Source organism: Mobula birostris, chromosome 5 (genome assembly GCF_030028105.1).
Source record: "Mobula birostris isolate sMobBir1 chromosome 5, sMobBir1.hap1, whole genome shotgun sequence".
Taxonomy (NCBI): Eukaryota; Metazoa; Chordata; class Chondrichthyes; order Myliobatiformes; family Myliobatidae; genus Mobula; species Mobula birostris.
The window spans coordinates 189454359-189526447 of NC_092374.1; the positions used below are offsets into that span (position 1 = coordinate 189454359).

Genomic DNA, 72089 nt, shown 5'->3' on the forward strand with positions numbered 1-72089 from the left:
AGAAGCGGCCCCAACATGGACCCCTGTGGAACACCACTGGTAACCGGCAGCCAACCAGAATAGGATCCCTTTATTCCCACTCTCTGTTTCCTGCCAATCAGCCAACGTTCTATCCACGTATGTAACTTTCCCATAATTCCATGGGCTCTTATCTTGTTAAGTAGCCTCATGTGTGGCACCTTATCAAAGGCCTTCTGAAAATCCAAATATACAACATCCACTGCATCTCCCTTGTCTAGCCTACTGGCAATTTCCTCAAAAAATTGTAATAGGTTTGTCAGGCAGGATTTTCCTTTAAGGAATCCATGCTGAGTTCTGCCTATCTTGTCATATGCCTCCAGGTACTCTGTAACCTCATCCTTGACAATCGACTCCAACAACCGATGTCAAGCTAACAGGTCTATAATTTCCTTTTTGCTTCCTTGCCCCCTTCTTAAATAACAGAGTGACATTTGCAATCTTCCAGTCCTCCAGAACCATGCCAGAATCTATCGACTTTTGAAAGATCATCGCTAATGCCTCTGCAATCTCCACAATATTGAAGGACATGCAGAATACAAATTAATTCACTTGCCATCTTTTTATTTTCCTTTATTTGTTCCAACATACACTTTTCAGAGGGCAATGACTACATTAATATTTTAAATTGTTTTCTTTTTAGATCTCTCAACGTGGCGGGTGGAGATACTTGGAAAAATTAGGGAAATTCTAAGCAGTTTCTAAAGTAGATTACATGATCAGTGCAGCATTGTGGGCCGAAGGGCCTGTAATGTGCTGAAAACAAGAAAGAAATATGACAATGGTTGGTCAAGCGACCGCTGCCGGCACGTAGTCTATCTCAGAAGAATATTGATGATGGCTGGGGTCATCCATCTTGAAAGCCACTGCCCAGAAGAAGGCAATGGAAAACCACTTGTGTCGAAAAATTTGCAAAGAGCATTCATGGTCAAACTATTATCGTCCGCATCATGATGATGGCAACTGAATTTCTAACCATTTGATTTTACATTCCATGCAAGCTTTATTACGATTTGTACATTTTTGTTCTACCTAGCCCTTCGATGCTTTCACTTATAAGTTATGCAGCAGGCAGAGTCGTCTTTTGTCTCTTTTTTGTTTACGTTTTTAGTGTTTTTAAAACATTTTTCGTTATCCAAAGATGGTGGGTCTTCCCCATGGAATGTTATTTTCTCTTCAGAAGGTAGTCATTCTCTGTATTCAAAAGGATCACCTCCAGTACCTGTTACTTGATATCAATTAGTGGACCCTTCAGGCAAATTTCCCAGTTCCACTTTTTGTGGCCTCTTTGTTTCTCCTACTTAGTTTAAATTATTTGGGTCAGTTCTTCTATTCTGCAAACTTACCGTAAATTTCATTGATGTTGTGATTGTTGCGATTGAGAGGCAACTTCATGATGAGATCATTATTTAAACTTATCTCGTTGCACAATACCAGCATTTTATACAGGACCCTATCATGTGGTTACTTTTTGGAATCTGTAGAAGCGAATGGAGCCAACTAGCGTATTCAATGCTGAGGAAAATTTGCTGATAGATACGCTAAAACTCAGTGCAGTCACACCAGTGCCTTTGTGAAGAAGTTCCTCAGTCTAGAGTTCTAACACCGGTAGACTCTGAGGAGATGTGCGCCATTTTACAGCCTCTTAAACATTTCAAATGTGCATTGTTTAAGATGAAACATCAGTTCTGTTGACTAATTTCAATAGAGTGTACTGAACTAACGGTAGACAAACAGGATGGCATATTTTTACTTTCTGTATGCATTTTGAATAAGTTTTACATTTTTGGGGAGAACAAAGTTTGTACACCATTCGTGCAAGTGATTTCATACCTTTATTATAGCTCATCCCCATACAAAACGTGTCTACATCCCAGCTTCCCGAACATCTTTCATCTCAGACCCTGGTACAGATATTATCGTTCATCAACTGAGCCAAATCCCTTCAACTTTTCCTGACTTCCTGGTATTTTTATTGCCATAGCTCCTTCAACATTAAAGTCACAGTAAATGTCATTCTGCAGCAATGCCTCTATAATTGCTCTTACGCCATATTTTCATTGCACCAGTAAGTTAGCCGTTGTTTAGCAAGGTATGTGCATTCAAGTCACAGAGTCGTTTAGTTTCGATTGGCCTGCTCTCCTTAACTTTTATCCCTCGCCCCTACTACTTAGTTTAAAGTCTGCTCGGGAATTGCAATAATGCAGAGTATTAATTTATCATTGTAATGGTGATGTAAAGTTAATGCAGATTAAAAATTGTAAAATTATTCTGTGGTCCTAAAAGGGTTGTCTGATAATTATGCAGCAGTTTAACAGAATTCTATATAGTCAGGAGTATAATAGCGATTACAGTAGTAATATGTTAAAAGATATTGATATAACTGTGTTGTCTGATATTAATACAGTAGAATATGATATTCAGATTTGTAACTGCTGTGTGACATTTTCCGTACTGAAATTACCATTAATTAAAATTAATTCGTTTAAAATGAGTGCTATTAATATGTCGTAATGGTGTTGCTTGATATTAATGCAGGCTATATGATAATTAATAATAAATATAATTTATTATATTAATTTTATCAACGATTATAATGCATTATCTGGATTGTAATACAATTATAATACAGTGTGGTGGTTGTTTTTGTGTAAGGGCTGTGATATTAATATACAAGGTGAAAATCGGTTGATATTGATGAGGCGAGGCAGCCTTGCTGCCTGATATTATTTCAGTTTTGCAATAGTGTTAATTTCTGTACAAAACACAAGAATGGATTATGGAGGTGGTTTGTTGCTTTACCATACAGCGCTGCTGAAGGACACAGAGAGGGAGAGCAACGATTAAGCTCGCGAAGCGGTTTCGACGGTATTTTAATTCCGATGTAGCACAGTGGAGCTCCCAACTTGTCAATCACAGGGACCCGGGTTTGATCCTGTCCTCCGGCGCTGTATGTGTGACGTTTTCTCGTTCTCCCTGGAACCAGTGTTTTTCCAGTACTTTGTTTACATTCACATTGTGAGGTGGTAGTTGTAGGCCGTTGCAAATCGACCCTAGTGTGTAAGTGAGAAGTAGAATGGATAGGGAAATAGGAAGGCTAGACTAGAAGGAACTTTAGTGGCGGAGAGAGACTGAGTGAAACTAAAGACCATTTAAGGTGTGAAAATGTCTATCACTCCCCTATGGAGTGTCCGAGGAACCCTTCCCGAACGCGGCCGGTCATCAGGGTAGAGGTATGTATATTTGGAGACATGAGATACTCGAATCTGGATTGAAAGAGTTGGTAAAATTCAACATAATGTGCCTGTAATAAACGCAAGATATTCTGCAGATCCTGGAAATCCAGAGTAAGAGAAAGAAACTGCTGGAGGAACTCAGCAGGTCAGGCAGCATCTATGGAAAGGAGTAAAGGGTCGACGTTCCTGTCTGATACTCTTCACAGCTATTTATTCCTTTCCTTAGATGTTTCCTGACATGCTGAGTCCCTCCAGTGTTTTTGTTACTTTACGTACCTGTACATTTGATTTGTGATGTCCGTTGTGACTTTTCCCGAATATCTGCGCTCTTATGTTTGCGCACCGTGAGTTATGATCAGCATAGGTTATTGCTATGATCAAACTAATCCCAAAGTGAGCAAGGGGAAGATTTTATGTAGGTTGGACCATCGTTTCAATTTCTGCTTAACTGCAGATGTCCAATAAAGAAGTGACTTTCGACGTTCGTCTGTAGCCATAATGGGCACGCAGAGAGACCCTGGAAATCTTAGTGCAGACAACTAGGGAGTTCCTGGGAGACCCTGTACAGGCATGCGGGAAGTTCATTCCCTGGTGCAGAGACAGGGAATGTTGCCGCGAGATCTGACACAACACTCCCAGAGCCCTCAGATGAAACTCCGTTGACATATGCTTCAATCAGGTCGTGGAGAATGCGCTCCAAATTCCATTTAGCGAGGAGCAGCTTTGAGAAAGTGTGCATGATTGTGAAAACGGTTTTAACATTGACTTACCCTCCGGGAATTAGGTACGGCGTTTATTATGACTATTTTATCCTGTGTATTGACTCCAACAAACGTGTCATTGTCGTATTCTAGTCAATCTCATGTTTCCACGGGATTCCAATGGGGGCTATATTTTTTTGTTGTTCTTGTTCTATATGTTGGAATTTTATGCTTCATTTGCAATGCATTTAAATTACGTTCCTAATTTCCAAAATTCGCGTCACCTTCCTTTCTGCTCTCCAAAGTGATTCAACTGGAGGCTGAGGTGGCTAGGGAGGCATAAATGTTGTGGCAGACGCCAACAATTCCAATTAATTCAGGGAGAAAGATTTATTAATGCACGGAAATGTGCAGAACGACAGTACGCACTGTATTTACTCCCACTGAAAGCAAAACAAGAAAAACTGCGCTGCTATTTATTTATTTTTAGCTTTAGGGATTCGACCGGAACCTTCCGGCCCAAAGAGGCCGTGTCGCACAATTCCACCACTGTGACCAATTAACTTACAAACCCATACGTCTTTGGAATGTGGCAGAAATCAGGATCACCCGGAGGAAACCCACGCGATCACGGGCAAGATCGTACAAACGCTTTACAGACAGCGGCAGGAACTGAAACCGCGTCGCTGACGCTGTAATAGTGTTCTACGAACTGTTAGACTACCGAGACATCTCTGGTTCGGAGAAGATAAATTTCGTCAGATCACTGTCTCTGGCTTCAGTTACACAACCCTGAAATAAAAAGTTGGTAGCAGTAAATATGATACTTTCATAAAAAAGGAAGAGGTGGAAATCGGTCAGCATAGCGCCGGCCTGTCCACCTGTAAAGTCCGACTCTGTGATGTGGTTGAATAAACACTGCGTGCGTTGGAAGCTGAGACAAAACCAAAAAATGCTGGATACAGTGAGTCACGTAGCACACGTGGAAAGAGAAATTAAGTTAATGTTGCAGGTCAGATGAGTCTTTGACATGAAACATTGACCCCGTTTCTCTCTCCATCACGGCTTTTGTGGTTATGTTTGTGACTAAAAACTCTTACTGCTACTACAGGCTCAGAACCTGAATTTAAATTCTGCAGCCGCCTCGAATAGAACTCAAATCTGCAGAACACTGGTCTCCTAAATGATTCAGCACCATGACTGAGTTCATATCCAGCCACTTATATTCAAGACATCTTGAAATAAAATCTAACATTGCATTTGCCTTTCTCACTACTGACTCAGTCTGCAAGTTAACCTTCAGGGTGTTCTGCACAAGCACTCCCAAGTCTTTTTGCATCGCAGATTTTTGGGTTTTCTCTCCATATAGAAAATAGACTGCACATTTATTTCTGCTACCAAGGTCGATGACCATGCATTTTCCAACACTGTATTTCTTTTGCCACTTTCTTGCCCATTCTCCAAATCTGTCTGAGTCCTTCTGTAGCCTAGCTGTTTTCTGAACCTTACCTGCCCTCCACTTACCTTTATATCATCTGCAAATTTGGCAACAAAGCCAACTATTCCATCATCTAAAGCATTAATATACAGCATAAAAAAGCGCTCCCAACACCGCCCCCTGAAGAACACCACTATTGACTGGCAGCCAACCAGAAAAGGATCCTGCTTTTCCCACTTGTTGCATCCTACCACCCAGCCAATGATCTAACAATGCCAGTAACTTTCCTGTAATACCACAGGGTGTTAACTTGGTAAGCAGCCTCATGTGTGGCATCTTGTTAAAGGCCTTCCGAAAGTCCAAATATAAAACATCCACTGCATCTTCTTTATCTATCCGACTTGTAATCTCCTCAAAGGATTGCATCAGGTTCATCAGGCAGGATTTCCCCTTAAGGAAACCATGCTCACTTTGCCCCATCTTGCCCTGTGTCACCAAATACTCCATAACCTTATCCTTAGTAATTGATTCCCACCTCTTCCCAACCAATGAGGTCAGGCTAACTGACCTATTACTTCCTTTCTGCTGCCTTCCAACTTTCGAAAAGAGTGGTGTGACATTTAGAATTTTCCAGACCTTGGCACCATGCCAGAGTCCAATGCATCCTGAGAGATCATTGCTAATGCCTCCACAATCTGTACTGCTACCTAGGGTGTTTCAGAATCCTAGGGTGCAGTTCATCTGGTCCAGTGACTTATGTACACTTAGGGCCTTCAGCCTTTTGAGCTCCTGCTCCCTTGTAATAGTAAATGCACTCATTTCTCTGCCTTCACACACTACAACATCTGGCACACTCCGGGTGTCTTCCACAGTGAAGACGAATGCAATATACTCAGTTAATTCATCTGCCATCTCCTTGTCCCCATTATTATTTCTCTGTCCTCTTTTTGTAGCAGTTGTATATCCATTCTTATCTCTCTTTTATTTTTTACATACTTAAAATACTTTTAATATCCACTTTAATAGTGTTTGCTAGCTTCCTTTCATATTTCATCTTTTCCCTCCTAATGACCCTTGTAGTTACTTTCTGTACGTTTTTAAAAGCTTCCCAATCTTCTATATTCCTGCTAATATTTGCTTTGTTGTATGCCCTCTCTTTTGCTTTTTCATTAGCTTTGACTCCCCTTGTCAGCCACGTTTGTACTGTTTTGGCATTTGAGTATTTCTGCACTTTTGGAATACTCATGTCCTGCATCTTCCTCAGTCTTTCCAGGAACCCACACCATTGCTGTTCTGCTGTCGTCCCTGCCAGCAGGTCATCCAATTTACTTTAGCCAATCCCTCTTTCACACCACTGTAATTTCCTTTACTCCACTGAAATAGTGCTAGGTTAAACTTTACTTTCTCCATATCAGATTTCAAGTTGAAGTTACTTATGTTGTGATCACTGGCTTCCAATGGATCTTTTTACCTTAAGCTCCCGACCGAATCACCCCCAGTTCATTACATAACACCCAATCCAGTATAGCTGATTCTCTCAACAACAAACTGCTCTAAAAAGCTATCTCTTAGGCATTCATCAAATTCACTCTTTTGAGATCCATTACCAACCTGATTTTCCCAATCCATCTGCATGTTAAAATCTCCCATGACTATCATAACATTGCCCTTTGGACATACCTTTTCTCTTTCCTGTTGCAATCTGTAGGCTACAGCTACTGTTTGGAGGCCTGTATATAACTGCCATCATGGTCCTTTTACCCATGCAGTTTCTTAACTCAACCCACAAGGATTCAATATCTTCTGATCCTATGTCACTTCCATTCTTAACTAGCAGAGCCACGCCACCCCCTCTGCCTGCCTTCCGATGCAACGTGTAGCCTTGGATATTCAGCTCCCAACTACAACCATCCTTCAGCCATGATTCAGTGATGGCCGCAACATCGTAGCAGATAATCTGTAATAGTGCAACAAGATCGTCCACTGTATTTCTTATGCTCCATGCATTGAGATATAACACATTGATTACTGTATTTGCTGCCCTTTTTGATTTTGCATCCCTAATGTATTTTGTTCGAAAATAACTGCTGCTTATGCATGTTTCATGTCTCTTCGAGCATCAGTCTCAGCTGCATCTGTTCTCAAGGTGAAGCTTTCCACTCTAGAACTTCTGCAGTGTCCTGCTTCTTCTGAGAACCTTTGCTGTAGATAGAAATATAGAAACATAGAAAGCCTACAGCAAAATACAGTGCTGAACATGTACTAACTTACGAAATTACCTTGGGTTACCCGTAGCCCTCTATTTATCTAAGATCTATGTACCTATCCAAGAGTCTCTTAAAGACCATATGGTATCCGCCTCTACAACGGTGCTGACAGCACATTCCATGCACTCAGCATTCTCTGCATAAAAAACCTTACCCCTGACATCTCCCAGCACCTTAAATCTGTGCCCTCTAGTGTTAGCCATTTCACCCCTGGGAACAGGCCTCTGAATGTCCACACGATCAATGCCTCTTATGATCTTATACAACTCTATCAGGTCGCCTCTCATCCTCTGTTGCTCCAAGGAGAAAAGGCCAAATTCACTCAACCTATTCTCATAAGACATGCTCCCGAATCCAGGCAACATCCTCGCAAATTTTCTCTGCACCCTTTCTATAGTTTCTACATCCTTCCTGTAGTGAAGTGACCAGAACTAATCACAGTACTCAAAGTGGGGTCTGACTAGGGTCCTATATAGATGTAACATTACCTCTCGGTTCTTGAACTCAATCCCATGGTTAATGAAGGCCAATATACCGAATGACTTCTTAACCACACAGTCAATCTGTGCAGCAGCTTTGAGTGTCCTATGGACTCGGACCCCAAGATCCCTCTGATCCTCCACACTGCCAAGAGTCTTACCATTAATACTATATTCTGCCATCATATTTGACTTACCAAAATGAACCACCTCACACTTATCTGTGATAAACTTCATCTTCCACTTCCCAGCCCAGTTTTGCATCTTATTGATGTCCCACTGTAATCTCTGACAGCCCTCCACATTATCCACAACACCCCCAACCTCTGTGTCATCGACACATTTACTAAACTATCCCCCACTTCCTCATCCATGTCACTTATAAAAATCCTGAAGAGAAGGGGACCCCGAACAGATCCTTGAAACACACCTCTGGTCACCGAACTTCATGCAGAATATGACCCGTCTACAACCAATCTTTGTCTTCTGTGGGCAAGCCAGTTCTGAATCCACGAAGTAATGTCCCCTTGGATCCCATGCCTCCTTACTTTCTCAATAAGCCTGGCATGGGGTACCTTATCAAATGCCTTGCTGAAATCCATATACACTACATCTACTGCTTTGCCTTCATCAATGTATTTAGTCACATCCTCAAAAAATTGAATCAGCCTTGAAAGGCACGACCTGCCTTAGACAAAATCCATGCTGACTATTCCAAATCATGTTATACCTCTCCAAACATTCACAAATCCTGCCCCTCAGGATCTTTTCCATCAACTTACCAACCACTGAAGTAAAACTCACTGGTCTATAATTTCCTGGGCTATCTCTACTCCCTTTCTTGAATAAGGGAACAACATCCGCAACCCTCCAATACTCCAGGACTTCTCTCGACCCATTGATGATGCAAAGATCATTGCCAGAGGCTCAGCCATTTCGCCCCTCGCTTCCCACAGTAGCCTGGGGTATATCTCATCTGGTCCCGGTGACTTATCCAACTTGATGCTTTCCAAAAGCTCCAGCACATCCTGTTCCTTAATATCTACTCGCTCAATCTTTCCAGTCCGCTGTAAGTCATCCCTACAATTGCCAAGATTCTTTTCTGTAGTGAATACTGAAGCAAAGCATTCATTAAGTACCTCCGCTACCTCCTCCGGTTCCATACACACTTTTCCACTGTCACACTTGATTGGTCCTATTGTCTCATGTCTTATCCTCTTGCTCTTCACATGCTTGGAGAATGCTTTGGGGTTTTCCTTAATCCTACTCGCCTTCTAATGGCACCTTCTGGCTCTCCTAATTTCATTCTTAAACTTCTTCCTGCTAACCTTATAATCTTCTAGATTCCTATCATTGCCAAGTTTTTTGAACCTTTCGTAAGCTTTTCTTTTCTTCTCAACTAGATTTTCAATTGCCTTTGTAAACCACGGTTCCTCTACCCTACCATCCTTACCCTGTCTCATTGGAATGAACCTATGCAGCATGCCACGCAAATATCACCTGAACATTTGCCACATTTCTGCCATATATTTCCCTGAGAACATCTGTTCCCAATTTATGCTTCCAAGTTCCTGCCTGATAACTTCATACTTCCCCTTACTCCAATTGAGCACTTCCCTAACTTGTCTGTTCCGATCACTCTCTACTGCTATGCTAAAGGAGATAGAATTATGATCACTACCTCCAAAATGCTCTCCCACTGTGAGACCTGACACCTGACCAGGTTCATTTCACAATACCAGATGAAGTACAATCTCTCCTCTTGTAGGCTTATCTACATCCTGTGTCAACAATCCTTCCTGAACACACCTAACTTCACACCATCTAAACCCCTTGCTCCATAGAGATGCCAATCAATATTGAGGAATTAAAATCCCCCAACACGATCAACCTGTTATTACTGCACCGTTCCAGAATCTGTCTCTCTATCTGCTCCTCGCTGTCCCTGTTACTATTGGGTGATCTATAAAAAACACCCAATAGAGTTATTGACTCCTTCCTGTTCCTAACTTCCACCCACAGAGACACAGTAGACAATCCCTCCATGATTTCCTCCTTTTCTGCAGCTGTGACACTATCTCTGATCAGGAGTGCCATCAGGAGGGGCTTGTGAGCCAACCGCCCCTTCTTACGTCTCTTCAGTCTGGCTCCCTACCCCAGCAATTCTAGTTTATACTCTCCCTGATAGCCTTTGCAAACCTCCCTGCCGTGATATTTGTTCCCCTCGGATTCAAGTGCAACCCATCCTTTTCACACAGGTCACGCCTGCCCCAAAATAGGTCCCAATGATCCAGAAATCTGAATTCTTGCACCCTGCTCCAATCCCTCAGCCACACATTTATCCTCCACCTCACTCTATTCCTATACTCACTGTAACGTGCCACAGGCAGCAATCCCAAGATTACTACCTTTGCGATCCTGCTTCTCAGCTTCTTTCCTAACTCACTGTAATCTGTATTCAGGACCTTCTCCATTTTCCTACCTATGTCGTTGGGACCAATATTTACCACTACCTCTGGCTGTTCACCTTCCCACTTGAGGATATCATGGATGCAATCAGAAACATCCCAGACCCTGGCACCTGGGAGGTAAACTCCCATCTGTGTTTTTTCCTGCATCCACAGAATTACCAGTATGACCCCCTATCTATAGAGTCCCCTATAACTGCTGCCATGCTCTTCCTTTCCCCACCTATCTGAGCCACAGGGCTTGACTCTGTGCCAGAGGCACTGTCACTGTTGCTTCCCCCAGATTAATCATTCCCCCCACCACCACTCAAGCAGGAGGACTTATTGTTAAGAGGGACAGTCATTTGGGGTACTCTCTAGTATCTGACTCTTGCCCTTCCCTCTCCTGACTGTTACCCTTTTATCTGTCTCCCAAGGCCCTGGTGCGATTACTTGCCTATAGCTCCTATCTATCACTTCATCACTTTCTCTGACCAAACAAAGGTCATCGAGCTGCATCTCCAGTTCCCTAATCCTGCCCCTAAGGAGCTTCAACTCAACGCATCTGGCGCACATGTGGCCGTCCAGGAGGTTGGGAGTCTCCCGGACATCCCACATCTGACACCCAGTACAGAACGCCGGCCTCACAGCCACACTTCCTATTTCTATTCTTCACAAGTAACTTACTTCACATTGACCCGTTGAGCCAAAGCGCTCCTACTCTAACTCCCTCTACTACGACACCCACACCTCTAGTGCCCACTCTATAAAGGTGTCTTCTTTTTCAATTTTTCCTGTCAGTCTAACTCGCTGACGTCCACACGCCTGCGCAGTCATGCCTCGATCCTCGTGCCTAGATGAATAAATGTGACACATATTTTCTTCATTTCTCACATGCCCGCTCTCATCCTGCCTCTGCCGAGACAGAACATAGATAGAGTTCCCCTGGTCCTTACATTTCAAATTCCTGGACAACCACGTCAAGCACACAGCATTAGCTACTTCTACCAGTCAATTCTTCCTTTGTCCCTCCATTTAAACACCAGTATCCAATGCCACCCTTGTCATCTCATCACTTCTCCTGCAGGATGTATAACATCTGCCCATACAATAACACCTTCACCACCACTCAGGGACCTGAACAGCACTTCCAGGAAAGGAAAAGATTCATTTGCACATCCTCTATCCTGGTCAATTAAATTTGGTGCTCACGATGTGGCTTCCTCTGCATCAGTGCATAGGTGGCCAATTTGCAGAGCACCTGAATTCTTTCCATAATAGCCATCTTGAGCTTTCATGTGCACATGAGTTTATAACTTCTCTGCCCATTCCCAAGCCGAACTATCATCCCAATCCTTATTCCCTACCACCATGAGGCCAAATGCAAACTAGAAGAATGGTACCTCAGATTCAACTTTAACCCAATGAAATGAACATTGAATTTTCAATTTTTAGGAAACTCACTTCTACCGTATTCTCTTCCCACTTTCCCAGCACACAGGGATTCTCTCCCTCATATCCTGTGGAGGCATTTTTTTAGCCAGGGAGTCATGAATCTCTGGAATGCTCTGAAACAGAATGGGGTGGAGGGCAAGTCCGTGGGTATATTTAAAGTGGACATTGATAGTTTCCTGATCAGCCAGGGTAACAAAGGATATGGTAAGAAGACAGGAGTATGGGCTTGAGTGGGATCTGGGATCAGCCATGAGGGAATGGCAGAGCAGACTCAATGGGCTGAATGGCCTAATTTTGCTGCTATGTCTTATGGTCTTACAGTCCTTCAGGTTTTCCACATCTCTCCTCCTTATCACCCCGTCATCTTGTTTCATCAGCCCGTTATCTAAACACAGATTGTCTCATATTTAGTTTCCTTGCTTCACCTTTCCTACTCACTGCTTGCCCAGTTCCACATTCCCACCATCGGCGAGCTACTCATCAACAAATACTCCAAGGGCAGCCTGACTAGTGTCTTACAGAGGCTCAGCATTACCTCCCTGCTTTTATATCCTGTTCCCCTTGAAATAAATGCTAACACCGCATTTGTCTTCAGCCCCCACAGTAACCTCCTTCAATCCATTTGGGCAAGTTCTCTCTCATACCTTTGTAATTCTCTTTATTCATTTGTGATTATGATACATGTGAGTTATGCTTCAACATCTCAAATTGCAGTATGAATTCAATCACATGGTGATCACTGCATGCTGGGTGCCTTTACGTTAAGCTCCCTAATAAGATTGGGGTTATTACCAAAAAACCCAGTCTAGTATATCCTTTCCGCAAGTAGTCTCAAGCACAAGCTGCTCTAAAAAGCCATCTTGTAGGCAGTCAACAAATTCTCTCTCTTGCGATCTGACAACAACCTGATTTTCCCAATCCCTTTGCATGTTGATGTCCCCATTACAATTGTGTCATTTCCCTTATTACATGCCTTCCCAGCTCCCTGTGCAATCTCAACCCCACATTTTGGCTACCATTTAGGGTGGAACACTGAGCAGGAGCATGTTATGGGATAAAGCAATAACCAATGAAAACTAATTTAGTAACCAGGATAGGCAGGGGCATAGTAAGCAGACGGAAATAAATAGACACATAAATTCAATTTATTTCAATGCACGAGGCTTCATAGATAAAGGGGAGAACCTCAAAGAATGATTGGCTCTGAGGACTGGGATTTTACAATAATAATTGAAAAATTGAATTAAGGACAGGATAGAGGCAAAGCAGATGTATGGGTGAATGAAAAGGGGAAGTTACCTTTTTGTTTCTTGAGTCACTATTCAGAGGGCCCTCCTCGGGCTGATACAACAGTGTGGTCCTCTTCTAAGGAAAAGGAGCAGGATAAGATGTTGCAGTGGAAATCAGGGGATTTTGACTCAAGTGCCAAAATTGTATTACTTTTAAGATAGCGATGTGAAAAGATAGGAAGGTCCACAGTTTAAGTTGCTAAACTGGAGCAGGCCTAATTTTAAGGGAATTAGACAGGATCTAACAAAGAAGGATCTGCTGAACCTAATTGAATGGAAAGGAATAAATTGCAAGGTGGAGGCCTTTAAGATTATGATATTAAGAGTCCAGGAGGAATATGTTCCTGTTCAGATAGAACATAGAAACATAGAAAACCTACAGCACAATACAGGCCATTCCGCCCAAAAAAGCTGTGCCGAACATGTCTTTACCTTAGAAGTTAACCAGCGTTACACATAGCCCTCTATTTTTCTAAGCTCCATGTACCTATCCAGGAGCCTCTTAAAAGACCCCATTGTTTCCACCTCCACCACCTTCACCAGCAGCTCATTCCACGCATTCACCACTCTCTGTGTAAAAAACTTGCCACTAACATCTCCTCAGCACCTACTTCCAAGCACCTCAAAACTGTGCCTTTTCGTGCTAGCCATTTCAGCCTTGTTAAAAGGCCTCTGACTATCCACACGATCAATGCCTGTCATCATCTTATACACCTCTATCAGGTCAGCTCTCATCCTCTGTCGCTCCAAAGAGAAATGGTCGATTTCACTTAACCTATTCTCATAAAGCATGCCCCCCAATCCAGGCAACATCCAGGCATATAGATGAGGGTAGTGCAGTGGATGTGATCTATATGGATTTTAGTAAGGCATTTGACAAGGTTCCACATGGTAGGCTTATTCAGAAAGTTAGAAGGCATGGGATCCAGGGAAGTTTGGCCAGGTGGATTCAGAATTGGCTTGCCTGCAGAAGGCAGAGCGTGGTGGTGGAGGGAGTACATTCAGATTGGAGGATTGTGACTAGTGGTGTCCCACAAGGATCTGTTCTGGGACCTCTACTTTTCGTGATTTTTATTAACGACCTGGATGTGGGGGTAGAAGGGTGGGTTGGCAAGTTTGCAGATGACACAAAGGTTGGTGGTGTTGTAGATAGTGTAGAGGATTGTCAAAGATTGCATAAAGACATTGATAGGATGCAGAAGTGGGCTGAGAAGTGGCAGATGGAGTTCAACCCGGAGAAGTGTGAGGTGGTACACCTTGGAAGGACAAACTCCAAGGCAGAGTACAAAGTAAATGGCAGGATACTTGGTAGTGTGGAGGAGCAGAGGGATCTCGGGGTACATGTCCACAGATCCCTGAAAGTTGCCTCACAGGTGGATAGGGTAGTTAAGAAAGCTTATGGGGTGTTAGCTTTCATAAGACGAGGGATAGAGTTTAAGAGTCGCAATGTAATGATGCAGCTCTATAAAACTCTGGTTAGGCCACACTTGGAGTATTGTGTCCAGTTCTGGTCACCTCACTATAGGAAGGATGTGGAAGCATTAGAAAGGGTACAGAGGAGATTTACCAGGATGCTGCCTGGTTTAGAAAGTATGCATTATGATCAGAGATTAAGGGAGCTAGGGCTTTACTCTTTGGAGAGAAGGAGGATGAGAGGAGACATGATAGAGGTGTACAAGATAATAAGAGGAATAGATAGAGTGGATAGCCAGCGCCTCTTCCCCAGGGCACCACTGCTCAATACAAGAGGACATGGCTTTAAGGTAAGGGGTGGGAAGTTCAAGGGGGATATTAGAGGAAGGTTTTTTACTCAGAGAATGGTTGGTGCGTGGAATGCACTGCCTGAGTCAGTGGTGGAGGCAGATACACTAGTGAAGTTTAAGAGACTACTAGACAGGTATATGGAGGAATCTAAGGTGAGGGCTTATATGGGAGGCAGGGCTTGAGGGTCGGCACAACATTGTGGGCCGAAGGGCCTGTACTGTGCTGTACTATTCTATGTCTATGTCTATGTCTATGTCTAAATATCTCCTACACCATTTCTATGGTTTCCACATCCTTCCTGTAGTGAGGTGACCAGAACAGAGCATAGTACTCCAAGTGGTGTCTGACCAGGGTCCTATATAGCTCCAACATTACCTCTCGGCTCTTGAACTCAATCCCATGATTGATGAAGGCCAGTACACCATATGCCTTCTTAACCACAGAGTCAACCTGTGCAGCAGCTTTGGGTGTCCTATGGACTTGGACCCCAAGATCCCTCTGACCCTCCACACTGCCAAGAGTCTTACTGTTAATACTATATTCTGCCTTCATATTTGACCTACAAAACTAAACTACCTCACACTTATCTGGGTTGAACTCCATCTGCCACTTCTCAGCCCAGTTTTGCACCCTGTCAATGTCCCACTGTAACCTCTGACAGCCCTCCACATTATCCACAACACCCCCAACATTTGTGTCATCATCAGATTTACTAACCGGGTTGCAGTGCTGTTTCCTTATTCAAGAAAGGGAGTAGAGGTAGAGTACCTCAGCTATCTCCTCCAGTTGCATACACACTTTCCGCTGTCACACCTGATTGACCCTATACTCTCACGTCTTATTCTCTTGCTCTTCACATACTTGTAGAATGCCTTGAGGTTTTCCTTAATCCTGTCCACCAAGGCCTTCTCATGGCCCCTTCTGGCTCTCCTAATTTAATTCTTAAACTCTTTCTTGTGAGGCTTATAATCTTCTAGATATCTATCATTACCTAGTTTTTTGTACCTTTCGTAAGCTCTTCTTTTCTTCTTGACTAGATTTACAACAGCCTTTGTACACCATGGTTCCTGCAGCCTATCATCCTTTCCCTGTCTCATTGGAATGTACCAGTGCAGAACTCCACACAAATATCCCCTGAGCATTTGCCACATTTCTGCAGTACCTTTCCCTGAGAACATCTGTTTCCAATTTATACTTCCAAGTTCCTACCCGCTAGCCTCATATTTCCCCTCTCTCCAATTAAACACTTTCCTAATTTGTCTGTTCCTTTCCCTCTCCAATGCTATGGTAGAGGAGATAGAATTGTGATCACTATCTCCAAAATGCTCTCCCACTGAGAGATCTGACACCTCACCAGGTTTGTTTCCCAATACCAGATAAAGTACAGCTTCTCCTCTTGTAGGCTTATCTACATATTGTGTCACAAAACCTTTCTGAACACACCTAACAAACTCCACCCCATCTAAACCCTTTGCTCTAGGGAGATGCCAATCAATAGTTGGGAAATTAAAATCTCCCACCACGCCAACCCTGTTATTATTACAACCTTGTTATTATTAAGATGAGCAGCAAGACTGGTAAATACAGGGATATATGGGTGGTGAGCTAGTGAGTCTCTCGTCTAACAAAAGAAGGAAGAATGCATTAGGTTTAGAAGCCAGTTCCGAGGCCCAGGCTTGCAAATCTGTTCCATGATTGCATGCCAGAAATTACACTCACCATATTATTTTCCTGTTACTGTCAGATCCTCTGCATTTGCGGGTCTTATATCAGACCCTTACATTTTCTGAATATATTCCTGGGTGACTGGACTCGGTATTTTGAGATAAGAGACTGCAGATGCTGGAATCTGTAGAAGCAGACAAAACGCTTGAGTATTCAACGTGTAAAGCAGCAGATAAATGGACATAAATGGACATAATGGATAAATGGACAAATGAAGGGTCTGGACACGGACAAGAAACGTCGACAGTACATTTCCCTCCAGAGCTGTTGCCGGAGCTGTTAAGCAGTTTCTCACAGAGTCAGCGTTTTGTCACAATCATAGAAAACGACAGCGTGGAAACAGGCCGTTCGATCCATCTAGTCTGCGATGAACTGTTATTCTGCCTAGTCCCATCGATCCACAAATGGACCATAGATCTCAGTACCCCTTTCATCCATGTACTCATCCAATCTTCTCTTAGATATTGCAATCGAACCCCCATCCACCCACTCTGCTGCTGTTTTATACCTAGTTTGTTCTTCACTTTGTCCCTATTTGCTGAATATACTGTAGCTGTGTTCCGTCCCTTAACTAAAGGTGCTGTAGCCAGTCGTAACCTGTCCGCAGCTTCAGAGCGTGGCGGAACTACTGTCTCACAGCTCCGGGAACCCGGGTTGGATCCAACCTCCGGTGCTGTCTGTGTGGAGTCTGGACGTTGTACCGGTGATCGCTCAGGTTTCCCCGGATGCCCCGATTTCCTACCACCTCCTAGAGACGGTAGGTTAATTAGTCGTGAGAAGCTAATCGGAGCGTTTTGATGAATGGCAGAGTGTGAAGCAATTGATGGCGATACGAAGAGAATTAAAAATGGGCTCATGTAGCATTGGTGAAAATGGGCAGATAAAGATCGGCGTGGATTCTGTTGTCTGTTCGGGCGCTGTCTGTTTGAATGAAATGGATAAAAAGTGAATGGAAAGTTGAGGAAAATTAAGTTGTAGGAGTACGGGTACAAGGGGCGAATATCGATGGGACCGCTCAGCTAACAGCTGACGTCGAGCCCGATTAACAACTGAACGTTCGCACTTCACTCTCGAATCTCCCTTTCAAACTGTTCTCTTTCCCCACCCCTTTCTCTGCTCATGCCCCTGAGCGATATGAGCAAATCGAGCGTAACGGAACCACATTTGCGTGAAGAGTACCACATTTAGATGACCATCTTCGCTTCACAGAAGACATGGCCAGGACAGCTTCTGGGATCCTCTCCGGCGTCATGATTATTTACCTGCTGTTGAGCGATTCGGGAGGTTGGTTCTCGCTTAAACTGGTGGGGGAAGGTGGTGGAAGGGTTAAACATTGAAACCGAGGTACGAGTTGTTGCTTCGTTGTTCTGGCTTTTTTGAATGTTTTGAATTTCCAATCTCGATAATCTTGTCATAGAGACATAGAAAACCTACAACACAATACAGGCCCTTCGGCCCAGAGTGCTCTGCTGAACATGTACTTACTTTAAAAATTATCTAGTGTTACCCACAGCCCTCTATTTTTTAAAGATCAATGTACCTGTCCAGGAATCTCTTAAAAGGCCCTATTGTATCCGCCTCCACCAGCGTCGCCGGCAGCACATTCCACGCACTCACCACTCTGCGTAAAAACAAACTTACCTCTGACATCTCCTCTGTACCTACTTTCAAGAAACCTAAAACTGTACCCTCTCGTGTTAGCCATTTCAGCCCTGGGAAAAAGCCTCTGACTATCCACACGATCAATGCCTCTCATCATCTTATACACCACTATTAGGTCACCTCTCATCCTCCGTCGCTCCAAGGAGAAAAGGCCGAGGGTGTCGCAATAATTTTCAGCCCAGTTCTTTCAAGCCAGCCAGTATCTTATGGAGCAATGAAGGACATGTTCTCCTTTTTCAAAGAAAGGAACTTCCCATCCTTGACCATCAACTCTGCCTTCAGCCGCGTGTCTTCCACATCATGCACGTATGCCCTCACCCCATCCTCCCGCCGGCTTACCACGGATAGGGTTCCTCTTGTCCTTGCCTACCACCAGCCTTGGCATCCAGCACATAATTCTCCGTAACTTCTGCCATCTCCAAAGGGATCCCAGCAGCAAGCATATTTTACCCTCCTGCCCCCCCCCCCTCACTTTCTACTTTCCGCAGGGATGGCTCCCTATGCGACTCCCTTGTCCATTCAGCCCTCCCCGCTGATCTCCTCCTGGCTCTTATCCTTGCAAGCGGAACGAGTGCTACACCTGCCTCTACGCCTCCTCCCTCACTACCATTCAGGGCCCCAAACAGTCCTTCCAGGTGAGGCGACATTTCACCTGTGCATCTGTTGGGGGTCATATACCGTGTCCAGTGCTCCCAGTGTGGCCTCCTGTATATCGGTGAGACCCGATGTAGATTGGGAGGCCGTTTCACTGAGTACCTAAGCTCTGTCCGCCAGAAGAAGTGAGATCTCCCAGTAGCCATCCATTTTAATTCCACTTCCCATTCCATTAAGTCAATCCATGACCTCCTCTACTGTCGCAATGAGACCACACTCAGGTTGGAGGAACAACACCTTGTATTCCGTCTGGGTAGCCTCCAACCTGATGGCATGAACATCAGTTTATCGAACTTCTGGTAATGCCCACCCTCCGCCTTCACCATTCCCCATCCCCTTTTTTCTCTCTCATCTCCTTGCCAGACGATCATCTCCCTCTGGTGCTATTCACTGTTTTTCTTTCTTCCATGGCCTCTCCTATTACATTCCCCCTTCTCCAGCCCTGTATCTCTTTCATTAATCAATTTCCTAGCTCTTTATTTCAAACCCCCTCCCTCAGCCCGATTTCACTTATCACCTTGTGTTTCTCCCTCCCTTTCCCCTCACCCTTTAAATTTCTTTTCCCTCCGGTCCTGATGAAGGGTCTTAGCCCGAAACTACACTACGTTCCGTAGATGCTCCCTGATTTACTGAGTTCCTCCAGCATTTTGTTTGTGATATTGTGGAGGTGATATTGTTTGTTCTTTTATGCACGTTTGCTGCTGCAGATCGGGGCGTTGAGGGGGTGGGGGAGGAGTGTTTCTGTACAGACACTCAGTGCCTGACTGAGACAAAATGTCTGCCTCTCACGCTGTCGCGAGCACACAGTGTTGCTCGGAATAAAGTGTGAAACCGATTAACGATCAAAAGGTGTAGAAAATAAATCCGAGGTTGTGTTACGATGTAGGAGCATAAATTACCAGGTTTATATTTGGTCTGGAAATTGTGGAAATACCTGTATAGAACGGCATTGCAAACTGTGTGATTAGAATGTACTTAATTTCAAAATAGTTCATTTTCGTAAAATGTAATGGCAAACATTGAAGTTAGTGTTAAATAAATGATTAGGAGATTATCAGCTCAGCAACAGCTTTTTCCATACTCCCATCATATCAGAAACATAGAACAGCACCGCACAGTACAGGCCTTTCGGCCCACTATGTCATGCTGAACCTTTATACTCCAGCATCAATATAATGCTTCCCTCCCGCATAGCCCTCCATATTTCATTCATTTATGTATCTATCAAAGATTCTTTTAAATATCTCTAATGAATCTGCCTTTACCACTACCCTTGGCAGCCCATTCCAGTCATTCACCACTCTCTGTGCAAAAGATCAACCTCTGACAACAGGTTAACCCTATCTCTACCCTCCCCATACTTTCTTCCAATCGTGTTAAAATTATGCCATTTAATATTAGCCATTTCCGTCCCATGAAAAGTGTTCTGCCCGACTACTTTATCAGTGTGTCTTGTCATCATACACACCTCTTATCAAGTCATCTCTCACTCTTCTTCACTTCAAAGAGAAAAGCTCTAGCTTACTAAATCTTTCCTCTTAAAAATGCCCTCTACTCCAGGCAGTCTCATTTGCACATTTCCATATCCTTCCTATAAGGAGACCTGAAGAGAAGACAATACTCCAAGTGTGGTCTAAGCAGATTGAGTTACATAACGGCTCTTTAACTCAGTTCCCTGACTCATGAAAATCAACATACCATATGCCATTTTAAACACACTATCGACTTATGCAGAATCTTTGAGGGATATATCAACATGGACCCCGAGGTTTCTTTGTTCCTCCTCACTAAAAGGATCCTGCCATTAACTTTGTACTTTGCCTTCCAGTTCGACCTTCCAAAGTGTTTCACTTCACACTTACCGAGACTGAACTCTATCTGTCATTTCTCAGCCAATTTTCTGCATCCTATCTTTGTTCCATTTAGAACTCTTCTCAGCCCAATTCTCTACATCATACCAATGTCCAATTTCAACCTATGACAACCTTTTATGCTATGCACAACACCACTAAACTTTGGGTCATCTGCAAACGTACTAACCACCTTATCATTCCCTCATCCAAGTCATTTATAAAATTCACAATAGGTAGTTTCCCAGAAGAGATCACGATGGAATAGTACTGGTCATTGAATTGTAGGTAGGCTCTACTCTATCTACTACCACCGTCTGCCTTCTGTGGGCAAGCCAATACTGACTCCACACAGCCAAGGTCCCCTGGATTCCATGTCTTCTGACTTTCTGGATGAGGATTATCAAATTTCTCACTGAAATCCATGTACACCACATCTACTACTGTACATTCATCACAATGTTTTGTCAGTTCCTTGAAGAATTCCGTCAACCTTGTAAGACACTGCCTGCCCTTTATAAAGTTATGCAGACTAATTATAATCAATCTATCTTCACTAAATTTGAATAAATTCTGTCTCCAATAGTTTGTCCACCACTAACATAAGACTCACTGGTCTATAATTTCCATGAAATTGCTTTTCGTAAACAGAGGAATAACATTTAACATCCTCCAGTATGCACCTCTATTCTTGACAGACCTGTAAAACCCTAATACAGTCTCAACTTGCTCTAATGTCATTATGTTATTTTTGTTTATTTGACCCTTTGTCAGTTTGCCTTCCATTCTCCTTTCATCCTCTGTCACGGATTTGCAGAGCAAATGTGGGCATTCTTATCAGAATTTGGGTTAGCTACGCAACCCCTGGGCATCAACCAATAGCAGAGTTGCAGGGGTAGGATGGTTGAATTGTGGGAAGCTGAACTTACTCAAATGGTACACACCCACTCATGGAAAGAGTAAAAAAGGAATAAAAAAGACAAACTGACATTTAACTGAGTAATAAATTATGCACTTCAATGAAAAATAAACCGCCTAGTGTTGTCGAGGCATCAGCGCCAGACTTTGCGGCAAATGGTCCCTAGTTCGAATCCAGCATGCTCCTTGCGTGCTTTCCATCCATGCTGTGTGGAGCGTTTAGCTAGCGACTTGGCCTCATAAACAACAGTCAAATGCCGTGGAAATGGCAAAAATAAATGCTGCACAAGGCATGAGAAAAGAACAGCCATGAAAAACAGAGCAAATTAAAACAATAACAACATGACTACAGTACTACAGAAACATATATTATTTCTTAATAGATTTCAATGGAAACTGTGTAAACTGCTGTGTTCTTTTGGTTCACTGAAAATGAACAAAATCAGTGCCAACACCTAGTGTAGATAGGGTAGATAGACTGCCTTCATACAATCATTTCGATGATTGCATCTGAACAAATCTTCATTTTCATTGTAACATTGAAGATGATTGCCAATACCTTCAAACTCTTCATAATTCCTAACTTGTTAAAGTACTGAATCATTTTATTTCCACTCCTGGCCTTTTCTGGCATTTCTCACCCTGGAAATTGCTGTGCATGAATAAACCAAATCAACATTTTCTGAGATACTGAAACCTCCCCACTTGGCATCAACAATCATTCCATTGTCAAATTCACTGAGATCACATCTCTTTCTCATTCTGATGTTTGATCTGAACAACTGAACCCATTGACCATGTCTGCATGCATGTATGATTTGAGTTGCTGCCATACGATTGGCTGATTAGATGTTTGCATTAATGAGGTGTTGCACAGGGGTAGTTAATGAGGTGACCTTTGAGTGTATCTATTGTAGTTTACAGGATCTGATCCTTCTCCCACCGCTTCTCTTCTCCATCCTGTACTTTGTTGCCAAGGTCACCATTACTGCTCAATCCAAACTGCCCTTGACAAGTGCTGGTAAGCTGCCTTCTGGAACAGTTTCAGTCCTCCTGGGGAAGGTGCTCGCTCAGTGGTGTTGGGGAGGGAGTTCCATGATCTAGAGCCAACAATGATAAATGTTGAGCCAACGCAATGAAACTGTGGCAAAAAATATATAAACTGCTGGAGGAACTCAGCGGGTCAAGCAGTCTCAGTGAGGGAAACTAGTGATGCAGGGTTTCTATCAAAAACATTAATCATTCCCCCTCCTGCCATAGAAGCTGTTTGAAATGCTGATCTCCTCCAGCAGATTATTTCCTGTTCTATGTATCACAGCCTTGCGTGGAGCATAGCTGTTCTATCAGAAATCAACTTTTGTGTTTTAATTGCTTTCTTCCATGGTTATTAGATAACATGCGTGCCACTGAGGTAAAAGAGCATCCCCTCATTATGTGGTGGTGCTCTCATGTGGCTGCTTCCCCTTCTCCCTCAGATTTGGGACCATGCTAGAGTTGCCATGCTGTGGAAATGTGGACACCAACACACTGGGACTAATTACTCTAATGGTTTGTCCTTCTGTTTCAGTTCTGGCAGAGACTGATGGGAATCTGGCTACTCGTCGTGTGGTGAATGGGACACTGGGACAGTCAGTCACTTTGCCAGGAAATATGCCAGGAGAAAACATTTCAGTCACTTGGGACTATACAAATTCATCTCATCAAAAAAAGGTTCAATTATGTATGAAATATAAAAACAATCCAACAGATTGTAACAGAAAGAGGATCACATTAAACCCGAAGGACTATAGCCTGGAAATACAGAACCTAACAGGCAGTGATGAAGGTCTGTATGAAATAAATGCAAGGACCGATACAGATATTCATCATGAAGTGATGGAACTGCGAATTTATGGTAATATTATTTTAATTAAAAGATGTGCTGCTATATAACATTTTTAAGCAGAAAGAAGCAAGCGGAAATGTTTATGGCCTGAATCAAAGTCTGTGGGATACACAAGGCAGAGGGAATGCTGAAAGACTGTTCAGATGCAGCACTTGTTTTCATTAAGGACCCGTTCCAAAGCACTGTCTGTTTATTGTATGACTTAGTATGATCTCTTAATGTGAATTCTTGCTGCCACCTGTGTACTCATCCTTCTGTCCTAAAAGCCACATTGCTCAATAGTGAGTTGGTACGTCGGCAGCATTAATATCTTCCCCTTACTATTTGGAAGGAGAATTGTACGGAGCAGAACAGAAGTGAAAGTGAAGGACAGGAGACAAAGGTGCTGGTCTACTGAGCTTCATTTCAGAGAATCCAGATGGAACATAGAGAACATGGGGAAGGAATGTTCCTAGTACTCTCAAAGCTGTTGATACAAGATCCATTTGTGTCTCCTTATCTAAAACGTGACATTCATGGGAGTCCTAACTAAATGTCAGCAGTACGGTTCCTGGGATAGAGGGAAATCCCATACAAAAGACAGAGTGGAGTACACCTGTATTACTTAGAGCTTAAAAAAATGAGAGGTAAACTCACTGAAACTTAAGAACTAGATCTTCAAGGTCTTAAGACAGTGGATGCTTGGGCCCAGCCTTAGAAGGCTAGAATCAGCATAATGGGTAGGTCTACTCTGGAAGACTGGGGAGCCCTAACTATTAAGGTGTATTAATACTAAAGTAGATAGATGTTTTGTATATTAAAGGAATTAGGATAGTGTAAAAATGAGATTGATGAATGGCAGAGGAGATTTCTCCTGGTCCTATTTCCAAAGTTCTTGCGAGAGGCTCATGGCTAATACCTATTTGTTGATAACCATTATCTTTATTTGTGTTTTTCTTATAAACAGAATCTGTATCAACACCAGTAATAAAGAGCAGCAAGTTCAACTCAGATGAGGTATGTAACATTAGTTTGCGCTGTTCACTGGAGCGTGGCACGGAGCCAGTTTACACTTGGTGGACAGGAGGTGATGAGGTCACGGCCGATGAGTCACATGTACTGACTGACAGAGGGAGAAAACTGGAATTGTCCGTAAGGCTGAGTGAGAACAACGCAGTGTACAACTGCGCAGTGAGAAACCCTGTCAGTGAGGCAGCTACGAGTGTGAATCTCAGAAGGCTCTGTCTGATCACTGAAGGTTGGTACATTACATTTTTAATCCCTGTAAACTTTTCCTACAAATGATAGTGATTTATTTCCTTTCTCTTCTAATCTCAAAAGTCTTACAATGGACAGGGTAAGGTCTGAGATAGATCAGTGACATTTTAGGAACATGGAATCTGAGTATAACCCTCCAGACTTGACTTTGGTTCCCTATTCATTCTGACGCTATCTATGGGTCAGTCAGAGCTTGACTGCAATGGGTGGGATTCACTCATGCTCAACACCACTGGTACCACTCTAAAACTGAGATTAACACTTGAGCTCATCTCTACTCCACCTGACTGTACAATTGCAGTCTTATTAAACAGACTGTTGCAAATTCTCTGAGGTACAATTGAGACAATAAGGAATCTCAAAGGACGCTGGTGATGAGAAGACTAAATATTTTGTTTCACAGGGTTAGGGAGTGACCAATATGCGGCAAGCCTTAACATAGTATAGGCCCTTCTTCCCTCCCACATTGCCCTCCATTTTTCTTTCATCCATGTGTCTCATCTAAGAGTCTCATCTGTGTCTCTAATGTATGTACCTGCACCATCACCGTGGGCAGCAGAGACCAATTTCTGTGAAAGAAAATGTATCTCAGCTATCCTCTCTATAGCATCATCCAATCACAATAAAATTATGCACTCTTATATTAGTCATTTCCAAATGGCTGTCCACTATTATCATCTGGAAGAAGGTGCTGGCTACCCACTCTTATCATTTTATAAAACTTCCCACTTCCTCCAAACTAAAGGTGTAGCTATGGGCACCCGTTTGGGTCCTAGGTATGCCTGCCTTTTTGTTGGCTTTGTGGAACAACCTATGTTTCAAATCTACTCTGGTATCTGACCCCACTTTTCCTTCTCTTCATCGACGACTGAATTGGTGCTGCTTCCTGCATGCATGCTGAGCTCATTGACTACATTAACTTTACCTCCAACTTTCACCTTGCCCTCAAGTTTACCTGGTCCATTTCCGACACCTCCCTCCCCTTTCTAGATCCTTCTGTCTCTATCTCTGGAGACAGCTTATCTATTGATGTCTACTATAAGCCTACTGACTCTCACAGCTATCTGGACTATTCCTCTTCTCATCCAACCTCTTGCAAAAATGCCATCCCCTTCTCGCAATTCCTCCGTCTCCGCCGCATCTGCTCTCAGGATGAGGCTTTTCATTCCAGAATGAGGGAGATGCCCTCCTTTTTTAAAGAAAAGGGCTTCCCTTCCTCCACCATCAACTCTGCTCTCAAACGCATCTCCCCCATTTCCCGCACATCTGCTCTCACTCCATCCTCCTGCCACACCACCAGGAATACGGTTCCCCTTGTCCGCACTTACCATCCCATCAGCCTCCGGGTCCAACATATTATTCTCCATAACTTCCGCCGCCTCCAACGGGATCCCACCACTAAGCACATTTTTCCCTCCCTCTCTCTCTCTGCTTTCCGCAGGGATCGCTCCCTACACAATTCCCTTGTCCATTCGTCCTCCCTATCCCTCCCCACCGATCTCCCTCCTGGCACTTATCCTTGTAAGCGGAACAAGTGCTACACATGCTCTTACACTTCCTTCCTTACCACCATTCAGGCCCCCAGACAGTCCTTCCAGGTGAGGCGACACTTCACCTGTGAGTTGGCTAGGATGATATACTGCGTCCGGTGCTCCCGATGTGGCTTTCTATATATTGGCGAGACCCGACGTAGACTGGGACTTCATTTTGCTGAACACCTACGCTCTGTCCGCCAGAGAAAGCAGGATCTCCCAGTGGCTACTCATTTTAATTCCACGTCCCATTCCCATTCTGATATGTCTATCCATGGCCTCCTCCACTGTAAAGATGGAGCCACACTCAGGTTGGAGGAACAACACCTTATATTCCGTCTGGGTAGCCTCCAACCTGATGGCACGAACAGTGACTTCTCAAACTTCTGCTAATGCCCCACCTCCCCCTCGTACCCCATCCGTTATTTATTTATATACACACATTCTTTCTCTCTCTCCTTTTTCTCCCTCTGTCCCTCTCACTATACCCCTTGCCCATCTTCTGGGTTTTTCCCCGCCTCCCCCTTTTCTTTCTCTCTGGGCCTCCTGTCCCATGATCCTCTCATATCCCTTTTGCCAATCACCTGTCCAGCTCTTGGCTCCATCCCTCCCCCTCCTGTCTTCCCCTATCATTTTGGATCTCCTCCTCCCCCTCCCACTTTCAAATCTCTTACTAGCTCTTCTTTCAGTTAGTCCTGACGAAGGCTCTCGGCCCAAAACGTCGACTGTACCTCTTCCTAGAGATGCTGCCTGGCCTGCTGCGTTCACCAGCAACTTTGATGTGTGTTGCTTGATTTTATAAATCTTGACGTTTTTCCATCAGCATATGTTTCCATGGCTACAAGCCATAGATGCAAGGGGCAAGGCACAAGCAATAGAAGGGAGCATGTTTTTGTATGGAGTGGTTTTGTATTAGTGAAAACAGACTCAAAGGGTTTTCCAGAAGCGAAAGTAATTTCCCTGGGCTTGTGTCAGCAGCTTATCTAAAACTGTTCTTTGGTGGCTATCTGCTTTCAAATTAGAGGCTTTATTTTTCTCTGGGCTTGTTCCGTGGTTGAAACAAAGTAGTTATAATTAACCTCCTGACACTTTCTGATGCTTAAACTTCTAGATTCAGCAATTTAGTTTTGATTGCCTTTAACTGGCAGAAAAAAATTATGTGAGGTTAATTACGAACAAATTTAAGGTTTAGGTCTATTTGTAGATGCAGCATTCCAGTCCAAATGAGTTTGTACTGCACATTACAGCCAGATGGACAATCACACTACTCACCCATGCATCTTTGGAATACGGGAGGAATCCAGGGCACCTGGAGGATAACCACTACGGCTGTCTGGGAACATACAAACTCCTGACAGACAGCAGTTGGGTATAAACCCAGGTTGCTGCTCTGTAATAGCATTACACTAACCACTTTGGTATCGTGCTACCCCATGAACTCGGCAAATAAGGGTAAGTTAGAAAAATTGTCAAAAATAAAAGCAGTGATAGAGATCATTTGAATGCTGAATGAAGGTGGTGAATTTGTGAAATTCATTGCCACAGATGGCAATGAATGCCAAGCCACTGAGTATATCTAAAGCAAAGGTTGATAGATCCACAATTAATAAGGACGTCAAAGGTTACGTGAGAATGAAGGAGAACGGAGTTGAGAGGGGAAAATAAGCCATGATAAGTGGCAGCACAGATGCAATGGGCCAAATGGCCTCATTCAGCTCCTTTATCATTTGGTCTAATCCTTGCTAGGAATCAATTTATATGCCACCACCCATATGTTCTTGAACAGTACAATTTTCTTTCTTTCAGGAAGAATTTCATTGATGAATAATGTTTAAAAATTATTTTGAATTTATCAATAGAATGAAGAAGGAATTGGCTAGATAAATCTCATTCTTACAGGCTCCTTCTGAGGACAGGGCCAAGATATAGAATGCTGAGACTTGGTGTTTGTTCTTTTTATATGTTTTCATCTTCTCTGCAATGACAAAACTTTACTGTGCAGAAGGCAGCCATTTTGCCAGTGATTCTGTTCGGACAGCCAGGTCAGTCCATTCTCCACTCTCCTTCCTCAGGATGGACAACTTTTTTTTAATGCTAGGATATTTCTGTTTTTCCCTTGAAACCTCTGATTAATTCTGGTATCAGTCACCATTCATACAGACAACGAGATGTAGATACAGTCACTCTTGATCAATCTCATCTGCCCCCTCAGCAGTTTCACCTTTTGCCCCTGGTAACCTCTGATCCTTGAACTATCTGCTCATGGGGACAGCGTCCTTCCCTTTACCATGCTTAATGCAGTTATCACCTTGTAAACCTGCATCAGCTCTTCTCTTAATGTCAGCTTCACCAGTCTGCTGTATTTCCTATTTTAAGCAAAGTTTAATTAATATGTTGAGAGAATCACAGATGACTGTCCATCCCTTTCCAGGTGAGAAGCTACTGAGGCCACTCCACATTCGTTTAATTACTACCATTGCTCTGAAAGCTTTCATCACTGCAATTGTTTTTGCTTTCTATTGGAAGAGAGAACTCAAGTTCAATAAAGGCAGGTACTCTTGGAATATTCTTATTATCACAATGTGCAGCCCTTGGTAAGTCCCCATCACAATATTTGGGTTCAAGTTAGTCTTTGTGAATGGGATCTCTGGCATTAAATCCTATCAGGTATGGTCTCATTAAACTAGTGATTACCACCTGGCAATCATTAGTGGAGGAAATCATACCACCTCCTTGGCAGGAGTTCTGTCCTTCTTCTGAACCACTTAAATGGGACTTTCCTGCATAACTTCCAACTCAGTGGGTCCCATTGCAGGTATTTGTATCCAAGCCCTTCATCAGGCCTTGCATTGCACATGTGTCCAATCTGCTACACTGGACAAGCTCTCTGCATTCACCTGATTGCAGGTACCAACCTGACCAGACAACCTCTCCCCCAGCTACATCACTCAAAACCCTCTCCACCACCAACACAATGGACCCCAGTTTCCTCTTTGCAGTGCAGGACATAATGGAATGGTCTTGTCTTGCATATTCTTCAATACCTGGGTGTGGATTTCCCTGCTGTTCAGCAACTAACAGTGTACCTCATATGGGACCTAAGAATGTGCAAGGCCAAAGTTTGAACCACAACTGGGAGCTCAGATCAGAAGAGCAAAACTGAGCTGAAAGGATACAAGGTAACTCCTACCTAACAGCAATGAATTGCAGAAAAGCAATATCTGTTGCTCTGAAGGGCCATGTAATGCATTCTGTTCTTAAAGGTTTAAGTGATTTTCATAGACTGCTTTCCAATTAAACTAGATCACAGATGATGTAACCTCTTAACTGAGCTGCACAGGTTTCATTACTAACTGCAAATATTTCTTGGATGCTGTACATCCAGAGAGGAGGTTGAGGTATCAAAGACAGCATAGCATTCAATCATTATCTTAGAATGTGCTGTGAGGACATAAAGAAACCATTCTCAGAATTTTTTCATTGGAGATTAAGCAAAGAGACAGCCAGGATGGAAAGAACAGTTTATATTGCAAATGTGAAATTCCAGTCTGTGAGTAAAGCAAAGATAATGGGAATAACCTGCTTGGTTTCCTGCTCCCACTCCATCTTGCCTATCCCTGCACAATCTGTAATTCTGTAGCTTCACCAAACTTGAATGTGTCTGAAAGAAAGGTTAAGGGAAAACAGGAACATCTAAGCAGTGGGGACATTTCTCATAAGATAAACTGGTCCAAGCTATGTTCTGCTCCCTCATGGCATTTTAGGCAGAACGGTGCAAATCCTCATGTTTCTTCTGTCCTCCAGCATTTTACAGTACTGGTGACATGAAGAGAATTTGTCTTTAGAACTGATCAAAACCGTTCTAATCTCCACCTTTGTTGCTGTTGTACACACAAACATGTGGCCTTTCTTTGCTACAATGCAGCATGAGATACTCCTCTACTTTGGGCACAGATAATTCACATTTGCCTTCATAAGGTCTTTCTGAATGCACAGTTTTTATATCCATTATCACAGAGTGTTATTTGTATTGTGGAAATTGGATTGGTGATAATCGACAAATCCTTTGGGTGATCAACATCATAATGTAAATATCAATTCACCTCGATGGCACAGGCATTTTCTGAAACTGCACTGGCTGTGAAGAGTACTCCCACTACATTTTACAATGAAGAACAGAACTCTACCATGTTTTTTTTTCATCTGAGGGCGAGTTTGCAATTTTCCCTGGTTTAAAGTCTACTGCATAGCTTTGATACCAGCAAGAAATAACTGGATACCTCATTCCTAGTGGAAGTTTATAAAGGGATGGCAGCTGGGTAGTTCAGTGAAAGGAAATGCCCACAATATGCCCATTGAGGATAATGTCAGACTTCTCTGTGATGTCCGCGTGGTTGTGCAGACAGTCAGAATTTTGAATGGAGAAAGTATGGCGGGTAACCTTTAAGGGGAAGGATATTTGGAGAAAATATTTACTGAAAACAGAACAGAAGGAGCATCCAGACATGGTTCCAACAGCAGTTGTGTTTTTTTTTAATTTAAAGCTTCTGATACTGAAAGGAGAAGTAAATCGGTGCTGTATGCTGTGACCAGCAAAACAAACATTGCCATGGACCAGGTCAGTAGAAGCTGCAACATTTGTTGGGTTTACTCTTTTCCCATTCTCTCCCCTTTCTGCAGTACCAAACATTCATCAATACTTTCAAGAAGAGCAAAGTTATTCATATCCTGATCAGTTTCCCTCCTTCCGTGCATGAATGTTGTCTCTGTCTGATGGTGTGAGGAGGTTCCATTTGATAAAGGCTTCATGATTTGCACAATGGAATTGTAATTTGATTATGTCACAGAATGTTACAGCACATCTTATTCAGCCCATTGTATCTGCACCATCCAAACAATACCAACTCCTCTCTAGCTTTGTCTGCACTATTGTAGAATACACACATCAGATGTGATGAGGACTGCTGCCTCCTCCCCTTTCAGTAGGCAAGCCTCAAACAGCCATCAAAACTTTCAATTTTCTTCCAACCTTATTTTTATAGGAACATGCCCTCACTGATTTCCCAAGTCTAAAAATAGATATAATTCCTTCCACTTTATCAACACCACTGCTGAACTCTATCATCTGTGACTGACAGCAAGCATTGCAGAACTGGGTAGGGCAGCTTCATCCGTTAGTTATTCTATTGAGAGATACCTCAGCCATGTGGAAGTAACTGAGCACACTTGCTACAAAGCCTTGTTCTTTCCTTGTTCTTTAATTGTGAGATGTGGTGTGCCAGCATTTATGACCTCCCCTTGAATGCCCTTGACAAAGTGGTAGAGTGCTTTTCAGTGCTTTCACTGAGATTTGGCGAATGTTTACCAGGGTTTAAGTTCACCAGAGGTAAATAAACAGGTATAAGCTCAGAGGCCACTTTACTTGTAACCTCCACTGTGTAATAACATTTTATATTCCATCTGGGTAGCCTCCACCTGATGGCATGAATATTGTTTTCTCCTTCTACTAAAGAGAAAATTTCCCTCACACTCCTGTCTACTTCCATTCCCCCACTCTGGCCTCTTATAACTTCTCAGCTGCCAATCATTTCCCCCAGGTCCCCTCCTTCTTCACTTTCTTCCTATGGCCCACTTTCCTCCATCCAATTTCTTCCCTTCCAGACTTTTGCCTTTCCTACAACCCCTGGCTTCACCTGCCACCTTCTGATTAACCTCCATCCCCTCTCCCACCTTTTGATTCTGTCATCATACACTTCCCCCTCCAGCCCTGAAAAAGGATCTTGGCCTGAAATGTCAGCTGTTTGCTCATCTCCATAGATTTTGCCTGGCCTGCTGAGTTCCTCCTACATTTTGTGTGGTTTTCCCTAGGTTTCCAGCATCTGCTGAATTTCTCATGTCTATGCTTACGAGCACAAGGACAAACACTAGGTTTCTTAGAGATGCCTTGATCCGGAAAAAGGAATAAAAACAAAATTACGACATGAACCAAAAACCAGTCATTGAGCACAATGGGATTGGATGAGGAACCGTTTTGAGAGATGAGGTCATTTAAGGGTTATTACATCCCTACCACATGAACAGTCCCCTCATGGGAGATTCCATCATAGCCCTAAGGTCATTTTAGATGGGATTTCAAGAACAGGGTTGATACCTCTGCATTTCATATGCATTTCTCTGTGACTTCCAACTTATTGAGGTTTCAGTAATCTTTGTTCTTTTGTGTTTTCTCTCAGTCCGTCATTTTGCATTTGCTGCCTGTCACAAGGTACCACTTGAAAAATTCCTTCTGATTTCTCTTCTCTCATCCCTGGGCATTTCTCCTTCAAAGTTTTCTCCCATTCTGTTGCTTTGTTGCATTGTTGTTTCTGCTGCTCCCATGATTCCATGAATCAAACAGAACCCCTTTCAATCTCTTCTAGCCATTTCAGTGTGACTAAGTTATGAAAGTGGAAGTTTTCCACCAAGAATGTGTGGGATAAAGTTACTACAAACCGAGTTTGAAAAAATTACAGAAATTGCACTTATGCATTGCCTTTAATGTTGTAAAAAATCATGGGGACTTCACAGTGTTAATTATCTAAAACTGGCAATATGCAGTTAACAAAAACTGGAGGCAGACAGCAGAAGTTCAGTCAATGGGGAAACAAAAGTAATTTTTTAAAAATTGCCAGTAAGATTTGCCCCATCAGTGAGATGATACAGAGATTATGCAGTTCAATGTGGTTTGAGTGCTGACTGCAGATACTGCAGTACTAACCCAACATTGAGGTCCCACACCATCGGTCTGAATAAAAACACAGACGAATAACCAGATAACAGATAGGACCGGAACAAGAAACAGTAGAGAGACAGCAGTGTGCTAGACATACCAACCACATCGTATTTTAAACAATCCTGATAAGCTGATAACCTTCATGGTTGTATCCGCATATGGGTCAGTTTTGTATTTTTACAAAATTGCTGTTAGCAATTTTCCAAAGTCAAATGCCGTGCTGCTGACAAATAAGAGAAATCAAAGCTTTATCCAGATCACACTGACAGTACAGAGTTCCTTCCATAATGACATTTTAGAAATCTTCTCCACAAGTTCAGCGCAAAACCCCTGGAAGAGACACTGTACATTTTAGCAGATCCTGCAATATTCCGCAAAACATTGTTAATGTCCCTCTGTAGCTGGACAATATAGCCCTCCTTTTCCATGTCTTATAGCATGAAGCTTCCTCCATGGTTGAAACCTCCACATTACTGTAAAGTACTCCCAAGGCAAAGTTAGAGGGTCAGATTATCATAAAAAATCAGAAATATACAGCCATTTCTCTGCATATCCCACAGTATAGAGGTCTCTAGCAATTGAAAACACTTTTGACATTATTTTATAATACATAACCTCTCTGTTTCACCTTATACTTTAGAAATTATACAGATTTTTTTTTTAATTCCTTGATTTTCCAGTGCTAAATTCTGTCTCCAGGTCTGGAAAATAGCTTGTATTCCATTCCCTTTAAACAAACTTCTGCATTATGTTTCAAAAAATGACTCAGATAATCACACAGTCTAAACAGATGGATCATTAAAGTTACTTTTTTTCCAACCACAGAAATATTTACATCAACTGGATGCTAACGAAGGACATCAAAATCCAAGGGCACAGCTCACAAAATCCTGATTTGAACACATGGTTGGCAGCAACGAACATAGAAGAGAAGTTCAACACTGAAGATTGATCATCCACCACATGAAGCATAAAAATGGCATTGAAGTGTGCTTTAATCCCAGCAATTTTTATGCTCAGCAACTTCCTGCGCTGCCTACAGCTGTCACAACTGGCTTGCACACTGGGAGAACAGACAGGGCATTGGAACAGCTTTGCAAGGAGAATTCAATTTGGAAAGACTGGAAGAAGCTGGACAAATCTAAGTAAGAAATGTTGGAAATACACAGCAAGGTGATGAGTGGGGGCATGGTTTATACCTTGCAGATGAGTTAGGAATAAGTGTGATGGATTGATAGCTTTCATTGAAGGAAGATCAGGGAAGATTCACTAGGTTAACCACAAAATAATCTGCAGATGCTGGGGTCAAAGCAACACTCACAACATGCTGGAGGAACTCAGCAGGTCAGACAGCATCCATGGAAAAGATCAGTCAACGTTTCGGGCCAGAACCCTTCGTCAGGACTGAAGAGGGAAGGGGCAGAGGCCCTATAAAGAAGGTGGGGGGAGGGTGGGAAGGAGAAGGCTGGTAAGTTCCAGGTGAAAAACCAGTAAGGGGAAAGATAAAGGGGTGGGGGAGGGGAAGCAGGGAGGTGATAGGCAGGAAAGGTGAAGAAAGAATAGGGGAAAACACAATGGGTAGTAGAAGGAGGTGGAACCATGAGGGAGGTGATAGGCAGCTGGAGGAGGGGGCAGAGTGACATAGGGATAGAGGAAGGGAGGGGGAGGGAATTACTGGAGGTTGGAGAATTCTATGTTCATACCAAGGGGCTAGTGGCTACCTAGACGGTATATGAGGTGTTGCTCCTCCAACCTGAGTTTAGCCCCATCATGGCAGTAGAGGAGGCCATGTATGGACATATCTGAATGGAAGTGGGAAGCAGAGGTGAAGCTGGTGGCTACAGGGAGATCCTGTCTGTTGTGGCGGATGGAACAGAGGTGCTCGAAGAAGTGGTCCCTCAATCTGCATTGGGTTTCACCGATGTAGAGGAGGCCGCACCGGGAGCACCGGATGCAATAGATGACCCCAATAGTCTCACAAGTGCAGTGTTGCCTCACCTGGAAGGACTGTTTGGGGCCCTGAATGGTAGCAAGAGAGGAGGTGTAGGGACAGGTGTAGCACGTGCGCTTACAGGGATAAGTGCCGGGTGGGAGATCCGTGGGGAGGGACGTGTGGAGTAGGGAGTCATGGAGAGACCGATCCCTGCGGAAAGCGGAGAGGGGTGGAGAGGGAAAGATGTGCTTAGTAGTGGGGTCTTGTTGAAGGTAGCGGAAGTTGCGGAGGATAATGTGCCGGATCCGGAGGCTGGTGGGGTGGTAGGTGAGGACAAGGTGAACTCTGTCCCTGTTGTGGTGGCGGGAGGATGGGGTGAGAGCCGAAGTGCGGGAAATGGAGGAGATGCGGGTGAGGGCATCATTGATGACAGCAGAAGGGAAACCACGATCCTTAAAGAAAGAGGATAGTTGAGATGTCCTGGAACGGAAAACCTCATCCTTGGAGCAGATGCGGCAGAGATGGAGGAACTGGGAATAGGGAATGGCATTTTTGCATGTGGCAGGGTGGGAAGAGGTATAGTTGAGGTAGTTATGAGAGTCAGTGAGCTTGTAGAAGATGTCAGCGGACAGTCTGTCTCCAGAGATGGAAACCGAGAGATCGAGAAAGGGGAAAGAAGTATCCGAGATAGACCAAGTGAATTTGAGGGCTGGGTGGAAGTTTGAAGTAAAGTCGATGAAGTTGACGAGCTCAGCATGGGTGCAGGAAGCAGCACCAATGTAGTCATCAATATACTGAAGGAAAAGTTGGGGAGCAGTACCAGAATAGGTTTGGAGCACAGACTGTTCCACATAACCAATGAAGAGGCAGGCATAGCTAGGGCCCATGTGAGTTCCCATAGTTACACCCTTAGTCTGAAGAAAGTGGGAAGAGCCAAAAGAGAAGTTATTGAGTGTGAGAACCAGTTCCGCCAACCGGAGGAGGGTAGTGGTGGTGGGGAACTGGTGAGGTCAATTATCCAGAAAGTAGCGGAGGGCTTTGAGGCCTTCTTGAAGGGGAATGGAAGTGTATGGGAAATGGACATCCATAGTGAAAATGAAGCGGTTGGGACCGGGGAACTGGAAGTTATTGAAGAGGCGGAGGGCATGGGATGTATCCCAGATGTAGGTGGGGAGGGACTGAACTATGGGTGACAAAGTCCAGGTAGGCAGATACAAGTTCGGTGGGACAGAAGCAGGCAGAAACTATGGGTCTACGGGGTCAGTCAGGCTTGTGGATCTTGGGGAGGAGGTAAAACCGAGCGGTACGGGGTGTGGGAATTATGAGTTTGGTGGCTGAGGATGGAAGGTCTCCGGAGTTGGTAAGGGCGGTGATCGTATGGGAGACAATGGTTTGATGTATTTTGGTGGGGTCCTGTTCCAGCGGTAAGTAAGAGGTGGTGTCAGAGAGCTGCCATTTGGCCTCAGTGAGGTAGAGGTCCGTCCGCCAGACTACTACAGCACCATCTTTGTCAGCAGGTTTGATGGTGACGTTGGGATTAGTGCGGAGAGAGTGGAGGGCAGTACGTTCAGAGGGAGTAAGGTTGGAACAGGAGAGAGGAGTGGTGAAGTTGAGACGATTGATGTCTCGGCGACAGTTGGAGATAAAAAGATCGAGCGCAGGTAGAAGGCCCGGGCGGGGTGTCCAGGAGGAGGAGGAGGGTTGAAGACGGGAGAAGGGGTCCTCAGTAGGGGGAGGGAAATCCTTGCGAAAGAAGTGGGCTCGGAGACGCAGGCGACGGAAGAAGAGTTCAACATCATGGCGGGCATGGAACTCAATGAGGTGTGGACGGAGGGGTACAAAAGTGAGGCCCTTGTTAAGAACAGAACGTTCTGCCTCAGAGAAGGGAAGGTCAGAGGGGATGGTGAAGACACGGCAAGGGTTGGGGCTGGGGTCGGAGGAGGGTGAAGGGTGAGAGGTCTCAGGAGGGAGAGTGGGGTTGGGATATTCAGGGAGAGTGGGGTTAGGGGAGGATGAGGGATCAGAGGAATGGAGGGCCGATGAGGTGTAGAGGGAAGGTTGGGAGTTGCGGGGAGGAAAGAGGGTAGTGGAGGAATAGGACGGGCGGTAGGACCCAGCGGCAGTAAGAGCGGTACCCAGTCTGCAGAGGGTCGGGACCTCGGTCTGAGCTGGATCCGGAGCTGGGGTGGCGGAGCCTGTAGCCTGCAGGGCCCCAGAACTGAGGTCGGAGTCGGAGGCGAGTGAGTCCATGGCCCGCCGGGGCATGGGATCAAAGGGTTACCTTATAAGGAAAGGTTGAGTAGGTTGAATCTAACCTGATCGGAGGTTATATTTTAAACCCCTGTCTGTACTGATGATTAAGATTCTGCATAAATTTGACAAGATCGACGCTGAGGTAATGTTTCTCCTTATGGTGAATCTAGTTTGAGGAAATATCACAGCTTAAGGTGGCAACAAAATGGAGTTTCTCCTCAGGAGATTGTAAACGTTTGGACTTTGTGGAGGCTGAATCATTGTGTACTGCAAGGCTGCAAAGTCCAGATTTTTAGTCTACAGTTAGTCAAGGGTTACGCAGGAAACTTGAGCTAAGCCAAAGCCTGATCAGACATGATCTTTGGCAGAGAGCTTGAGGATTTTGAAGTAAACCACTTCCTCTACATGTGTATACTCAGTTAGAAGTGCTGTGCATGAGCTGTCAGCCACAGTGTATTTCCAACATTTCCCGTTTGTTATAGTTATCATTTGGCCATGACATTTCGTATTTTATATAATTAACTTTTTTTTTTAACTGATGCATTTCCCTGTATGATGGTGATATGTTTGCTCTTTTCCAACACAAATATATTCTCATTTTGTTAATTTGGAATTGGTATGGCTTTAAACAAAGGTGCTCGGTGGTGTGACTTAGAAAGGGCCCAGTGACAACACTGACCTAGGAATTCCAGCGTGCCTTGAAGGATTAATGAACTGGAATGGTGAAGAAGCAGTGGAACTACTACCAGCAAAAAAAGTTGCTGCAGGATCTCAGCAGTTCAAGGAGCATCTGATTGTAAGGGTGAAGTGGGGGAGAGGGAGGCAAAGAGATTGTCAAAGCTCTGGAACAAGACTCTCAATCAGGATTGAGATCAAAAGCTTTGCTGGTAAGTCACTGGTTTCAGGTTTAGTTAAGGAAGTTCTCAGAGAACAGACTAAGATTCTTGTCATGTGCTTCAAACATTACATTGGGTTTAGAAAGGAAAATCATGAAAGGAAGGCCTTGTTAAATTTCAGGTTTGCTATGATTTAACATTAACAAAAAACTTGCAAATCTAAAACCCTCCAACATAAATTTGTCACGTGGCACTGGATAAAACCAGTATAGCACTAGAGAGATGTTTGACAACCACATCATTATTTTTAGCTTTAAATACTGAGGCTGATACTGAGGTTTCCTCTGATTTCTACTCTCACCTAAAGGGAAAATAGAGCAGGCAGGGTTTTTTTTTGCAAAGGCAGAGTGGAGAATTTAAATGTAAACAGAGAAATGGCAGTAACCATCAGCTGTCAGAAATACTAGAGAATTTCCCTTGTGTGAAAGAGACTTGAAGGAAATTAAGTGTTGGTAAAAACAGGAGTGGAGAAGCTAGTGATAAATTCTGAGAATCTACACCACAGTTTTAAAACAGGCTGTGGCTGAGTCAAAAAACGTTGTCTTACTGTCTTCCATTTTTCTATTGATTCTGGAGTTGTTCTGCAGAGTGGAATCCTAATGACTGCAAACCACTTTTTAGAAGAGTAGGGAGAGATGAAGCAGAGATCTACTGACATGTTTGCTTAACATTAATGGCAGAAAAATTGCTAGATATATTGATGCGGCTGGCAACTGAATAATGCATAGAAAACAGAGTGATGAAAGTAAATTGATCTTTCTTAGACCAGCATACTGTGACAGAGGGATATGTAGAGATCAGTGTTATACAGAGACATTTCACTAGACTGATTTTGAGCATATAGACATTAAGGAAGAGGATGTGCTGGATGTTTTGAAAAGCGTTGAGTTAGATAAGTCACTGGGACTGGATGAGATATAATCCAGGCTACTGTGGGAAGTGAGGGAGGAGATTGCTGAGCCTCTTGCAATGATCTTTGCGTCATCAAGAGGGACGGGAGGAGTACGGGAGGAGTACCGGAGGATTGGAGGATTGCATATGTTGTTCGCTTGTTCGAGAAAGGGAGTAGAGATAATCCAGGAAATTATAGACCAGTGAGTCTGTCTTCAGTAGTGGGCAAGTGTTGGAGAAGATTCTGAGAGGCAGGATTTATGAGCATTTGGAGAGATATAATCTGATTAGGGATAGTCTGTATGGCTTTGACAAGGGTAGGTCATGCCTTACTAGTCTGATTGAATTCTTTGAGGATGTAACAAAACACAATGATGAAGGTAGAGCCCTGGATGTGGTATATATGGATTTCAGTAAACATTTGATAATGTTTCCCATTCAAAGTTCCTTCAGAAAGTAAGGAGGCATGGGGTCCAAGGAGACCTTGCTTTGTGGATCCAGAATTGGCTTGTACACAGAAGGCAAAGAGTGGTTGTAGATGGTTCATATTCTGCACTCTTGCCAGTGTGGAGGATCTGAGAGACCTTGTGGTCTGTGTCAATAGGACACTCAAAGCTGCTGCGCAGGTTGACAGTGTTGTCAAGAAGGCATATGGGTTGTTCGCATTATTCAACCATGGAACTGAGTTCAAGAGCCATGAGGTAATGTTGCAGCTATATGATCTTGGTCAGACTCCACTTGGAGTATTGTGTTCAGTTCTGGTCACCTCTCTATAGGACAGACGTGGGTACTATAGAGAGAGTGCAGAGGAGACCTACAAGGCTGTTGCCTGGATTGGGGAACATGCCATATGAGAGCATGTCTTCTGAGAATAGGTTGAGTGAACTTGGCCTTTTCTCCTTGGAGTGATGAAGGAAGAGCGGTGACCTGATAGAAGTGTATAAGATGATGCATTGAGCGTGTGGATAGCCAGAGTCTTTTTCATAGGGCTGAAATGGCTAACACTAGGAGGCATAGTTTTAAGGTGCTTGAAAATAGGTACCGATGGGATGTCAGGGGTAAGGTTTCCACACAGAGAGTAGTGAGTGTGTGGAATGCACTGCCAGCTGTGATGGTGGAGGGGCAGAATCAACAGGGTCTTTTAAGAGACTCTTAGATAGGTACATGGAGCTTAAGAAAATAGAGGGCTATGCACTATGGAAATTCTAGGCAGTTTCTAGAGTAGGTTACATGGTTGGCACAGCAATGTGGGCTGCAGGGCCTGTAATGTGCTGTAGATTTCTATGTTCTATGTCCTTCATCAGGATTACCCTGACAGTACAGATTTCCTTCTATAATACAGACATTTTAGAAATTTGTCTCCTTACTTACAACACAAAACCTCAGGGTGTGACTCCATGCAGAGATATTACTACATTATCCCACCAGGCATTGTGAAAGCCCCACTATAGCCGGACAATGTAGCCCTCCTCTATGTCTTATAGAATGAAGCTTTCTCCATGGGTAAAACCTCCACATTACTGCAAAAGTGTTCCCTCTTCAGAGCTAGATGGATGGAGAGTATCATAAAAAGCAGAAATCTGCAGCCTGTTCCTTGCAAGTCCCATAGTACAAAAGTCTCTAATATTAGAAAACACTTTTGACATTATTTTATAACACAAAACTTCTCTGTTTCTCCCTCTGTTTCACTTTAAAATTTATATAGATCTTTTCAAATCTTTGATCTTCCAGTACTGAAGTCTGAAACTATCTCGTATTCCATTCCCTTTAAACAATCTTCTGCGTTATATCCTTGGAGTATGTGTTTCAGGAGTGACTCAGATAATCACATGATCTAAACACATGGTCAATGAAATTACCTTCTTTCAAGCCACAGAGACATTTACATCAACTGGATGCCAACGAAGGACATCAAAATCCAAGGGCACGGCTCACAACGATATACGATGAGATAAAATACAATCCTGATGTGAACACATTGTTGGCAGCAAGAATATGAGAGGGGAGTTCAACACTCAATGTTGTGCATCCACTACAGGAAATCTAAATGTGGCATTGAAGTGCTTCAATCCCAGCACCACTGTTTATGCTCAGCTACTTGTTGTACTGCCTACAGCAGACACAGCTGGCTTGCAAATTGGGAGAATAGACCTGGTGTTGATACAAGTTTGCAATGAGAATGTGATTTGGAAGGACTAGAACAAGATGAAGAAACTCAGGTAAGAAGTATTGGAAATAGACAGGAAAGCAATCAGTTCTAAGAAGGACAACTGGGTTGAATGCGAGACAGAGAGTTGAGGTTGTGCTTTATAACCAGATGAGTTATGAAGAAGTGTGATGGAAAAAATATATTTGATTGGATACAGATCAGTGAAGATTCAATAGGTTCATTCATGGGATCAAAGGGTTATCTTATAAGGAAAGGTTGAGCAGCCTGAGTCTATGCTGATCGGAAATTATATGGTCAGCTCCTGACCATACTGATGATTAAGATTCTGAGTATATTTGTCAAGGTTGATGCTAAAATGCTGTTTCTCCTCATGGGGTTTCTAGAATTGGAAGTGTAATTTCAGAAAATATATTCACAGTTTAAGGTGGCAATGAAGTGGAGTTTCTTCTCAGGGTTGTAAACATTTGGAATTTGTGAAAGCTGAATCATTCAGTATTGCAAGGCTGCAAAGTCCAGATTTTTAGTCTACAGCTAGTCCAGGGTTTTGCATGAGAGTTGATCAAAGCCAAAATCAAATCAGATATGATCTTATCAAATTAAAGAGCAGGCTTAAGCACCTTGAAGTAAACCACTGCCCCTACCTATGTATAATCTGGTAAAAATGCTGTGCATGAGCTGTCAACCACTGTGTACTTTGTCCATTTCCTGTTTGTTACAATTATCATTCAGGCATGTAGTTCTGTATTTTTAATTATTAAACAAAACTTTTAACTTTTTTATACTAAATGCACCTCTGTTGATGGCGATATAATTGCTCTTTGCCAACCACAAATGTGTTCTCATATTGTCAGCAAAGCATTTGGAATTGGTGTGTCTTTCAACAAATGGTGCCTCAGTGGTCTGGCACAGAAGGGGTCCAGTCACAACTCTGACCTGGAATTTGCAGCGTACCTGAAGGGAGTAATGAACTGGAATGTTGAAAATGCAGTGGAACATGTACCGGCAGACACTCAATGGTTCAAGGAGTATCTGATTGTAAGGGAGGAGGTGGGGGCAAAGAGATTGTCTAAACTCTAGGACAGTACCCTGCATAAGGCATGAGAGTGGAAAAGGAAGATAGCTGGCATGAAGACGAGAGGAGAAGGAGTGGGACAGGGGTTGATGGGTGATGTACGTGGACCAAGGTGTTGAGGGTTGGTGGAATAACTACCATTTGGTCAAAAACACATTTGAGATTGAGACCAAAAGCCTTGCTGGTAAGTCACTAGTTTCAGGTTCAGTGAAGGAAGCTCTCAGAGAACTGCCTAAAATCCTGTCAATTGCTTCAGACATCACACTAGGTTCATAATGGAAAACCACGAAAAGCAGGGCTCTGTTAAATTTAAGGATTTGTATGAATCAGAATCAGGTTTATTATCAGCAGCATGTGACGTGAAATTTGATAACTTAGCAGCAGAAGTTCAATGCAATACATAATAGAGAAGAAAAAAACAAAATAAAATAGTAACAATAATAATAAATAAATGAATAAATAAATTACACTCTAAGTATATTGAACAGATTAAAAATTGTGCAAAAAAAGGCATACTATATATTTAAAAAGTGAGGTAGTGTCCAAGGGTTCAATGTTCATTTAGGAATTGGATGGCAGAGGGGAAGAAGCTGTTCCTGAATCGCTGAGTGTGTGCCTTCAGGCTTCTGTACGTCCTACCTGATGGTAACAGTGAGAAAGGGGCATGCCCTGGGTACTGAAGTTCCTTAATAATGGATGCTGCCTTTCAGAGACACCGCTCCTTGAATACGTCCTGGGTACTTTGTAGCCTAGTACCCAAGATGAAGCTGACTAAATTTACAACACCCTGCAGCTTTTTTCAGTCCTGTGCAGTATTATATAACATTAATAAAAGTTGGAAATGTTCAGCTTTCCGACTTAGATTAATCTTTTATCACATAGCATTGGGGGAAAATATATAGCATGGCACTACTGATATTTTTAACAATTGAAATATTGACGACCACACTTAAGTTTTTGTTTTTTTTTCTCTCGCGTAAAGGAAAATTAGAAAATGAGAGCGGATAAGGGTTTCTAGCACAGGCAGAGTGGAGAAATTGTAACGTACACATGGAAATTGCAGTGGTCATCAACTACCAGAAATACTAAAAAACAAAGCCCCTTGTGGGAAAGAGAACTGAAGGAAATTAAATGGGGAAGCTGGTGATAAATTCTGAGAATATGTGCCAGAGTTTTAAAACCAGCTGAGGTAGTTAGGAAATGTTCTCATAGTGTCTTCCAAAATTCTATGGATTCTGTTCTGCAGAGTGAAATCCTATAGGATACAAACCACTATTTAGAAAAGGAGGGAGAGATGAAGCAGAGATCCACTGACATGTTCATCTTACATTAATAGCAGGAATATTGCTGGAATTTACAATGATGTGATAACAGAACATCACGAAATAGAACTTGGTATGGTAAGCACGGACGTATTAAACAAAAATGACCCTTGACTGTCCTGAGAATGTGATCAACAGAAAAGATAAAAGGAACCAGGGGATGTACCCTGTAAGTTTCTCAGAAGGTTTCAAATGAGGCTATATATTGGTAGTTGTATGAATACATGCAAATTAGGGTAATATAGTGATATGGCTGGAAATTGAATAATGCACAGAAAGCAGAGTGAAAAAATGAAATTGATCTTTCTCAGACCAGCATACTGTGACCTGAGGGATATGTATAGATCAGTGTTAAGCAGAGATATTTCACAAGGCTTGTTTCGGTTTGTAGTATAAGGTGAGATTGAGTAGCCTAAACCTGTAGGCTTCAGAATGTAGAAGAATAGGCAGCAATCTCATTAAGTTCACAAAATTCTCACAGTGCTCCACAGCGTGGGTATACAGCTGATTGTTTCCACCAAATGAGGAAATTTAGAACCAGGTGGCAGTCGCAGAATGAGCAACATGCCATTTAGTGCTGAGATAAGGAGAAATGTATTCACTCAGATGTTAGGATAATCTACTTTGGTCATCTGTAGGATCTCAGTCCCTGAGTTCAATTATGAAAAAGGTGAATCAATTTCTGTGTATTGAAGAAATCACTGGAACTGGGATGACTGCAATAAAAGTAGACAATCAGCAACAATTGTGTTGAATACCAGAGAAGAGTTGAGGTGCTTATTTGTACAGTATTCCTTAGTCACAAAACTGTTGAAAATTTCTTTAATTTTAGCATGATGACAGAAGAAATTCATCACTTGGGCTAAACCCATTCATACATTTTTGGTTGCACTGCAGTTTTAAAATTCAATTCCATTCTCCTCATTCATTGTCTACTTTGTGGAAGTTTGTATGAGGAATGTGAATCCTGGCCAACTTTTTTCCTCCCAAACTGAAGTCCACCAAAGAAGATAGACTACAGTGTAACCTAGTGAATGAATGTGATATGTACTCTAGTTTATTAGCCAATATTGAGGTACAGTGAAACTGGCAAAAACTTGTATTAATAGTGCAGGCAATACCCCTCGAGCTTGCTTTGAAGCTCAGTAAAGTTAGGGAATAATCTAACTGTAACCTCAACTCGTATGTTCCTGTTTACACCAAAACCTTTCATATCCTTGCTCCTCAAGAACCTAGCTATCTCACCTTTAAAAATATTTAAAGACTATTTGATGAACAGAGTTCCAAAGACCCAAAGAAAAGAATAACCTAATCTTTGCCTGAAGTGTGACCACCTATTACTTTGAAACAACAGTCACGAACATAGCAAATAGAGATTAGGCAACTTTAGTGATGTTGGTTGAATGATGTCTCTCGGCCAGAAAGGATTCCAATAATTTCCATTGAAATGCTGTAATTAGCAATCTTATCAAATAGAGAACATATTTAACATCTATAAGGCTGTAAGAGTTTCACAAATTCAGAGGACATTTGGCAGGTAAGGCAGAGTTTGGTTAGGGTCTAAATTGCTATGTGAAGTGTTATTTTTCTTATATCTCATCTTTCTTTATGTATACTTAAATGTTTGTTTAATCACCGGTTTTTAGGTTTTCAGGGGAGTTACAGTAATTTTAGTTTTGTTGCTTCTGTACTTATTTTATTTCTTGATCTGCAAGTCTGAGATGTCTTGCTGGTACTAATCAAGCCTGCCTATCATTGTAGACTGCCCTGTCTGACCAGGTTAAACTAGTCTGCAGTATAAGGAGGGACTGTAAAGTCTCCAGTCATTTGTTACTTGCTGGTACTTATGGTTTTCCTGCCTTTCTTGCCTGCTGCTTCAAGCTGATACTGAATGGCCTGCACTTTAATGAGCATCTAATAAAATAGCTGTAACCTTCAGATTGTGCCTCATTGTTAACTTCTGAAGAACATTCTTGACCAGATAACCTGCAGCCCGAACAGCAGCATCTGTAGAAAGGGAAACAGTTAATGTTGCAGATGAAGGTTTTTAGTTTTCAGTTACAGAGGGATGAAGGGGGTGAAAGGACAATCTAACAGTGTGAAGCCAAGGTTTCTGTGCAGAAGCTCAGGTTGACAATCTGGAGGTCTGATTGATCGCTGAGCTTGGCAAAATGTTTGCAGACTTTCCACTCCAATCAAGAAGCCATCATCAATGCGCAGTTGAGGGTGTTGGCTCCTCAGCTCTGGGGTTCAAATGGATATTAATAGACATGGTGAATTGGTTGATCGGTTCTGCGAACAGTTTGGCTAATTTTGAGGGAGGTACATTGGAAGTGTTTTCCAGACACCGAGATTATTGCTGATTCATTGATTGTTGATGTTGTTGTTTCTCTTTTCTTCATAAAAATTTATGTCGATATGTTTGTTGATGGATCCTTCTGTAGAGAACCACACTTCAAGAAATTCTTAATATTTTTTTCTTGCTTGATTCAAGTTTCTGGTTGTCATCCATTTGAAATGGTGTTCTTCATCTTCATGAGTTGATACTAGTGAGAGAGGGTCATGCTTTCTGATTGCTAGCTGATGTTTGTGTAGCTAGATCGATAGCTTTCTTCCCGTTTGACCAATGTAGTACTTGTCAAACCAGTCAACTAGATTATGAAGTCTAACCAATATCCATTCAGACCCCAGAGGAATATACAACCTGGCATTCTGAGGAGACAACACCCTCAGCTGCACACTGATGATGGCTTCTTGATTAGAGCCAAACATAGCAAACATTTGCTGAGCTCAGCAATCATCCAAGCCTCCAAATAGAAACATAAAATCATAGAAAACCTACAGTACAATACAGGCCCTTTGACCCACAATGCTGTGCCAAACATGTATTTACTTTAGAAATTACCAAGAATTACCCATAGCCCTCATATTTTAACTATCTTTGCTAGGACCCATGCAATTTCTGCCACTAAGTGGATAAAAGAACAAGAAGTACTTCTGTAGATAGATGACTTGGACCATTTTCCACATTGTAGACGCTAACAGGTTATTTCCATTCATGGAGGTATCCAGAAATTCATGGGGAGTTTGGGGAGGTTTGCAAGTCAACAAAGGCAAATTGGTATAAAAGTATGATGGAGAGCATTCTGACTGGTTGTGAAAAGAGCTATCTTTCAGTCAGGTCCATGCATCCAAGATTTAAAAAGCAGAGCTTCAAGGCACTTTTCTCTGAGTTGGACAATTACACCAGGGGCGTGTGAAAAGAACTAGTTTTTAATCAGGACGGTGATTGAGATGTTGAACACAGAGTTTCACAGTCATTTTTCTGAGTTGAGGAGCAACCAATCAGCAAGAGGGCTTCATTAGATTTACAAGGATATTGTCTGGATTGGAGAGTGTGCCTTATGGGAATAGGTTGAGTGAACTTGGCCTTTTCTCCTTTGAGCAACAGAGAATGTGAGGTGACCTGATAGTGGTGTATAAGATGATGAGAGGCATTGATCGTGTGGATAGACAGATGCTTTTTCCCAGGGCTGAAATGGCTAACAGGAGGGGGGATAGTTTGAAGGTTCTTGGAATTAGGTACAGAAGGGGTGTTCAGAAGGTGCCAGGGTCCGGGATGTTTCTGATCGCATCCACGATATCTTGAAGAGGGAAGGAGAACAGCCAGAGGTCGTGGTATGTATTGGTACCAATGACATAGGTTGGAAAAGGGAGGATGTCCTGAAAGTAGACTACAGGGAGTTAGGAAGGAAGTTGAGAAGCAGGACCTGAAAGGTAGTAATCTCGGGATTGCTGTCTGTGCCATGTGACAGTGAGTGTAGAAATAGAGTGAGGTGGAGGATAAATGAGTGGCTGAGGGATTGGAGCAGGGGGCAGGGATTCAGATTTCTGGATCATTGGGACCTCTTCTGGGGTAGGTGTGACCTGTACTAAAAGGACGGGTTGCACTTGAATCTGAGGTGGACCAATATCCTGGCAGGGAGGTTTGCAAAGGCTATTGGGGAGAGTTTAAACTAGAATTGCTGGGGGGTGGGAACCGAACTGAAGTGACGGAGGAAAGGGATGTTAACTCACAAATAGAGAAAGCTTGGAGACAGTGCAAAAGGGAGGATAGGCGGGTGATAGAGAAGGGATGTACTCAGACCAATGGCTTGAGATTTGTCTATTTTAATGCAAGGAGTATTATGAATAAAGCGGATGAACTTAAGAGTGTGGATCAGCACACGAAACTATGATGTTTTGGCCATTACAGAGACTTGGGTGGTGCAGGGGCAGGAATGGCTACTTCAAGTGCTGGGTTTCAGATGTTTCAAAAAGGACAGGTAGGGAGGCAAAAGAGCTGGTGGCATGGCACTGTTGATCAGAGATAGAGTCACGGCTGCAGGAAAGGAGGAAGTCATTGAGAGGTTGTCTACAGAGTCTCTGTGGGTGGAAGTTAGGAACAGGAAGGGGTCAATAACTCTACTGGGTGTTTTTTATAAACCACCCAATAGTAACAGGAACATCGAGGAGCAGACGGGGGAGACAGATTCTGGAAAAATGTAATAATAACAGGGTTGTTGTGGTGGGAGATATTAATTTCCCAAATATTGATTGGCATCTCCCTAGAGTGAGGGCTTTAGATAGGGTAGAGTTTGTTAGGAGTGTTCAGGAAGGTTTCTTGACGCAATACGTTGGTAAGTCTACAGGTGGGGAGGCTGTACTTGATCTGGTATTGGGAAATAAACCTCATCAGGTGTCAGGTCTCTCACTGGGAGAGCATTTTTCAGATAGTGATCACAATTCTATCTCATTTACCATAGTATTGGAGAGGGATAGGAACAGACAAGTTAGGAAAACGTTCAATTGGAGTAGGGGCAATAGGAGGCTATCAGGCAGGAACTTGGAAGCATAAATTGGAAACAGATGTTCTCAGGGAAACGGACAGTAGAAATGTGGCAAATGCACAGGGGATATTTGTGTGGGGTTCTGCGTAGATAAGTTCCAAGGAGACAGGGAAAGGATGGTAGGGTACAGGAACCATGGTGTACAAAGGCTGTTGTAAATCTAGTCAAGAAGAAAAGAAGAGCTTAGAAGAGGTTCAAAAAAATAGGTAATTATAGCGATCTAGAAGATTATAAGGCTCACAGAAAGGCGCTCAAGAATGAAATTAGGAGAGCGGGAAGAGGCCATGAAAAGGCCTTGGCGAGCAGAATTAAGGAAAACCACAAGGCATTCTACAAGTATGAGAAGAGCAAGAGGATATGACGTGAGAGAATAGGACCAATCAAGTGTGACGGTGGAAAGTGTGTTTGGAGACGGAGGAAATAGCTGAGGTGCTTAAAGAATACTTTGCTTCAGTATTCACTACGGAAAAGGATCTTGGCGATTTTAGGGATGATTTTCAGAGGACTGAAAAGCTTGAGCATGTAGATATTAAGGAAGAGGATGTGCTGGAGCTTTTGGAAAGCATCAAGTTGGATAAGTCATCGGGACTAGTCGGGATGCACCCCATGCTACTGTGGGAAGCCAGGGTGGAGATTGCTGAGCCTCTGGCAATGATCTTTGCATCATCGGAGGTCTGGAGGATTGTGGATGTTGTTCCCTTATTCAAGAAGCGGAATAAGGGTAGCCCAGGAAATTATAGGCCAGTGAGTCTTACTTCAGTGGTTGGTAAGTTGATGGAGAAGATCCTGAGAGGCAGGATTTATGAACATTTGGAGAGGCACAATATGATTAGGAATAGCCAGCATGGCTTTGTCAAAGGCAGGTCGTGCCTTACGAGCCTGATTGAATTTTTTGAGGATGTGACTAAACACATTGATGAGGGCAGAGCCATAGATGTAGTGTATATGGATTTTAGCAAGGCATTTGACAAGATACCCCATGCAAGGCTTATTGAGAAAGTAAGGAGGCACAGGATATTGCTTTGTGGATCCAGAACTGGTTTCCCCATGGAAGGAAAAGAGTGATTGTAGATGGGTCATATTCTGCACGGAGGCCTGTGACCAGTGGTGTGCCTCAGGGATCTGTTCTGCGACTTCTACTCTTTGTGGTTTTCATAAATGACCTTGATGAGGAAGTGGAGGGATGGGTTCATAAATTTAAAGATGACATAAATGTTGGGAGTGTCATGGATAGTGCGGAGGGCTGTCGGAGGTTACAATGGGACATTGATAGAATGCAAAACTTGGCTGACAAGTGACAAATATAGTTCAACCCAGATAAGTGTGTGGTGGTTCATTTTGGTAGGTCGAATATGATGGCAGAATATAGTATTAACAGTAAGACTCTTGGCAGTATCAGAGGGATCTTGAGTTCCAGGTCCATAGGACACTCAAAGCAGCTGCACAGTTTGACTCTGTGGTTAAGAAGGCATATGGTGTATTGGCCTTCATCAATCATGGGATTGAGTTTAAGAGCCGAGAGGTAATGTTGCAGCTATATCGGACCCTGTTCAGACTCCACTTGGAGTACTGTGCTCAGTTCTGTTCGCCTCATTACAGCAAGGACGTGGAATCCATAGAAATGGTGCAGAGGAGATTTACAAGGATGTTGCCTGGATTGGGGAGCATGCGTTATGGGAATAGGTTGAGTGAACTCAGCTTTGGAGTGTGCCAGTGCTTCAAGTGCCTTTGGCTAGTCAGGCTTAATCAAAATCAGGTTTCGGTGAGTTACATTGTCTTGTCCGTTTCTCCTTGGAGCGACAGAGGATGGGAGGTGACCTGACAGAGGTGTACAAGATAATGAGAGGCATTGCTCGTGTGGATAGTCAGCGGCGTTTTCCCAAGGTTGAAATGGCTAGCAGGAGAGGGCATAGTTTTAAGGTGCTTGGAAGCAGGTACAGAGGAGATGTCATTGGTAAGTTTTTTACGCAGAGTGGTGAGTGCGTGGAATGGGCTGCCAGTGACGGTGGTTGAGGTGGAAATGATAGGATCTTTTAAGAGACTCCTGGATGGATACATGGAGCTTAGAAAAATAGAGGGCTATGGGTAAGCCTAGGTAGTCTTAAGGTAAGGACATGCTCGGCAGAGCTTTGTGGATCCAAAGGCCTATCTTTGCTGTAGGTTTTCTATGTTTCTTTGCTCCTCAGTGATATCAGTAGTAAGTTTTTCATATGGAAAGTGGTGGGATTGGATACAATAGGGTCGTTTGGAGACTCTTAGATAGGTACACGGAGCTTAGAAAAATCGAGGGCTATGCGGTAGGGTAATTCTAGGCAATTTCTGGAGTTGGTTACACGGTCAGCACAACAATGTGGGCTGATCGTCCTGTAATTTGCTGTAGGTTTCTATGTTCTATGTTCTATTAGAAATGGTCCATAAGAATAATTCAAGTGCAAGCAGAATGGCTGTTCCTCTGGAGTGTACCAGTGCTTCGAGTGCCTTTGGTGAGTCAGGATTAGTCAAGATCAGTTTTGGGTGAGTTACATTGTCTTGTACGCTAGTTTCTTGGTCCTTATTTGTTCATTCCTCATCTGTTAGGGCATAATAGATGAGAGAAAATCGATCCAGGGGCAGTGTTTTGTACTCATTGTGGGATGTGGGAAATCTGGGAGACCTTGAGACACCCAGATAAACATATCTGGACCAGGTGCATTGAGTTCCAGCTCTTGAGTGAACATATTAAGGAACTAGAGCTGCAGCTCAATGATACAGGAGAATGAGGAGGTGATTGACAGGAGATACAGGGAGGTAGTGACACTGAGGTTGCAGCAGACATGTAACTGGGTGACTGTCAGGAGAAGGAGGGGAAATGCACAGGCAGTGCAGTGTACACCTGTGGGCAGTCCCCTCAGTATTAAGTATACAAATTTAGATACTATTGAGGGGATCACCTACCAGTGGGGAGGCACAGTGACAGGATCTCTGGAACTGAGTTTGGTGCTGTGGGTCAGAAGAACAAAGTAGTGAAGAGGACTGCAGTTTTGATAGGAAATTCCTCAGTCAGAGGAACAGAAATGAGTTTCTGTGGGTGTGATAGAGACATCCGGATGGTATATTTGCCTCCCTGGTGCCAGGATCAGAGATGTTTTGATCTGCTCCATGCCTCCAAGGGAGAGGTTGAGCAGCCAGAAGTCTTGTGTTTATTGGCACCAATGACATAGGCGTATAAAGTGAGGAGTTCCTGAAGAGGATTTTGTTTTTTTTATTGAGCTGCGTAGAAAGCTGAGAAACAGTTTGGACAGGAATGAAAGGGTTAATATATGAGGAGCATTTGAAATGGCTCAGGGCCAGGACTTGCTGGAGTTTAAAAGAATGAGGTGGGTGAGGAGTCTCACTGAAACCTAACAAATATTGAAAAGCCAAGATAGAGAGGACGTGGGACTACCTTTCCAAACAGTGAAAGAGTCCAGGACCAAAGAGCATAGACTCAGAATACAACAAAATGAATCAGAATGGAGATGGGAGGGAATTTCTTTAGCCAGACACTGGTGATTAATTTGTGGAATTCAGTACCACAGATGGCTGTGTCTGCCAAGTCATTGGCTATGTATAAAACATAGATTAATCCGTTATTGATTTGTAGGAGCATCAAAGATTATGGGGGTAAGACAGGAGAGTGGGCTTGAGGGGGGATGATAAATCATTGGTGGAGCAAACCCAATGGGCCTAATTCTGCCCCTCTTCCATATGGTCTATGCACTAACTCTGCTACTATGGCTTTGCCCCATTTAAGATTGTTCCAGTTTCCAATATTTGGTCCATGACCCCTTAAACCTTTCCAATCCATGTACCTGTCCAGACTCTTTTAAAAGTTACTTTTGTACTTGCCCCAAACACTTCCTCTGGCAGCTTATTTTACGTGCACGACACTCTTTCTGTAAAAATTAGCATATCAAGTTCTGATTTAATCTTTCCTCTCTCACCCTAAGCATATGCCCTCTAGTTCTTGAGACTCCAGCCCTAGGAAGGGGAATGTGTTCATTCACTCTAATAAGGGCCCACTTGATTTTAAACACCTGGATATGATCACCTATCAGTCTCATCTGCTCCAAGAAATAAAATCCAAGTCTGTCCAAACTTCCCCTGTAACTCAGCCCCTCAAGTCCTGGCAACATTCTTGTACATTCCTGTACTCTTTACAGAGTATTAACACCTTCCTTTTACCGAATCAGGATGACACTCGGTTAATGTGATTAGAAATAAGAATGGGAGGTTGTTCTTGCTGATAATTTTGCATGGTCAGACTGGTTATGAATTACAGAAAATTCCAAACACAGGATCTGAAAGTTTGATGCTGATGTTCAGCATTAAAACCCTGACTTCACTAGTTCCAACAATCTACCTTTTGACTGATAAGCTTGCCAATCTCCATCCATGCTGAGAAGCTGACAAGAAACCATCAAAGTGAAAATATGACCCGTGCAGCACTGGCTACAACACGGAGAGAGATACGCTACATGGAAGCAGGCACTTTGGCCCGACCTACACATGCTGACTATATTGCCCGGTGAGAAGGTCCTATTTGGCCCACATATAGTAGGCTAAGAGCAGCAGGGCTTTCCTTAAGATACCATTTCAGTGCTTTTGGGGCTTGCTCACCTGGACTCAGCCTCTCAGTGTATAGCAACGGAAGCACCCTATATTGTGGTCCTTCCGCAAGGAGCTTTGCATTGGCATTGGCTGCACCAAGCTTCAGTGCAACCCCCATCACATACATCAGCATCCTGGAGTGTGCCGGTGTTTAGCATTCTGTCATGGGAATCTTGCTGTGCTGGAAGACCAACATGTTATGGGCAGGCAAAGGGCATCTTTCAGTAAGCTGTTGAGATTTCGACAGCATGATTTCCATCTGTTTGTACATTCCTGGGGACAGCGTGTAAATCAGAGTCCTCTGTTACAAAATTGCTGGTGAGGAACCAAGACAAGGATCCTTGTGTCATTCTCCACAGCCACGTAGCAAATCCACTGCCTGCAAGGAAGTGGGAGACTGTCTCTTCCCCACCACAGCCATCCTGAGGGCAGCATGAATTGGGAATGATTTGTCATCTGTACAGGGAGGATATGACTGTGAGGGTCCCTCTCTGTTAACCAAACAAGGTTTTGTGTTGTTGACAAGTTCTGGCAATGAGGCATCCTGCCAGCTGATTTGGATGGCTTGCTTTACTTGGGGAACCACACCATATATTCCATAGAGTCCCTGTCACATAGTGTCCAAAATATGTTCCATGCTGACCAATGGAGAGGAGAGGTACAAGAGGATTGGAGGGTAGCCAAAGCTGTTCTGCTGTTTTAGAAAGGCTCTAAACATATTACCCGGAAATCACAGGGCAGTGAGTCTGACATCAGTTGTATGAAAGTTATTAGAAGGACCAGATATATAAGTATTTGGATAGACATGAACAGATTAAGAATAGTCAGCATGGCTTCATGTTTTTCAGGGAAGTTACAATGAAACTGGATGAAGGCAAGGCAGTGGATGTTGTCTATGTGAACTTTAGAAAGACATTCAGGAGGTCCTGAATGGGAAGTTGGTCAAGATGATTCACTCACTCAGCATTCAAGATGAGGTAATAATTTACAATAGACATTTACTTTGTGGAAGAAATCAGAGAGTGGTAGAAGATTGTTGCCTCTGTGACTGGAGGCCAGTGACTAGTGGAGTGTTGCAGGGATCAGTGCTATATCAATGATCTGGATCATAACGTGGTTAAATCGATTAGCAAAATTGTGGATGACACCAACACTGGGGGTGTACTGGAAGCAAGGAAGCCTATCCTAGCTTGTAGAAGGATCTGGATCAGGTGGAAAATGACAGATGTTAATGCAGATAAGTTAGCGAGCTGGAGAAGGTGCCCTAAAACTCCTGACTGGATTACGATATCCAGTGGGATCACCAAATTGTGGTCTGAAACAAAACCATATGAACTTTGGAGCCGGCAACGTGCAGACACTTAAGGACAGTGAAACCAGAAATTGTCCTGACAGATGTACTTCCATCATCTCAAGAGAGTTGAGAAGATTCCAGATTGATCTTGCTGCCCTCTCTGAAATGTAGTTGGTAAAGAAAGGACAATTGAAGGAGAAGGGTGAATACACCTTTTCCTGAAAAGGAAAATCACCAGATGAACCCAGAATCCATGGAATTGCATTTTCCATAAAGAACAGCATCATCAGCCACCTCTCCTAATTGCCACAAGGCATCAACGAATGCCTCATGGCCATGCACCTTAAGCCCACTAACAACCAAATGGCTACAGTAATGAGTGCCTTCTCTCCAACCCTCGACTCACTAGACAATGTTAAGGAGACATTCTACGCTGACATAGACCACATACTATCAGATAATCCTAAGGAAGATAAGGTCATTTTTCCTGGAAACTTTAATATTAAAGTAGGCAGGGATAGCAACTCCTGGAAAGGCACAATTGGAAAGGAAGTTGTTGGAAACATCAACTCCAATGGAATGCTCTTATTCTCCAAGTGTACTGAACATGACCTGACATCACTCTGTTCCATCAGAAAAACAAGGTGAAAACTTCGTGGATGCATCCCCGTTCAAAGACTTGGCATCTTATAGATTATGTCATTGTTTGGAGAGGGCATCACAGAGACATAAAGAATACTGGAGCCATGATCAGTGCTGATGATGGATGGACAGACCATTGGTTGGTTACCAATGACCATCAAAATCATGTGGAATAGAGTGCAAAAGAAGTTGAGCCATCCATGGCTCATCATTGAGAGCCTAAAAGACACAGTGAAGGTACAATATCTCCAGGCTGCCCTTTCTGAAAGACTCCTAAAGCAGGATATCTGGAGGACATTGAAGCCCACTGGACCACATTGAAGACCACTATCCTTGATACTTATAAAAACATATTGGATACCAGAACAGGATAAAACAAAGATTGGTTTGATGAAACTGACAATGAAATAGAAGAACTAATCAACAACAAAAGGAAAGCTTTCTGTGCCTGGCAAAAGGACAACTACTGCAAGGCAAAAAGAGAAGCCCACCCTAAAGCTAAGGCCACAGTCCAGCACAGAGTAAGGGAAATAAAGAACTAGTGATGGACTGAGAACGTCCTAGAAAAACAAAACCTTGCTGACTCTGGTGATACCAGGGGTTTCTTTATTCCACCAAGGCAGTGTATGGCACAGACCATTGTGGCCTAAACCCCCTTCATTCCAAAGATGGACCATATAACCATATAACCCCATAACAATTACAGCATGGAAACAGGCCATCTCGGCCGTTCTAGTCCATGCTGAACTCTTACTCTCACTTCGTGTCACCAACCTGCACTCAGCACATAACCCTCTATTCTTTTTCTGTCTATATAGCTATGCAGTTTAAATTTAAATGACAACATCGAACCTGCCTCAACCACTTCTGCTGGAAGCTCGTTCCACACAGACACTACCCTCTGAGTAAAGAAGTTCCCCCTCATGTTACCCCTAAACTTTTGCCCTTTCACTCTCAACTCATGTCCTCTTGTTTCAATCTCCCCACTCTCAATGGAAAAACCCTATCCACGTCAACTCTATCTATCCCCCTCATAATTTTAAATACCTCTATCAAATCCCCTCTCAACCTTCTATGTTCCAATGAATAAAGACCCAACCTGTTCAACCTTTCTCTGTAACTTAGGTGATGAAACCTAGGTAACATTCCAGTAAATGTTCTCTGTATTCTCTCTATTTTGTTGACATGTTTCCTATAATTCGGTGACCAAAACTGTAAACAATACTCCAAGTTTGGCCTCACCAATGCCTTGTACAATTTCAACATTACATCCCAACTCCTATGCTCAATGCTCTGATTTATAAAGTCCAGCATACCAAAAGCTTTCTTCACCACCCTATCCACATGAGATTCCACCTTTAGGGAACTATGCACCATTATTCCTAGATCCCTCTGTTCTACTGCATTCTTCAATGCCTTACCATTTACCATGTATGTCCTATTTTGATTAGTCCTACCAAAATGTAGCACCTCACATTTATCAGCATTAAACTCCATCTGCCATCTTTCAGCCCACTCTTCTAATTGGCCTAAATCTCTCTGCAAGCTTTGAAAACCTACTTCATTATCCACAACTCCAACTATCTTAGTATCATCTGCATACTTACTCATCCAATTTACCACGCCATCATCCAGATCATTAACGTATATGACAAATAACATTGGACACAGTACAGATCCCTGAGGCACACCACTAGTCACCGACCTCCGATCTGACAAATAGTTATCCACCACTACTCTCTGGCATCTCCCATCCAGCCACTGCTGAATCCATTTTACTACTTCAATATTAATACCTAACAATTGAACCTCCCTAACCAACCTTCCATGTGGGACCTTGTCAAAGGCCTTACTGAAGTCCATATAGACAACATCCACAGCTTTATCCTCGTCAACTTTCCTAGTAACCTCTTCAAAAAAATCAATAAGATTTGTCAAACATGACCTTCCACGTACAAATCCATGTTGACTGTTCCTAATCAGACCCTGTCTATCCAAATAATTATATATACCATCTCTAAGAATACTTTCCATCAATTTACCCACCACTGATGTCAAACTCACAGGCCGATAATTGCTAGGTTTACTCTTAGAACCCTTTTTAAACAATGGAACAACATGAGCAATACGCCAATCCTCTGGCACCATCACCGTTTCTAATGACATTTGAAATATTTCTGTCAGAGCCCCTGCTATTTCCACACTGACTGCCCTCAAGGTCCTAGGCAATACCCTGTCAGGACCCAGAGACTTATACACTTTTATATTCCTTAATAGCTCCAGTACTTCCTCTTCTTTAATCATCATAATTTCCATAACTTCCCTACCTGTTTCCCTTGTCTTACACAATTCAATATCCTTCTCCTTAGTGAATACCGAAGAAAAGAAATTGCTCAGAATCTCCCCCATCTCTTTTGGCTCCACACATAGCAGTCCACTCTGATTCTCCAAGGGACCAATTTTATCCCTCACTATCCTTTTGCTATTAATATAACGGTAGAAACCCTTGGGATTTATTTCACCTTACTTGCCAAAGCAAACTCGTATCTTCTTTTAGACAAAGGCTGCTAAATGACAATGATTAGATTAGATTATGAGGACACACAATCTTCTTTTATTGTCATTTAGTAATGCGTGCATTAAGAAATGATACAATGTTCCTCCAGAATGATGTCACAGAAACACAAGACAAACCGACTGAAAAACTGACAAAAAGCACATAATTATAACATATAGTTACAACAGTGCAAAGCAATACCGTAATTTGATGAAGAACAGACCATGGGGACGACAAAAAATGTCTCAAAGTCTCTCCAAAGTCCCATCATCTCACGCAGATGGTAGAAGGAAGAAAAAAATTCTTCCTGCCATGAGCTTCGAGCGCCGCAAACTTGCCGATGCAGCATCCTGGAAGCACCCGACCACAGACGACTCTTCAGTCCATCCGAAAACTTCGAGGCTCTGACACCAAGTACCAAGCACCATCTCTGCTGAGCGCTTCGAACCCGGCCCTGGCAACAAGCAATAAGCAAAGCCGAGGATTTGGGGCATTCCCCTCCGGAGATTCTCGATCGCACAGTAGCAGCAGCAGTGAAGCAGGCATTTCAGAAGTTTCTCTAGGTGTTCCTCCATGCCTCTCACGTCTGTCTCCATTAAATCAGGATTGTGCACGGCCCCTATTTAACACATACAATATCATTTCGGAGCGGCTGCATGCGCTGCATCGCACCGCCATCTTCTCCTCCCCCTCCAGTGCCATTAATTCTCGATAGAAGGAATACTTTCAGGAGGTGGTTAATTGTAAGACCACCATTGACATTGAAGTCATCAACCATCTCCCACAATGGCCCATGAAGGAGAACATGAGTATGCCTCCTAGTATCAAAGAGGTGCAGACGGCTTGCAAGAAATTCAGGAACAACAAGGCTACTGGGCATGATGGAGTTCCAACAGAATTCCTCCAGGAAGGTGGCACAGAACTTTTAAATCATATCCATAACCTGTTGTCAAGATCTGGGACCAGGAGAAGATTCCAGCTGAACTCAGGGACACCCTGATTGTCACACTCTTCAAAAAAGGTGACAAAGCTGACTGTGGAAACTGTAGAGCCTCACCCTCCCCTCTACAACAGGAAAGATACTCACCCAAATTTTATGTGATCAGCCTTCACCTCTGGCAGAAGATCTCCTGCCTGAGTCTCAGTATGGCTTCCGTTCAACCAGAGGAACATCTGACATGATTTTTACAGCACATCAATTGCAGAATAGAGCTCGGGAACAAAATCTCCCACTTTATATGACCTTTCAAGACCTTACAAAAGCATTTGACTCTGTAAATCATTCTGCCCTTTGGCAGGTACTATCCAAAATTGGGTGCCCGAGAAATACATCAGGATCCTGCAGCTCTTACACGATGATATGAATGCAACAGCCATCAGAAACAATGGCTCTGAAACAGCACCTTTTAAGATTGAGACCAGTGTCATTGCTCCAACTCAGCCATTTTCATTGGAATCATTCATCACCTCACAGGTCAAGATCTCCCACAGGGAATCCAGATTCCAGATTCTCAATAGGACGAAGAGCAAGGCAAAGAGCAAGGTGTCAATTACTTCCATCATGGAGCTCCAATATGCGGGCAACAACACCATTGTAGCTCACTCTGTGGAGGATTTGCAGAGCACAATGGATGCCTTTGCCAGAGCATAAATGTTCCTGTGACTTGATCTAAATATCAAGAAAACACAAGTCCTGCACCAAGCTGCTGCAGGTTAAGCTCCTAAACCTCCACCTATCAAAGTTGACAACATCCCTCTGGAGAACATTGATCATTTCCCATATCTTGGCAGCCCTCTTTCTTCAAGAGCCAATATTGACCTTGAAATAAATCACAGGATAGACTGAACAAGTGGAGCTTTTGCCAGGCTGAGAAAGAGGGTTGTTGAATATCACGATATCAATACGAACATTAAGCCTCTGATCTATAAAGCTATGGTCCTCCCCTCCTTGCTATATGGAGTAGAGTCATATACAACATACAGCAGGAACAGAAAATCCCTAGAAACTTACCATCAAAGATGCCTCTGGAAGATTTTGAGAATTAGCTCGAAGAACAAGCATACTATCTCGTGCATCCTGGAGGAAGCTAAGATTAATTCCATAGCCACAGTCGTGACTCAAAACCAATTGCAATGGTTTGGCCACATCAGCCATATTACTGGCTCCTGTTTCTCTAAACAACTCCTGTTCAGCCAACTCAAGGATGGAAAGCGTACTCCTGGGTGGTAGAAAAAGAAGGCCAAGGACAATATCAACATCCACCTAAGGAAGTGCCACATCAACTTGAATGGATGGGAAAAATTAGCACAGGAGAGGAAAATCTGGAGAAGGACTGTCTATGATGGGACTACACAGTTCAAAGAATGCCTCCTCCATGCCACTGAAGCTAAGTTGTTTCAATGTAAGGAGAGATAGGGAAAGGTCCAACTAGCTACATCCATCACCACTTCAATTACCTACACCTGCCAACGTTGCAGTGGGACTTGTGGATCACGGATTGGCCTCTTCAGTCATCACAAGACCCACACGTGACCAGATCAACCTCCAGGAGAAGAATCATATGACTGATCGCTGATGATGATGATGATGATGATGATGATCTGAGTGGGATGTTGCAGAGAAACAGGACCAGACCTATCCTTTGCAGAATCAGTGAGAGCAACATGCAAAGGAAGGGATGGGTATGGTCCAGGTGTCGGTCGTGGGGCTAAGCAGAATAACAGTCCTGTATGAACTAGGTGGACATTTTCTGTGCAATAATATTCTTACTGTGTGACCAGGTTCTGGTTGAGCCTCAGCATGTAGATGACCATATACTTTGGTTCCAGTCATAGCCTCATGCACGCACGCACAAAGGTACTCTACAGGCATCATTGGGTGTCATTTTGCCCCCATTTTTTGATTGTGGTGGGGACATTAGAATGGTTAGGTCAGCTGCAAAAAGAATGGATTTACTCCTTTTGTGGTTGACCCTGACCCCAAAAGCGAACTCAAACTGGTCATCAATTTCAGCAGATGTACAAGGACGCTTTGACTTTGGTGTCTACTGCACGGAAAAATCACCCCGTATGCTCTCATCATTCCTGAAGGAGTCAGCAGAGTTCCGTGCAACATACAAACAAGGGAGAGGGGAGTGGACAACCATGACTGACTCTAGGTTTGCTGGGAAAACTATTTGTCTGCACAAGTTGATTTGAACTGCAATGTGTTGAGCAGTTCGATCTAATTTCCATTTCCCTCTGTAAAACCCATTTTCGAGTGTACATGTGTCAAATAAATGTATGATATCTTGTTGGAGGCTTTCCCTGGAGTCAAAGAGAACCACTACTCAGAAACAGGCCAACACTTACAAATTACTAGAGGAGCTCGGTAAATCAGGCAGCATGTATGGAAAGGAAAAATAGTTGACATTTCAGGGCAACACCCTTCTTCAGGACTGGAAAGGAATGGAATGATGGCAAATAAAAATGTGGGGTTGGGAGGGGAAAGAGGACTAGCTAGAAGGTGATATGTGAAGCAGCGTGGGTGGGAAAGGTGATGGGCTGGAGAAGAGGAAATCTGATAGAATAGGAGAGCGGACCATGGGAGAAAAGGAAGAAGGAAGGGCAGGAATGGGTGTTGGTAGGCACGTGTGGAGAAGATGAAAGCGTGGGGAATAGAAGAGGAAATTGTGAGGGGGCAATTATTGGAAGGAAAGTTCACACCCTCAGGTGGGAGGCTGCCTAAATGGAATGAGTTGTTGCTCGTCCACCCTGAGAGTGGCTTCAGCATGGCCAAAGAGGTGGACATTGACCAACATGTCAGAACAGGAATTGTTAAAGGAGACGGAGGGGGATTTAAGATGGCGCTAAACAGAGACTCCTTTGCTAGCATCTTCGGAAACAGCTCTATTCCCATTTTTCCGTTTCAGGTTTCTTTTGCAGACCCTGAGCTGGAGTTACACTCTGACTTCGATTCTTTGCGGGAATGGGACCCGCTCTCGGGGTTTCAGGACTTGCCGTTGTTCGGCATGCCAAGGGGTTCAGCCTCAGAGTCCGGCTCAGATTTAGAAGCCTAAGATTTTGGGGCTCTGGAGACTGGCGGATCAAGGGTCGGTGTCACAGTAGGACACCGTGTGTTGTCGGGGGAGTCGGGATATCTGCTGTGGGTCCGGAGAACCAGGATCTTTGCGATCTTCAGGCACAGAGCTCGAAAAACCAGATTTTTAACACGGTGAACCAGCGAGTTGTTTGTTTTTTCTCCCCGCTTGCTGAGAAAATGGAGACATCTCTTTCTCACTTACTAGGGAGAGAGCGTGTGGTATGTCGAATGCCGGTGTGAAGCGCGAAATCTTTGGGGTAACTGCAAGTCTGTGTCTTTGCTATTGCTTTGCTCACGCTTTGACTGCGATGCTTGCTTTTCTGCCGGTGGGGAGGGGGGAATTGTTGCTCGCTGCCGCTTACGCGTGGGAGTAGGGAGCTGGGAATACTTTGACTAGGCCGGACTCCACCATTCTATCCTGCACATAAATGATTCTATCCCTGAGTAGTGAAAGTCTGCCAAATATTTCCTGCTAGGTATAGAACAGGTTTGTACAATCCCAGTCGTGACTCTTTCTGCATGGCATACTATAAATTCAGAAGCAACAGACAGAAGGTGAAATTGATCAGTCATAATCGACCACTGACTTTGACTATAGACCTTTTAGAACTGCAAGAAGAATGGAGGGGCTGCAGTGAGAAGAGATATTCAATAATTTCACACTGCATGAAGAAATCCAATTCACTTAGATAACCAGCTCCTTACAACAGTACAGCTCCACACCGGCCTTGCAAGGTACAGTACTAGATAGGGCATTTAGTGCATCAATGCCAATTTAAACAATATGTAATCCTCATGCATATCAGCAAAATCCTTCCATTTCTTGAGCTTTTCCAAAACCCACCAAACAGCCTGCTTCCACTACAACCTCTTCAAGAACCCAGACTATGCGTGGGAAAATTACCCTCACTAATCTTAAAATCTTAAAAGCATATCCTTTCATAGATGAGATTTCTACCTTGGGGGAAATGGCTCCAACTGACTGTCCTCCTAAATGGTATCGACTAGAAATGTCAAAATTCCTTGCTTTCTCTATAACCCGCTGGACCCAATCAATTCCACCAGCAGATTTTTCCTCATAAATCAGAATCATGTTTATCATCACTGACACGTATCGTGAAATTTGGTGTTTTCTTCAGCAGTACAACTACAGAAAACATCAATGATTAAATACTATAAACAATAATACGCTATATATAGATATATATATAATATATATGTGTGAGTGTGTGAGAGAGAGAGAGAAAGAGAGAGAAATAAATTAATACAAAATCAGAGCAATTATTGTGAGTTAGTGTTTATGAGTTCATTTTCCATTCAGAAATCTGATAGAGGGGAACAGGTTGTTCCTAAAATGCTGAGCGTGTCTTCAGTCTCCTGTTCCTTTCTGATGATTGTAATCAGAAGAGCGCATCCCAGGGTGTGCGGTTCTTTAACGATGGATGCCACCTTTTTGACGCACTAGCTTTTGATAACATCTTTGATGGTGAGGAGGCTAATTCCCATGATGGAGCTGGCTGACTTTACATCCTTCTGCAACTTTTTACAGTCCTGTGCTATATCAGATGGTGATGCAACCAGTTAGAGTGCTCTCTAACATTAGAACTGCACCACCATTCTCATGAATTATTTGAAATGGTCCACAAACAGGGAGCGCTAGATGGATTAAATAATGGAGAGGAAGGAAACTTGACAATGGCTTGTCTTAGGTCTGCAGTGCTTTCAACCTTTCGGCATTCTTCAGCAAAAGTGGAGACTCTTTTGAAGAGATGGAAAAACATGAAAATTTAGAGGTTGTGGGATTTAAGAGGGAAGATCCCGTGAGGAATTAAAGAGGTGAAAGCAACAAAAAGATGAACATCCACAGTATTTGCAAACTGCAAATAGAAAAAGGGAGAATTATGTACACAGAATCTACGGTGCTGTCTGACAGACACTTTTAGTACTTCCCTCAATCCTTAGGAGGACATCCAGTGTGCCACCCTCCTTTGCCGTTCCCTCCATATATTGATGAAGTAACCTTGGGTATCTTTCATAAATTCAAATTTCACAATTTGTCAGGGTCTTTTGACACTGGTTGTAACTTCTTAGAGTATATCAGGAAAGTTAAAAATCTCCCACTAATCTCCCACAACTAGCTGCAATCTCCTATTGCTCTATAAATCGCCACCATCTCATCCATCAATTCCTACCAAAATATTAAAGTGGTCTCCAGCATCCCTGTTTCGGGATTGAAAGGCTACAAGGCCAGGATATTATATGATGTAAATTTTCTGAAGTGCAGATATTGCTTCCAAATGGGATGCAACCATATCTCCCATTATCTGTGGGGACGGGGGGGGGGGGGTGGAGAAATCTTCTTAAATTACTGGCTGCTACCTTCGAAAACAAACTGTGGGTGCACAGTATGGTAGCAGAATAGTTAGCGTAATGCTTTACAGCACCAGCGATCAGAAAATCTGGGGTCATTTTCTGTCACTGGCCTAAGCGTCGCCTATCAATTAATTTCCATAGATGCTACCTGACCTGTTGGATTCCTCTAGCATTTTGAGTGCTGGTAGATTTATGATCTCCAGTGGCTCAACTGGTAGAACTGCCCCCTTACAGATCCAGAAATTTAGGTTCGATCCTAATCCCCATTGCTGTTCCCTGTGAAGTTTCCATGTTCTCCCTTTGACCGCAAGCGTTTTCCTCGGGTGCTCCACCCATTTGCCAAAGACATGCAGGTACGTGGGCTGATTGGCCGTTGTAGATGTTCCGTGGTGGAGTCTGATGGGAGTTGAATATGGGAAGAAAGAATTACAGGAATGGACAGTGAGAACGTCGTGCGGCGCGACCGAGTATGCTTCAGTTGAAATAACTTCCTTCTAAGTTGGAAGGAAACATGGAATCTTGGAATTAATCTTGCACGATAAAGCACAGATCCATAAACATTTAGAATCCTGCCGCTGGTGTCAATGAAGTTTTTTTGATTTTATTGGACGAATGGGAAAGGCAAATTATTCGGTGGGGAATCATAAAGAAAAAAAATCCTTAGACTAGTGAATGTGGAACTAACTCCCTGTGCGGGAGTTCTGGCTGTTGACGGGAGCCTGAAAAGGAAACAACAGACAAGGTGCTGGAGGAACTCAGCGGGTCAGGAAACAGCTGTGAAAAGAAATTGACAGTTGATGTTTCAGATCGACTTGTCTTGATAGATGCTGCGTGACCTGCTGAGTTCCTCCAGCGTTTTCTGTGTAGCTCCAGAATCCAGCATCTGCAGTCTCTTGACAAAAGTAGGGCACTGATAGACTCATACGAGGAAAGGCGGGAGGTATGCGGCATTTCTGCCTCGTGGCTACATCCCGCCTCCATTGGATATTGAAGGGCTAGGTCATGAGTTACAGACTCTTAAACATTTTTCTGGGCGTACCGGTCAAAGACGAGTTCAACGTTCAGGTCCTACTAAATGTTGCGCCAGTAAATTAGCCGTTTTTTAGTGAGGTAAGTGCATTCAAGTCACAAAGTCGTTTAGTTTCCATATATAACCATATAACAATTACAGCATAGAAACAGGCCATGTCGGCCCTTCTAGTCCTTGCCGAACGCTTACTCTCACCTAGTCCCACCGACCTGCACTCAGCGCATAACCCTCCATTCCTTTCCTATCGATATAGTTATCTAATTCAACTTTAAATGACAATATTGAACCTGCCTCAACTATTTCTGCTGGAAGCTCGCTCCACACAGCTACCATTCTCTGAGTAAAGAAGTTCCCCTAAACTTATGCCCTTTAACTCTCAACTCATGATCTCTTGTTTGAATCTCCCCCACTCTCAATGGGAAAAAGCCTATCCACGTCAACTCTATCTATCCCCCTCATAATTTTAAATACCTCTATCAAGTCCCCCCTCAACCTTCTACGCGCCAAAGAATAAAGACCCAACTTGTTCAACATTTCTCTGTAATTTAGGTGATGAAACCCAGGTAACATTCTAGTAAATCTTCTCTGTACTCTCTCTCTTTTGTTGACATCTTTTGTATAATTCGGTGACCAGAACTGTACACAATACTCCAAATTTGGCCTCACCAATGCCTTGTACAATTTCTACATTACATCCCAACTCCTATACTCAACGATCTGATTTATAAAGGCCGTCATACCAAAAGCTTTCTTCACCACCCTATCCACATGAGATTCCACCCTCAGGAATCTATTATTCCTAGATCCCTCTGTTCTACTGCATTCTTCAATGCCTTACCATTTACCATGTATATCCTATTTTGATTAGTCCTACCAAAACGTAGCACCTCACACTTACAAATTGGCCTGTTCTCACCAACTTCTATCCCTCACTCCCTAATATTTAATTTAATGTCTGCTCGAGAGATGTAGTAATGCAGGGTAATGGGAATTTATGATTTTAATGGCGGTGTAAAGTTAATGCACATTCAAGATTGTGAAGTTATTTTGTGGTCCGAGCGGGTTTGTCTCATAATAATGCAGCACCGTACCAGAGTTCTCTATAGTCAAGAGTATAATAGAGTATGGTAGTAACATGTCAAAGGAAGTGATATTGATACGAAGTAGTAATGCGTTGTCTGATATTAATACAGTGCAATGAGATTTTCAGGTTTGTAATACTGCTGTGTGGCATTAAGAGTGGTAATTGAGTACTGAGATCAATATTAAGTAAAAGTAATACAAGTTTAAAAATGAGTGATATTAATATAAGGTCGTAATGGTGCTGTCTGATATCAATGCAGATTAAATGCAGATAGCAAAGCAAATATTAGTGGGAAGATAGAGGATTGGGAAGTTTTTAAAAACCTGCAGAGAGCAACTAAAGCATCATTAGAATGGAACAGATGAACTATTAAAGCACGCTGGCAAATAATATCAAAGTAGATAGTGAAAGTATTTTTCAAATATGTGAAAAAATAAAAGAGAAAGGAGAGTGGATATAGGGCCGCTAGAAAATGAGGCGGAAGAAATAATAATGACGGAAAGGAGGTGGCTGATGAACTAAATGAGTACTTTGCGTCAGTCCTCACTGTGGAAGACACTAACAATATGCCTGATGTTGAAGGAAGAGAAGTGGGTGCAGTTACTGTTACAAGGGAGCTGAAAAAGCTGAAAGACCTAAAGGTACATAAGTCACCCGGACCAGAGGAACTGCACCCTAGAGTTTTGAAAGAGGTAGCGTTAGAGATTGTGGTGGCATTAGAAATGATCTTTCAAAAATCATTGGACTCCGGCATGGTGCCAGACGACTGGAGAATTGCAAATGTCACTCCACTCTTTAAGAAAGGAGAAAGGCAGCAGAAGGGAAACTATAGACCAGTTAGGCTGACCTCAGTGGTTTGGAGATGTTGGAATCAATTGTTAAGGATGAGGTGATGGAGTATTTGGTGACACAGGACAAAACAGCATAAAGTCAACATGGATTCCTTCAGGGAAAATCCTGCCTGACAAACCTGTTGTAAATCTTTGAGGAGATTACACATAGGATTAATAACGGGGATGCAGTCGATGTTGTATATTTGGAGTTTCAGAAGTCCTTTGACAAGGTGCCACACATGAGACTGCTTACCAAGTAAAGAGCCTATGGTATTACATGAAAGTTAGTAACATAGTTAGAGCATTGGCTGATTAGTAGGAGGCAGCGAGTTTGAATAAAAGGATCCTTGTCTGGTTGGATGCCAGTGACTAGTGTTGTTCCACAGGGGACGGTTTTGGGAACATTTCTTTTTGGGACGATGGAATAGATGGATTTGTTAGCAAATTTGCAGATTATACGAAGGTTGGTGGAGGGGCAGGTAGTAGTGAGGAAACAGGTAGGACGTAGAAGGACTTAGAGAGCTTTGGAGAATGCGCAAGAAATTGGCAAATGAAATACTGTATAATGTTGGAAAATGCATGGTCATACACTTTGGTGGTAGAAATAAAGGTGCGGACTATTTTCTAAACGGGGGAAAATCTGAAAATCGGAGATACAACGGGACTTAGGAGTCTTTGTGCAAAACACCCTAAGGGTTAACTTACATGTCGAGTCGGTGGTGAGGAAGGCAAATACCATGTTAGCATCCATTTTAAGAGGTCTAGAATACAAGAGCAAGAACGTAATGCTGAGGTTTTATAAGGCGCTGGTGAGGCTTCACCTTGAGTATTGTGAACAGTTTTGGGCCCCCCATCTTAGAAAAGTGTGTTGGCATTGGACAGTGTCCAGAGGAGGTTCACAATGGTGTTTCCAGAAATGAAAGAGTTATCATATTAGGAACGTTTGATAGCTCCTGGTCCGTACGTGCTAGAATTCAGAAGGATGAGGGGGGCGTTCTCATTGAAACCTTTCGAATGTTGAAAGGCCTTGACAGAGTAGATGCGGAAAGGATGTTTCCATGGTGAGCAAGCACAGGATCAAACACAGAGTCTAGGACAAGAGGGCAGAGCCTCAGGATAGAGGGGCACCCTTTCAAAACAGAGATGCGGAGAGGCAAAGGGTGGTGAATTTGTGGAATCTTGATTGGACGTGGCATCAAAGTTTACGAGAAGAAGGCCGGGAACTGGGGTTGAGGGGGTGATAGAAAAAAAGGATCAGCCATGATTGAATGACGGAGCAGACTCGATGGGCCAGATGGCCGAATTCTGCTCCTACGTCTTATGGTCCTATGGTCTTATATTACTGACAATTAATCGTAAATATAATTATTTATATTAATTCTAATAACGATTGTAATTAATTATCTGGATTGTAATTCAATTATAATGCAGTGTTGTAAGGGCTGTGATATTAATATACAAGGTGAAAATAGGTTGATACTGATGCGAAGAGGTAGCGTTGCTGTCTGATGTTAATGCAGTTTTGCAATAGTGCTAATTTCTGTACAAAACAACAAGGCTGGATTACGGTGGCGGTTTGCAACTGAAGGACACAGAGACAGCAATAACTAAACTCATAAAGCTGTTTCGACTGTATTTTAATTCCTATGCGGCACGGTGGTGCTCCCAACTTGTCAATCGCAGGGATCCGGGTTTGATCCTGTGCTTGCTCAGACGCTGTATCTGTGGCGTTTGCCCGTTCTCCCTGGACTCAGTGTTTTTCCAGTGCTCTGGTTACATTCGCATTGTGAGTTGTTGGTTATTGGCCGTTGCAAATCAACCTTAGTATGCGTTTGGGAAGTAGACTAGATGGGAAAGAAGGAAGGCCAGTCCAAAAGGAATTTAGTGACGGAGAGGATTGCGTGATTAAAAAAAAAAGACCAGGTTAGGGTGTGAACATGTCTACCACTCCCCTATGGAGTGTCCGGGGAACCCTTCCCGAACGCGGCCGGTCACCAGGGTAGAGGTGTGTACATTCGGAGACATGAGATACTGCAGATGCTCGAATCTGGATTGAAAAGGTTGGTAGAACTTAACATAATGTGCCTGTAATAAACACAAGAGATTCTGCAGATCCTGGAAACCCAGAGTGAGACAAACAAACTGCTGGAGGAACTCAGCAGGTCAGGCATCTATGGTCGACGTTTCTGGCCGATACTCTTCACCAGTTATTTATTCCTTTCCATAGATGTTGCCTGACATGCTAAGTCCTTCCAGTATTTTTGTTGCTCTACATACCTGTTCATTTTGTTTGAGAAGGCCTTTGGGATTTCCCGAATATTTACGCTCTTAAGTTTGCGCGCGGTGATTTATGACCAGCGCAGATTATTGATTTGATCAAGCAAATCCCAAAATGAGCAAGGGGAAGATTCTCTGTAGGTTGGACCACCGTTCATTTCTGCTTCACTGCAGATGCCCGATAAAGAAGCTACTTTCGACATGCGCCTGAATCTGGAGCCGGAGCTGTCACAGGGAGGGTCCCTGGAAAACCCGGTGCAGACAGCTGGGGAGACCCCCGGCATGCGGGAAGGTCACTGGCGACTTGGCGCAGAAACAAAGGTTGTTGCCACGAGATCTGATGCAAATACTCTCAGAGCCCTCAGATGAGAATCCGTTGACGTACGCTTCAATCAGATTCTGAAAAATGTGTTCCAAAGTCCACTAAGCGAGGAGTAGCTTTGAGAACGTGTACATGATTGTCAGTTCGGGTTTGAGAGTTTATCATGACTGCTTTATCCTGTGTATTGACTCCAGCAGATGTGTTGTTGTCGTATTCTGGTCGATCCCATGTCCGTTTCCACGGGATTCCATTTGGGGACTATTCTTTTCTGTTTCTTTTTGTGTTATATGTTGGATGTTTATGCTTCATTTGCAATGCATTTAAGTTATGTTCCGAATTTCCAAAATACGCGTCACCCAAGTTCAAAGACGTTTTTGCAGGCTGCCATTCCCAAACCTTCCTCTCTGCTCTCGAAAGTGATTTAACTAGAGGCTGAGGTGGCTAGGGTGGTATAAATTTGTGACAGACACCAGCAATTCCAATAAATTCAGGGAGAAATATTTACTAATAAACGGAACTATGCAGAACGATAGTGCGCACTATATTTACTCCTAGTAAAAATGGAACAAAAAGTCTGCAGTGCTATATATTTATTTTAAACTTTCGGGATTCGGCCGGATAATGTGACTAATTAACTTACAAACCCGTACGTCTTTGGAATGCGGCAGAAATCAGGATCACTCGGAGGAAACCCAGGCGATCATGGGAAGATCGTACAAACTCTTTACAGACAGCGGCGGGAATTGAAACCGTGTCACCGACGCTGTAATAGTTTTGCATTTACCGTTCCGCTACCGAGCCAACCCTTGTTCGGAGAAGATAGATGCTGTCACATCACTGCCTCTGGGTTCAGTTAGGCAACCCCGAAATAAAACGTTGGTAGCAGCAAATGTGACATATTCATTAAAAAGGCAGAGGTGGAAATCGGTCACATAGCACCGGTCTGTCCACCTGTAAAGTCCGAGCGTCTGCTGAGGTTGAATAAGCACAACGTGCGTTGGAAACTGAGATAAAACCAGAAAATACTTCGCACAGCGGGTCACGTAGCACATGTGGAAAGAGAAATGAGGTTTATATTATGGATCAGAAGAATCTTCGACATGGAACGTTGACCCTATTTCTCTGTCCACTGCGACTTTTGCAGTTCCGTTTGTGCCTAAAGGCTTTTACTCCTACTCCAAGCTCTGAACCTGAATTTAAATTCTACAGCAACCTAGAATAGAACTGCAAAACCGTAGTTACAGTATCTGGATCTGCAGATAACTGGTCTCATGAATTATTCAGCATCACACCCGAGTTAATTTCCTGCCACTGTCCGTAAGGAATTGGCACGTTACCCGTTACAGCATGGGTTTCCTCCGGGTGCTCCGGTTTCCTCTCACATTCTAAAGATGTACCGGTTAGTAGATTAAAAGGTCACGAGCCTGTTACCATGCTGTATCTCTGAATAAAACACGAATAAACGAGGAAAATGGCACAGAGCGGCTTGTTACTCTGCACTCCTCGAGAAATGTGCGCCGATGGTACCTTCTCCAGGCTATAACTGAGCTTTCCCTGCACAGAATGATATATTTAGAGTAGATTTGCTGTTTTCCACTTTGCCTCTAATATCGCACCGAAATCATCACCAGCGTAAATCTCCACACTCTGGCGAATCTGGACACCTAACTTCCTCCGAATTAATCTGTGCACCACCTCAATATCGAGCTTGACTTTGCCTTGTCTTCCCTTGTCCAGCCCCCTTCCCATCTACAACTCTCTTACTCGCTGCCATTTTGACGACTTCCAGTTGTCTGGTTCCAAGTGCTTCATGATTATAAATGGACGCTCACTCGCCATAAACTTCTACCCACCACCACGAAGCTCAGTGCGCTCCACTGCTTTCAAAAAGAACCAATTAGTTCCCCTAGACCAACGCTCCCACCAGTTTCCCCAGAATTTATTCATACCCTCACACACTCTCCTGCGATATCGCATACTTTCCAGAAATCTAAAGTGAACCAGATATGACTGACCTGTTCCCAGCTACTTACAACAGACCTACTCTTGCTCACATCCCCCCACCCCAATCCTCCTTCCTCCACATCAGCATTTGCATTTGTGTTGTTTTCTTCATTCGCTGGTGAATCCGTGGAATTTATTGCCACAGGTGGCAGTTGTCGCCAGGTCATTGGGTGCATTTAAGGCGGATT

At 43.2% G+C, this 72089-nt stretch overlaps 1 protein-coding gene across 1 annotated transcript; it reads left to right on the top strand.

Annotated features, from left to right (window-relative positions):
- Positions 1–18033: 18033 nt before the first annotated feature.
- On the top strand, positions 18034–41321 carry LOC140198445 (SLAM family member 5-like). Its single transcript, XM_072259532.1, has 6 exons — positions 18034–18103; positions 23471–23797; positions 24735–25025; positions 29009–29125; positions 31122–31195; positions 41193–41321. Exons 1-6 carry the CDS (start codon positions 18034–18036, stop codon positions 41319–41321), a joined length of 1008 nt encoding a protein of 335 aa, XP_072115633.1.
- The last annotated feature ends 30768 nt before the right edge of the window (positions 41322–72089 follow it).

Coding starts and splice junctions, on each gene's coding strand:
- LOC140198445 (XM_072259532.1), top strand. CDS start 18,034: ATGGCCAGGACAGCTTCTGGGATCCTCTCCGGCGTCATGATTATTTAC. Junction 18,104..23,470: donor GCTGTTGAGCGATTCGGGAG/GTTGGTTCTCGC, acceptor CTTCTGTTTCAG/TTCTGGCAGAGACTGATGGG. Junction 25,026..29,008: donor GCTCTGTCTGATCACTGAAG/GTTGGTACATTA, acceptor ATCCCTTTCCAG/GTGAGAAGCTACTGAGGCCA.